Raw genomic sequence first — 64,504 nt, 5'->3', positions numbered from 1 at the left:
CAGCTAGGAGTTACTGAGCCTTTCTTTTTTTTTTTTAAATTATGTTATGTTAATCACCATACATTACATCATTAGTTTTTGATGTAGTGTTCCATGATTCATTGTTTGCGTATAACACCCAGCCTTTCTAATAAAGGGTTCATAAGCATCGTATTCTACATACAGTAGTCTTCCCCTTACCCATGGGGAATACATTCCAAGACCCCCAATGCATACCTGAAATAGTACCAAACCCTACAGATACTGAATTTTCCCACACATACCTATGATAAAAAGTTTAATTTATGAACTAGACACAGTAAGAGATTAACAACAATAACTAATAAAATAGAACTCTAACAATACACTGTAGTAAAAAGTAAAAGTTATTCTCTCTCTCTCTCTCTCTCAAAATCTCTTATTGTACTGTCCTCAGCCTTCTTGTGATGATGTGAGGTGATAAAATGCCTGTGTGATGAGATGAAGTGAGGTGAACGACCCAGCCTTGGAACATTGCGTTAGGCTGCTATTGACCTTCTGAGGATTCATCAGAAGGAGAATGTCCGATTCCCACCACAGTTGATGGCTGGTAACTGAAACAAAGAAAGTGAAATGGGAACGGGAATTGTGGCTGAAGGGGACTACTGTGCATCATCTCCTCCTCACACCAAGCCTATGAAGTAGGTACATCATCATCTCCATCCCACAGATGAGGAAAAGTAGGCCTAGAGCAATGAAGGGACTTACTCAAGATCACACAGCTGGCAAGAATCAGATTCCAAAAACCATGCTTTCCGCCCATGCTGTCCAATACAGTAAACACTCGCCACATGTGACCACTTAAATTTTTACTAAAATTCAGTTTCTCAGTTGCACTGGCCGTATTTCAAGTGTTCGATAGCCACCGATAGCTAGTGACTGCTAGTGTTTCTGGAGAGTGCCAACTAGAGAACACTTCCTTCACTGCAGAAAGTTCTATTTGACAGCAATTTTAACCTACACAAGTCCCACGAAAATTAAAGAAACTACTTTAAAGCTACACACACACACACACACACACACACACACACAAACTTCCCCCTCACCTTCTCTCCAGTGGTTCTCATGAGGGGAGCATCATCTCATCCATGGATGGTAGCAGAGAAATAGAACAAGGGTCAACAGTATCACCACTGGGGTTCAGGGAGAAACTTGGAGCAGTGGGAAATCCCACAAGACGCTGAAGAAACTTCTATGTGGATACTCCAGAGATCTGTAAGATTAAGCCTCCTACTTACTTTCCCATGTTAAAGGAGGGAACCTCTGATGACAAAAGGGATAGACCTTCATGTTACAAATATAAATGGGACCCACCGTGCTCACAAGCTGGGAAGAATGACATCCCATCCGCTCTACGAGTAGCACAGACATGTGTTTGACAAGTGCAGCTCAGGTAGAGTCGGTGCTTTGAAAACATTCTGAATGGTTCTAAAACATCTCTTAGAATAATGCTTGTCATCAGAAATCATAGTTATGTAAGACCTGAAATTTTTAAAGAAACTATTTTTTCTTAGTTGTGAAAAGTAATGTAATGTTTCAAAATAAAATTCTAGTACACTTGATTGACATGGTTTCTTTCAATAGTAAGAGTTCCATACTCTCTTGCTGACCTGATGTTTCTTTAGAATTTAATGTTTATGCCAAAAGACACATTATAAAATGCAGACCTTGCTTGAAAAGCTATCACAAATTACAAGTAAAACTTTAATACTTAAGTATATTTTAAAGATAAAATGAACCAGCTAGCTACAGTTCTGGATCACAAACCCAAGTAGCTGTGCTTTCAGATAATATAATGAAATAGTCCCTGATGTGTATTTAAAGAAACAGCAAAATCCTTTTTGTTCGGTGTAAGTTAGCTTCTCTCCTCTCCCAATATTTTTTCATCATAAATTTATTTCTTTTAGGAAAATTTTTTCTTGTGTCATTTGAAAAGATTATTTTATTTTTTAAGTCAACAGATTTCACCCCACCACTGCCCCTCACTAAATCATAAGATATGAACCAGGTACATTTATGCTGCATGAAAGCTTACATGGTGAAACATCTCCCTGACTTGGCTGTCCAGCTGCCTTCTTCCCCGATTTCCTTCCCCAGAGCTAATCACTTTTTCCAGTTTCTGATAAACCATCCTCAAGATATTCTACACAGTAACATCATAGGTGTCTGTATCACTTTTTAAGACACAAATGAAAACACCACAGTAATAACAGTTCAGGCAAAAATCATTAATGGATGCTCAAATTAGTAGACAAGAAAGCATGATGTCAGCAAGATATTTATATAGTCTCAAATTAACTCCCCACAAGATACTTATTAATTACCAAAGGAAAAGATAATAAGGACCATGGAGAACCCAGACACCACCTTAACCACGTGATTTACTTGACGTCTCCAGCAGTGAGACATATCGACATCATGTATCTCGTGATATGTACTGTGAAGTGCACAACAGCACTTCTGTGATATTCTTGCCAAAAAAAATATAATCTGAATCTAATCATGAAGAAACATTAGAAAGACCCAGCTGAGGGACATTCTACAAAATATCTAGTGAATACTCTTCAAAAGTGTCAAGGTCATAAAAGGCAAAGACTAATGAAGTGGAGGAGCTGCCCCAGATTAAAGTATGTTCAAGGACATTTGTGGGACAATTGAAAAAGAATTTGAAGACAGTATGTAGATTAATTAGTAGAATTGCATCGATGTTAATTTCCTAGTTTTGATCATTATACTCTAGTTATGTAAAGTGTTAACTTTTGAGTTTACTTTAACAGTAATATTTTTTAATTAAAAACACAAATGGTAGTATTCTCTATGTACCATTCTCCATCTTCCATTTCTCACTTAAAAATATGTCTTGAGGATCATTCTACGTCAGTATAGATACTGAATTTTTAACGGATGTGAAATGTTCCATTTTATGAATTTATAATATATTTGACCAGTTCCTATTAGTAGGCACTCGGGCTGTTTCCTAGCACTCGAAGTTAACATTCTTTTATGCAAGACTTCTTGTATATGTGGTAAGGCCACTCTAAATGTACAATAAACCAATGGCTCCCTTCCTGTAAGAGTTAGAATGCATGCTGGGAGGAGTTCACCAGCATTACCAGAATAATGGATGTGGTCAAGCCATTTATCAAACCCAGATTTGAGAAAAAGAACACATCTCATTTGCTGATCCTATGAATTCTCAATGTTGCTGTTAAAATGAACTGATTTTTTTAAAAGTTGTCTTGTGTATTGAATACATATTCTTTGACTTTCCCTTTTCTCCTAAATTGATTTAGGGGTACAAAAAAAGCCAAATTATTATAAATTTTACCAATTAAAGTGTTTTTTTAAAGATGAAATTATATCCTAAATTAGAAATGAAAATGTATCTATCTTCTCTGAGAATTAAGACTAACCAAATCTTCGGGATACAAATCAGTTGTTTAAAAGATCTGCATCCCAAAGTGTAGACAAGAATTTAAGACTAACTTGATAATTAGAAGGATCTAAGTAAACCCTAAATATAATAAAATGATAAAGTACATTTATCTGCAAGAAAGTTTGTATTGATAATCAGAAAACTCTGAATGTCATAGAACCAGAATTGATAGAATACATTATCTCTCTCTTCTCCTTCCTGTACTAAAAACATAAACTTGCTTACTTTCCATTTGTGACTTTGACTTACATTAAAAAGGAAGGCATCCTAATCTCAAGTTCATACTTAATGAAAGAGGAGAGATCTTTGTGGAAATTGTTATTCTCATAATTCTTTCTCCTTTAAAGTCTTCCATATTCTTTGCCATTCAAACAGCATCTATAGTGCATTAGGTGGGGTATTTCACAGAGTGAATTGAACAATTCCCTTCTACTTTTTAGCCTATAACAAACCAAAAGCAACTGTGATACAGAAAACCAATAAACATTTGGGTTTTGTCCCGAAGATCAAGTAAATAGAGCAGTGGATGATATGGGGAAATGCTATTAGGAACTCTCTTTATTTGCAGAGTACTTAATAGAGGTAAGATATTAGGAGTCATCTGAACGAACAGTTGGGAGGCTGTATTAGTTTCCAGTGGCTGCTGTAACAAAGTCCCACGGATTTGGCAGGTTAAAACAACAGGCATTTATTGTCTCACAGTTCTGGAAGCCAGAAGTCCAAAGTCAGTATCACTGAGCAAAAATCTGCCATAGAGAGCCCCCAGAGGTTCCAGAGGAGAATCAGTTCTCTCTTCCAGCTTCTGGTGGCTGCTGGCATTCATTCCTTGGCTTGTGACTGCATCATTCCAATCTGTCTCTGTGTTCACATGGCCTTCTCCTTTTCTGTTTGTGTCAGATCTCCCTTAGCCTCTCTTTTGGGGCATAACCAGAAAATCCAGCATAATCTCCCATTTCAAGATCTTTTACTTAATCACATCTGCAAAGACCCTTTTTCCATATATGATAACATTCACAGGTTCCAGAGACCGGATCTGATATCTTTGGTAGCCAATGTCCAGCTTACTCCTGAGGATCTTCCCTTTTCTGGACAGCGTTGTTCAAGAAAGCTTGTGATCAAAGGGGTAGAGTCTGTCATGGAACAAGAGTGAAGACTGTGTGGTTTTGTTGCCCTTGTTCATCAGAGTACCTGAGATCCTGGTGGAGAATGCACTCACTGAGGTAAAATACAAACAGCAGGGGATCTGGAAGAGAGAAACAATGTGGTCACCAAGGGAAGTCCAGGGATGGCAGGACCCAGGCTCAGCAGAACACTGGGCTAGGAGCTAACACTATTTTTGCCTACTTATGGCTTTTATTAGATCTTAGCCTCCCACCAGGACCCCCAGGACTCTCACATGTCAGAGGGTCCAGCAGAGACAGTCATGACAACACACCCCTCCACACCCTCCCCTGTCTCCATCCAGTTCTAGTTCCTGGAATGCCCTTTCTTTCACAACTCTGCATGTCTGTCTCATACTACTCTTTCCACCAGATGGTCTACTCTTTCCTCTTATAGCTCAGAAGGATTTAGATTAAAATAAACCCTCTATAGTCATCACCTAAGGGTTTTTTTCCAAGTTTTTATTTAAATTCCAGTTATTAACATAGAGTCTAACGTTAGTTTCAGGTGTAGAATTTAGTGATTCAACACTTAGATACAACACCCAGTGCTCATCATAGCAAGTGCACTCCTTCATCCCCATCACCTATTTCACCCATCCCCCCACCCACCTCCCCTCTGGTAACCTCAGTTTGTTCTCTATAGTTAAGAGTCTGTTTCCTGGTTTGCCTCTTTTTTCCCCCTATGTTCATTTGTTCTGTTTCTTAAATTCCACATATGAGTGAAATCATATGGTATTTGTCTTTCTCTGACTGACTTATTTTGCTTAGCATAATACTCTCTAGCTCCATCCACATTGTTGCAAATGGCAAGATTTCATTCTTTTTTTTTTTTTAAGATTTTATTTATGTATTTGACAGAGAGAGACACAGCGAGAGAGGGAACACAAGCCGGGGGAGTGGGAGAGGGAGAAGCAGGCTTCCTGACGGGCAAGGATCCCGATGTGGGGCTCGATCCCAGGACCCTGGGATCATGACCTGAGCCGAAGGCAGATGCTTAACGACTGAGCCACCCAGGCACCCCAAGATTTCATTCTTTTTTATGGCTGAGTAATATTCCATTGTACATACATACACCACCTCTTCTTTATCCATTCATCAGTTGATGAACATTTGGGCTCTTTCCATAATTTGACTATTGTTGATAATGCTGCTATGAACATAAGGATGCATGTATACCTTTTAATTAGTGTTTTTGTATTTCGGGGGTAAATACCTAATAGTGCAATTGCGGGATTATAGGGTAGTTCTATTTTTAACTTTTTGAGGAATCTCCATACTGTTTTCCAGAGTGACTGCACCACTTTGCTTTCCCACCAACAGTGTACTCTTACATTGTTACCCCTTTCTCTGCATTCTCACCAATACCTGCTGTTTCCTGTGTTGTTAATTTTAACCATTCTGACAGTGTGAGGTGATATCTCATTGTAGTTTTGATTTGAATTTCCCTGATGATGAGTGATGTTGAGCATCTTTTCATGGGTCTGTTGGCCATCTATATTTCTTCTTTGGAGAAATGTCTATTTATGTCTTCTGCCTATCTTTTAACTGGATTATTTTTTTGGGTGTTCTTTATATATTTTGGATATTAACTCCTTATCAGATATGTCATTTTCAAATATCTTCTCCCATTCTGTAGGTTGCCTTTTAGTTTTGTTGATTATTTCCTTCACTGTGAAGAAGCTTTTTATTTTGATGTAGTCCCAATGTTTATTTTTGCTTTCATTTCTGTTGCTTCAGGAGACATATTTAGCAAGAAGTCACTACAGCTGATGTCAAAGAGGTTACTGTCTGTGTTCTCCTCTATGATTTTAATGGTTTCCTGCCTCACATTTAGGTCATTAATCTATTTTGGATTTATTTCTGTGTATGGTGTAAGAAAGTAGTCCAGTTTCATTCTTCTGCATGTAGCCGTCCAGTTTATTTGTTGAAGAGGCTGCCTTTTTCCCATTGGATATTCCTTCCTGCTTTGTCAAAGATTAATTAACCATACAGTTTGGGTTCATTTCTGGGTTTTCTATTCTGTTCTATTGATTTGTCTATTTTTGTGCCAGTACCATACTCTCTTGATCACTATAGCTTTGTTTTTGTTTGTTTGTTTGTTTTGTGGGAATAGATTTATCTTTTCTTTTTCTTTTTTTTATTATGTTATATTAGTCACCATACAGTACATCATTAGTTTTTTATATAGTGTTCCATGATTCATTGTTTGTGTATAATACCCAGTGCTCCATGCAATATGTGCCCTCCTTAATACCCATCACCGGGCTAAACCATCCCCCCACCCCTCCCCTCTGAAACCCTCAGTTTGTTTCTCAGAGTCCATAGTCTCTCATGGTTCATCTTCCCCTCTGATTACCCCCCCTTCATTTTTCCCTTCCTTCTCCTAATGTCCTCCATGCTATTCCTTATGTTCCACAAATAAGTGAAACCATATGATAATTGACTTTCTCTGCTTGACTTATTTCACTTAGCATAATCTCCTCCAGTTCCATCCATGTTGATGCAAAATTTGGGTATTCATCCTTTCTGATGGCTGAGTAATATTCCATTGTATATATGGACCACATCTAAAAAAAGAAGGGCCACATGCACCCCAATGTTCATAGCAGCAATGTCCACAATAGCCAAACTGTGGAAAGAGCCAAAATGCCCTTCAACAGACAAATGGATAAAGAAAAAAAGATCACTATAGCTTTGTAATAGAACTTGAAGTCCGGAATTGTGATGCCTCCAGCTTTACTTTTCTTTTTCAAGATTGCTTTGGCTATTCGGGGTCTTTTGTGGTTCCATACAAATTTTAGGATTGTTTGTCCTAGCTCTGTGAAAAATACTATTGATATTTTGATAGGGATTGCATTAAATATGTAGATTGCTTTGGGTAATATAGACATTTTAACAATATTTGTTCTTCCAATCCATGAGCATGGAATGTCTTTCCATTTCTTTGTGTTATCTTCAATTTCTTTCATCAGTGTTGCATAGTTCTCAGAGTACAGATCTTTTGCCTGTTTGGTTAGGTTTATTTCTAGGTCTTATATGGTTTTTGGTGCAATTGTAAGTGGGATCGATTCCTTGATTTCTCTTTCTGCTGCTTTTATTGGTGTATAGAAATGCAACAGATTTCTGTACATTGATTTTGTATCCTGTGACTTTACTGAATTCATGTATTAGTTCTAGCAATTTTTTGGTGGAGTCTTTCAGGTTTTCTACATAGAGTATCATGTCATCTGCAAATAGTGAAAGTTTGACTTCTTCCTTGCTGATTTGGAAGCCTTTTATTTCTTGTTGTTGTCTAATTGCTGTGGCTAGGACTTCTAGTACTATGTTAAATAACAGTGGTGAGGAGCGCCTGGGTGGCTCAGCCGTTAAGCGTCTGCCTTCGGCTCAGGTCATGATCCCAGGATCCTGGGATCAAGCCCCGCATCAGGCTCCCTGCTCCGCGGGAAGCCTGCTTCTCCCTCTCCCACTCCCCCTGCTTGTGTTCCCTCTCTCGCTGTGTCTCTCTCTGTCAAATAAATAAATAAAATTTAAATAAATAAATAAATAAATAAATAAATAACAGTGGTGAGAGTGGACATCCTTGTCTTGTTCCTGATCATAGAGGAAAAGCTCTGAGTGTTTCCCCATTGAGAATGATATTAGCTGTGGGTTTTTTGTATATGGTCCGTATTATGTTGAGGGATGTTCCCTCTAACCCTACTTTGTTGAAGGTTTTTATCATGAATGGTTGTGGTACTTTGTCAAATGTGTTTTCTGCATCTACTGAAAGGATCATTGTTCTTATCCTTTCTTTTATTAATGTAGTCATCACTTAAGTTTTAACTTAAGCTTAACGCTTGTCTCAATACCAATTTTTCCATTTGTGGTCTTAAAAAAATGTGCTGAGGGGTGAGGAAAGGGGTGAACAGGACGACAAAAACAAACTGCTTTGTTTTCCTTATTCCTTTTGAATGAAACTAAGGAAACTAGCAATTTTCCAGGGACCTAATGACTTTAAGTTTTTGGGTTTTTTTATCACTATAACATGGGTGCCAGATAATATCTTCCATGTGACAGTCTCAGAGAAGTCATCAATCCTGGTTGTAAAGGACTGTTTTTTCTCTAGGAAATACAAGAGGCCTGTCCCAGGAGATGTTTCAGAGGAGAAATTATGCATGGCTTTCATTTCTCTCCTACAATGCTCTGCAGCATGGTGCATAATCCCTGGGTCCAGCCTCAGACCACCTCTGTTAAAACCTCTACTCCAAAATTTATCATTTGTGTGAATTGCTTCACAGGGATTGTTTTGAGGGTTAAATGAGATAATACATGTTTTTTTCTTTTTTCTTTTTTTTTTCTAAAGATTTATTTTTATTTATTTGAGAGAGAGAGAGAGAGAGTGGGGAAGGGGCTGAGAGAGAGGGAGAAAGAGTTCTAAGCAGACTCCACACTGAGCACAGAGCCCAATGCAGGGCTCGATCTCACGACCCTGAGATCACGGCCTGAGCCAAAACCAAGAGTTGGACACTCAACTGACTGCATGTCACCCAGATGCCCTGAGATAATACATGTTTTATATGTCAATTTGGCTAGGTTCTGGTTCCTAGCTATTTAAGCAAATATTAATCTAAGCGCTGCTTTGGAAGCATTTTATATATATAATTAAAGTCCATAATCAACTGATTTTCAGAGAAATTATTCTCAATAATCTGGATGGGCCTGATTCAGTCAGTTGAAAGGCCTTAAGAGTAGAGCTTCAGTTCATGGCCAAGAGCTCCAGCTTGTCCTTCTTAACCACCTAGCCTATGGAGCCCCACAACTGCATATGCCAATTCCTTGCAATCAACCTCTTGATATATATCTCCTACTGGTTCTGCGTCTCTAATTGAACACTAACTGATATGATATATAAAGCTGTGGATTAGAGATTGACACAGAGTAAGGGCTCAGAAAGTCTTTGTTACTATATTTTCCGTCAGTGGTGGTGGTGTTGGTATTGTTACATAACATAAACTTCTGGAATTTTCCAATACTCTTCCAATATTCTGTCTTATTGATCACAACAAACACATTCTTTCTTGTCAGATCATGTCATTCAATGCTTGATTCAAAAAATGCAACCACTAAAATACTCCACTTCAGACAAAGCAACATCACATTCCAAATCATGGCATGCAATTTCCATAGCCCAATAACGAATACACTTTCCAATAGAGATACATTTTTAGTCAACTATTAGCCTAGATAAATTCTTTACCCTTTGAGTAGTTAGGACAAATTCTGTTTGCATTTTTTAAAACCTAGAAATTATATTATTTCTTTCAGTTTGCTTTCCTTATCTAATATTCATTCAGATACATTCATTTTCACATCTTCCTTTCTTCCTCTGCTATTTTCCATTCAAGATGGCAGGATTTCTTTTTTTTTTTTTTTAAGATTTTATTTATTTATTTGACAGAGAGAGACACAGTGAGAGAAGGAACACAAGGGAGAGGGAGAAGCAGGCTTCCCTTCCCGCTCAGCAGGGAGCCCGATGTGGGACTCAATCCCAGGACCCTGGGATCATGACCTAAGCTGAAGGTAGACACTTAACGACTGAGCCACCCAGGCGCCCCATGATAGCAGGATTTCTTAAACGCCATAAAGTTATTTCCTTGGAGCAATCAAGCCTCTACTAATACCTTTATTATATCTGTAACTGCTTCAAGTTTGTACCAAGAGCCATACAATCAATGCTTAGGCCTGATAAAATCACATTTTCCACTTACCTAAATGTCCCATGCAAATTTAAAATATAATACAAGGTATTTTTCACCTTTTCTTTCTAATAGTATCTATTCTTTCATTACTACTCTGTCTTCCAGAAGTATGATTTACTGATTCATTCAAAAGTCACTTACTGAGCATCTACTTGAGCAAAAAGATGTATCATATTTCCTGTTCTCATGGATTTTTTAAGAAGGATGAGAGATAGGGGCGCCTGGGTGGCTCAGTTGGTTAAGCGACTGCCTTCGGCTCAGGTCATGATCCTGGAGTCCTGGGATCGAGTCCCGCATCTGCTTCTCCCTCTGACTCTCCTCCCTCTCATGCTCTCTGTCTCTCATTCTCTCTGTCTCAAATAAATAAATAAAATCTTAAAAAAAAAAAAAAAGAAGGATGAGAGATAAACACAAATAACTGTATCACTTGGAAGACTGATAATGGCCGCCAGGGTGATTCAGTGCTACAGTGATTCTGAGAACAGAAAGATCACCCTTGTCTGGGTTGGGTGATGAAATAAGAAAAGCCTAAGAGATGGCTTCTGAGAAGATTCTTAAAGAATGGCTAGGATTTCAACAGGTCAGCAAGGGATTTCAGAGAACCAAAACAGCACATGAGCACTGGGAGTGAATTACTTTATACATGAGGAAAGAGAGAGTCAGACAAGAATTTGCCCAAGGACATGCAGCTAGTCAGTGACAAGAAGAACCTGAATAGAGTCCAGAAACCTCAAGGAAGCCCATCTAGCACCTTCTGTCTGCAGTTCCCCATTCCTTCTAGTTGTTTTATAAGATGGAGATCTGAACTGCTGGACCTTTCACATACAGGCCATCGAGGCTATCATGACTTATATCCCCTTCTACTCCACCGCTCTCATTCATCCATCCATTAACCCCCTATCATTTGTCCATCTGTCTCCCTCCAGTCTGAATCCCGTAATCCTACATCCATCCTTTTCATCCTTCTCCACCCTCCTCCTCACTGAGCCATACAGAACTTCCAGTCTGACCCTTCTCTGAATGATTCCTTAACCCCCTTTCTCTAACTGAAACCTTGTTCTTCCTAAGGACACAAGAAAAGTTTGCTTTTTTCTTTATAGTTCATGAACTTGAGAGCCTGATTATTGTCCCCCTATCTTCCAGTGTGACTTTCAAGGCTTTTATTTGCCTTCCCTTCTTTAAAATACGCAGCTCATTTGAAGCCCATATCATCAGACTTCTCACTTCACTCACTTCCACCTGCTTATAGATCACATAAGTCAACCTCCTGATGACTTTTTTCTCAGCCTATCACCCTTCATGTCCTCACTGCCTTCTATGCCCAGAAAATCACTCATGTGCAAACTCCTTTAATTACTTTCCTTCTCTCTCCCTCCTTCCTACTTACCTGAAAAATCTCCAAACCACATTAAACTCAATTCTAGCCATATTCCAGTAACTAAAGTTTGATAAAACCATTTAATACTCCTAACTAGATCCACAATAAATTTATAACTCAGAGTCACAAATGGGTATCTGACATTTCCTGACAACTACTTACATGTCCCCAGAACATTTGCTGTCTCACTCTCTTAGATGACCATCCCACCCTTTCTGCTCTCCCCTCAAACATCCCTGTCTCACCTTAGCCCTTGACCTCACCTTATATTTTCCTGAGAAATTAGAAGCAGCTTAAAAGGAGTGCCCTTATCTTTCTATAAATTTACTTTCTTCTGTACCTATTCATTCTATCTTCTTTCCTACAGATACTAAGGAGTTGTGTTCCTTCTTCTAAAAAGGCCCACCTGCTCCACTGGGATGTCCTGATCCATGTCCTCTTATTACCTTGCAGTTGTGCTCCCTCTCTCCTACATCATCTATTTCTCCCACTCTTCTGAATTGGTCTCATCTGATCTAGTTTATTTGACCGTAAAAATCACCTCCCCCTCTTTATCCACGGTAGCCTGTGGTTTTCAACCCATTTCTTTCCTCTTTGTATAGCAAAAACCTCAAAAGAGTAACTATATCCCAACTTTCTTACCTCGTAAGAGGCCATCAAGACTAACCTCTCATACGTGTTTCCCTTTCTAGTCCACCACTCTCTGAACTCTCAGACTATCACTCATCCATCTGTCTCCCTCCAGTCTGGATCCCACAGTTCCTTGTCCATCCTTTCAACCTCATCTGTGACCTCATCTCAACCACTCCAATCAAGCTTCTGATTCTTCCATTTTCTTGTCATGATCCCCAGTAACCTAATATTGCCTAATCCAATGGAAACATATGTGCCCTCATCCTACTGAACCAGTTAGCAACATCCTACTTTCTGAAACACTTTCCTCCCGTGACCTTAGTGTCATCCACTCTCCTAGTTTTCTTCTTACCTTTTATCTTTTTTTCCCCCCTCACTTTTAAGCTCCTCTTTTTCTACCCAGTCTGAACTTTGAAGTGGTCTAGAATTCTCTCTTTTTCTTTTTTTTTTTTTTTTTAAAGATTTTATTTATTTATTTGAGACAGAGAGAATGAGAGACAGCATGAGAGGGAGGAGGATCAGAGGGAGAAGCAGACTCCCTGCCGAGCAGGGAGCCCGATGCGGGACTCGATCCCGGGACTCCAGGATCATGACCTGAGCCGAAGGCAGTCGCTTAACCAACTGAGCCACCCAGGCGCCCGAATTCTCTCTTTTTCTTACCTACATTTATTTCCCAGGTGATCTCACCTGAGGCTTGGGTTCCAGTTGCTACCAGCAGCAGAGTATAGGCCCCTGACTAGGCTTCACAGGCTTTAAAGAGAAAAGCAAGGATGATTCCAGACAGAAATTAGGTTGCACTTAACCAAGTGTACTCCCCACCAAAACCAGACAGGGTTCCAAGGTCACAGCCTGAGGTTCAGTCATATACTCACTTCTCTCCAGGTGGTAGTCTTTCCCCAGGAGAGAGCATCACACAGGCTTATCTAGAACAATCCTTTCTGTTTTACCTCCACTGTCTTGCTTTGAAGCTCCTGAAGTTCCTCTTGTTCCTCTCCTGAGTCCACTTCCTGTCACAGAATATTCCAGAATGAATCCAACACAACCATCTCTCATTTACCCTGATCCTCTGACTTTGTGTCCAGGACTTTTTTTTTTCCACCATGTCAGGCTGCCCCTCAGTTCCTTACTTATAGACAAGTAAAATGAAGTTTCATTTTATGCTACCCTGTATACATGTTTTGCATGAGATTGTTATCCTTCACCCATGCCACCACCTCCCCAAAATAATTGAGCATCCATATATATGGCTCCATAAAATACTAGCAGGCAATTCACTGTGGCACAGAGTTTATTTTTCCAAACAAGTAAGACAAAAAGCTTAGCTTAAAAATAAAAAAACACTTTATACTCATGCATATAAAAAACATCAAAAATAACATATGTATTTTCTATTGTTTTCCTTTGCAACAATTTACTATGTCATATTTCAAAACAAAAGCTAGTTTCCATAGGAAAGAAAAACAGATTAAGTCAAACAATGAAGAAAGGAGTAATGTTCACAAGGTTTAGATTTGAAATCTTACATAGCTTTTCCAAAGACACTGATGTTTGCTGGCACTTTACTACTTTTAATCTTGAGCATGAAATTCAAACTTTTATGGAGATAAAACCATATATCTACTTAAAAAAACAATACATTGGTCCCTTCCTGGTGTGATCCTTGGATAAATTTCTTCTGCAACTCTTTACAGTGTGAGTAATGTATCTCCTTCTCTAGATTTTTAAAATTGGTTGGATTGCAAACTGTCAGGAAAGAGTCAAGTGACAACTAAAGCAAAGTAAGATATGAAGGAAGATATGTTTCTCAAAGCATATTCCACTGACAATGCATTGGTTAATAATGATGTTTATGACAAAGTCTATACTTTTGCTTGGGTTATGAATCACTTATTTATGACCTTTGATAAGAACCAGACATTGCCTCATTACTGTCTCATCTAAGAACTATGTCTTGCAATGAATTCTGGTAAGGTCTATTTTTCCCCATTAGTGTGGCATGTGTGTTAAAAATTAACAGTAGAATTATTAGGTGACCTGTTCAGACCAGTGTTTCTAGGACTATAAATCTATGGCTAGCAAGTATTAATTTATTTTTATCAGAAATTTTGACACTCCATAAGAAGAATTACTGAAGCAGTCAGATTCCTGAGCCTTACTGACCATCATTAATCCTGGTACATAGAAAGGAAACACAAAGCAACTGTATTCCAACATTGGTTACCTTAATGCTCAGAGATTATCTTATAGCTCAGAGATTATCTAATAGCACATTCATTTGTTACTTGATCTTGGCATTTAAGGTATATTCTTGAACCAAGAGTTCAATTGATTAGTGAACTATTAATAGGGCAGGAATGATTCTGAGTGGCCTAAATATTTTGAGGCCAGGCAGACCTGTATTTCAATCTCAGCTCTACCCTGTACTAGCTATGTGACTTTAGGCAAATTGATTTATCCCTTAGCTTCAATATCTTGTAAATATCAGAGTGCTAAAATGTAACCTTAACAAAACTGTAGTTTGGATTTAATGATATAAATGTAGGTACAGTATCTGGTTCTCAATAAATGTTAGTTTCTTTCCCTTGAACAATTTTACATTGAAAATCAATGGCCGACTCCATCATATCAGAATTGCTAACTGATTTGCTTAGGTATTCCTAGAGTATTTGCCTATATGCTGCCTCTAGAGACAAAAAGATTTTTAGGGCTTTGGAGTTCAATATAAAACCATCTGATGACTTCCATCCAATGACCCATTTCATGAATAGAATTCGTCACTTACAAATGCTATTGAGTTAAAATAATAAAGATATGAAGGCCTTTATGAAAGAAAATAATACCTGTGGGCCCAGCTAGATTTTTTTAAAACTAAATTTAGTCAGTTTGTAATAACCACTGAGTTCACTAAAGTATATGGTTCAGAGCGAAGAGAAGGAAGTGGTTATCTCAACTGAAAAACAAAACAAAACAATGATGTTGAAAATGCAGAAGAAAATAAGATGAGATCAGAGCAAACACAAATTCTATCAAAATGTTCCTCTGGCTTCACTGATAAGTACATGGTAAACACCACACTAGTCAAAACAATGGTATTTCTGACTCGGGCCCCAAAATAGAGAATTGCAAATTAAATTAGGTTACATTCATACAACAAAGTTGTATGCAACCATTAAAAATGATGTTGAAGAATAATATTCAATTTATTTTTTAGAAGGTTATTTAATAACATGGAAACATCTTAAGAATTGATGATGTAAAAAAGAAAGCTATGAAACAGTATGGGTAGCATTCTATTAAGGAAGGAAAGCATGGAGGGATGGAAGGAAGGAGGGAAGAAAGAAGGAAGGAAAGGAGGGAGGGAGGGAGGAAAAAAGGAAGGAAGAAAAGAAAGAAGGGAAGACAGGAGGAAGGAAGGAAGAAAGGAAGAAAGGAGAAAACACCAGTATATTAATAGTAGTTTACTCTAGGTAATGGAAATTTGAGCAACTTTTTATTTTTTTCTAGCTTTATTGAAATATATTTGACATATAACAATGTGTAAGTTTAAGGTATATAACATGATTTTATGTACATATACACTATGAAATGATTAGCCCAAAAAGGTTAGTTAACATATCCATCACTTCACATATTTGTGTGTGTGTGTGTGTTGGTGAGAACATTTAAGATCTACTCTCTTACCAATTCTCAAATATACAATACAGTATTACCTATAGTCACCATACTGTACATTAGATCCTCAGAATTTATTCATCTTATAACTGAAAGTTTGTACCCCAAATCAAACTGGGAAATCAAATTCAATCTATTTTGTAGATTTGTAAGTCAAACTAGGAAATCAAACTCAATCTATTTTATTTCAAAGCCCAACCTCCTAACACTCTACTCTATGTATAACCTTCAGATATTAGAATAATCACCTCACCAAGCTCTGCAATAAACTGGCCATATATGAAGCACTGTATTTAATTCTACACAATTTAAAATGAATCCAGAGGAAAGTGAAAAGAATTCTAAAAAGTCTATGAACTAAGAAAAACAAGAAAAAGAAAGGTTGGTTTAGGTTGGAGAAGATAAAATTCATGAAGGACACAAAGAGAGGGGTAAATTATTTTCTCATTCCTGTCTCATCTACTCTGGTTCCTCTAGGGAACAAGCTTCCCACCACCACTCATGGAAAGATACATCTAGCCTCTCATGCCTATTATTGGATTTATGTTGAACTCTCAGTCCTCATAGTCTTTATCACACAAGAGTCTTCTTGGTCTTTGTAGGCTCACCTAGAACTTCTAGATGACCCCTCCCAAGACCATCTCTGCCTCTGACCACACTATCTTCAGCATGATATTTTCTTAAGTTCCTTTGAGGTAACATGCCAACCAGATTGAGCTGGCCTCAAACACTTCCCTCTTCTCTCTACAATGCCATAATAAGGAAGCCCCTCCATACCACAAACACGTATTTTCTTACCTGGCCTTGCTCCAGAGATCAATGGCTAAAACTGACCGGATTTTTTTCATATTTTGCCTTGTTAAAGAGGAGATATTTCTAATAATTAGACATGTGAATAAAAGCACTGGTGCTTCATGGTATAATGAAGATACATCCCAGGAAGCATGGTGTGTATGCTGCATAGTGGAATCCTCATTATGTAATAACTCAGGTAGCACAAGCTGCTGAAATAAATACCAAATTTTTGGTAGCTTTAAACAATATAATAGTATGTCACACTCTTGTATTGATCAATGAGGATATTTCTATTTGACTGGTAGCTTTCCTGCATGTGGTGATTCAAGGATCCAGTTTCCTTCTACCTTGTGCCTCCACCATCCTCAGGAACATGGAGGTTGGTTTGTTTGTTTAATCCAGCCAGAAATGAGATAATAACGAGAAGATGCTTCTTAACCACCTCAGGCAACAAGTTATGTGCACCAGATTCCAAAGGTGAGAGCTAGTCATATATCCCCACTGAAGGATAAGGGGAATCGGGAAATGCAGTCGTTGGCCACTGCCAAGAAGCCACTGCCCAGTAACTACTCCTCACTACGGAATAGGAGTGCAAATCTTTGGTGAAGAGCCCATCAGTGCTACTGCCATTGGATAATAAAATGAATGGGATTTAAGTACTGTTTTAACTCCAATTTTCATGGCCCTCAACTTTCATAAAGGTTCAGCACAAGAAATATCCACCTGTATTTAACTGCAAACTCTTCAAATTTCTAGAGTTTGAACATATTGATAATAAGCTCTTGCATTGGGCTCTAAGGACTTGGAAGGCAAGAACTGACTCTTCTGAACTTTGTATGCCCAGAACCTTGCACTCTCTCCTGCACGTAAAAGCTGTCCCAGAAGTGTTTGTTGATTGGGCGCCTGGGTGGCTCAGTCGGTTAAGCGACTGCCTTCGGCTCGGGTCATGATCCTGGAGTCCCGGGATCGAGGCCCACATCGGGCTCCCTGCTCAGCGGGGGGTCTGCTTCTCCCTCTGACCCTCCTCCCTCTCGTGCTCTCTGTCTCTCGTTCTCTCTCGCAAATAAATAAATAAAAAATCTTAAAAAAGAAGTGTTTGTTGATTAAATGAATGGGGGATTATGTTATCCAGGGTTCCTTATACAAAATGAACCTGAATTCAATCTCAGGTATGTTTGTTTCTCAAGATAAATTTCTATGTCTGTCTGCCCCCTCCATATTAAGCAAGTCATGGTTCTGTGAGCATATAATATTGTGGTCCTTCACACATTTGCAGATACAGCTTTCTCTGCCTGGATTACCCTATCCCCACATGACTTCCCCTCCCTCAAAAGTTGGCTCAAGAATGACCACCTCTTCTCCACACAATCTTACCCAATTCTCCCCACAGACTTAAGTACTTATTCCCCTGTGTGTCCATTATACTCATGATAATTCTTATCCTAATTTCTGGTACTTATCTGCTTATTTTCTGTCTCTCCATTAGATTATAAACCATTTAAAGGTAAGAACCATGGCATTTTATCCTTATGTTATCAACATATTGGGCACTATCTGATATATCAGAGAAGCTCAACTAATATTTGTTAATTTGTAAATTGTCATTGCTTTAATATAGTCAATGCTTAAATAAAAACCATACTGGTACTTGAAGAATGATATGCCTTCCTCTCTCACTTCCTTTCCCCCAAACACACAGTGACCTGATTTATTGAAACAAATCAGAGTAGATAATGAAAGCAGACAATCCTCAATACCATATTTAATTTGGAAAGTCTCTAATTCCATTCATATTACAATACCTGTATCTCTAAACACAATAATGCATTCTTTGTTGCATTACATTACAGTTTCATACTGACTGATCCCTAACTGGATCTTAACCAGTATTTTGTCTGTGTGATAATCACTTCAGCAGAAATGTTTTTCATATTTTGTATTTGCAATACAATATTTATAAATTTCAAAGGCTCACTTGCCTTCAAACTGAAATCTTTAACTTCTCAGATATTATAAGAGAAGGCAGGGGGGAAAAACTAACATTAACTGAACTCCTGTGGGGTCCTTGATGCTTTACATACTTTATTCATCAAAATCTTACATCAACCTCGTGAGAGATAAGCATTATTATCAACGTTTAGACATGAGCAATCTAAGGCTTAGAAAGTATAAAACAATGTTAGAGCCAGGATTCAAATTCAGATGCCTCAGGCTCTGTGGTATGCTGACTAATGATCCCCCAAGATGTCCATAACCGCATCCCCAGAACCTGTGGATATTACCTTATATGGCAAAATCGACTTACCAGATGTGATTAAGGATCTTGAGATAGGGAGATTATTCTGGATTATCTGGGAGGCCCTACATCTAATCACAGAGTCCTTGTAGGAGGGAAAAAGAGAAATTTTGACTCCAGTAGAGGAGAAGGCAGTGTGACCATGAAAGCAGAGATCAGAGTGATGCATCCAAGGACTGCTGGGGTACTCTGGAAGTGGAAGAGGTAAGGAACAGATTCTCCCCTCTAATCTCCAGAAAGAACCAGCCCTGTTGACCACCTAGATGTTAGTCTCTTAAGACTTCCTTTGGACTTCTGATTTCCAGAATACAGGAAAATAAATTTGCTTTGTTTTACATTTGTGGGATTTGTTGCGGCAGCAACAGAAAACGAATACAGGCTCCAAACTTAAAACCTATATAAATCAATTCAGTGCAACAAATACTCAGTACATTCTTAAAACCAAGTCCTGCAACACTGCCCCATCAGGAAAAGCCAACAACTGGAGCCATGTCAGACCAGATAGGGAAGTTCCAAATATGAACACCCTCCAAGAACACTTGAGCCATCATTATGACTATTCCAAAGTAAAATCTGGAATTCTTTAGCCAAGTGCTCCAGGAGATATTCCCAGCTGAGAGGAAGGAATGGTGTGAGTGCCAGTCTCTCAGGTAGCCAAGCCATAAAACCTGTAGAACTAAATAAAAAATTTGAACTGAACCCACAAGCCTGAGGTGGCCAACACAAACCTCAGTAGAACTAGTTGTACTTCCAGTAGCAAAACACTTTCAAACAAGGGCCATATTACATTTCCAACTCTTGGGGCAAAGCCTTGCATATGTTCTACAGTAGCCTAGGACTGGAATTTACCAGAGAATGAGTAACTCAGAAAAAAAGCTTGCAAACTCTGTGCCTAGCCCAGATGGAAAAACAAGCCACGGGCTTTGATGCAGTACAAACTCCAGACCTCATGCCAGCAATAGCCTCCTCCAGGATTACATTTGGCATAAAAATGGAATTATAGTAGTTTGAATTACACATACTTTCCAATGCAAAATGTTTATATCTTCTGTTGTTCATTGAGACAATTCTCACTGGCTCTTGAGGCTGCTGTCCAGTGTTACCCTCTCAGGGGAAGTGACTCGAGCAGAAAACCACCACTATGGCCAGGAGAAAGGAGAATCTTCTGAATGAAATTAGCTTTTGTTTTCCTGCCCCCTTTTGATGTTGATGGATATTTCTGCACGAAAAATTTTCAGTTTTAGTCTGAAATATTTAAACAGGTAAAGCTCAGAGGTATAAACAGTAAGTTTGTGTGGTAAGGCAAGTTTTTCTGACTGAGGACAAAACATAAACATAATGAGAAATATGATGGAAATCTAAAGGAATTTTAATAGAAAAGATTTAAAGTAGTAAAAATATTTTATAGAAATCCTTAGTGAATAATCTGTTCTCAAATTTTAAAATTCTATTTATTCCTTCATCAGTCTCTCTCAATTTCTGACATGGTGGGTATAAGAATTGTCAAGTCCCATGAACTGTACTTAATGTTTTAAAATGATCCTGACTATTTCAGATGAACTCTATCAGAAAATGTCTCCCTAACACTCATTTATATCAAATCAATAGGTAGTAATTGAACATCAGTGATCCATGAATTTCTGTGACAGATACGGCAGTCAAAGTCAGTACCGTCTCATGGCTTATAATCTAATAAGGAGAAAGAACATAAGTATGTAAAATATTAAATGACAAAGTTTTAAATATTGGGTGAAAATAGAAACCCATCACAATGTAGTACATGGGTACACAACACATGATTCTATCGACAAAGGCCACCATTGAGATTTAAGGAGAAGGAAATTGGATTAAAACAGCAAGGCTAGGAGACTAGGGAATTCAGTTGTTTCTATCATGTTATGGTGTGGCTAAAGCATAGTGAGTAACTGGTATGATGGAGAGGGATGCAGACATTGGAGTCATACAGACCAAGTATCACACCCCAGTTCCGCTACTTGCCAGGCATCAGATCTGGGCAATTACTTCAACACTCTGAGCCTGCTTATCTTCCTCTGCAAAATGTGGACCAAACCTACCTCCCAAGATTGTACTGAGGTTAAAGTGAGAATGTATATAAAGTTCTCAGCAGATAGTAGATGCTCAAAAATATTAAAACCTTCCCTGGGGCAGGAGTTGTTTGATCCTCAACAAAAATTTTTTCTGAAATTGTCATGACACCCTGTTATTCTCCTAAATATATACAATTTATTTCAGAAGTCTCCTGCACAGATAGTGTCATGAGATTTTGTGACTGTCCAATGAGGTATGGGTTTATAGGTTCGTCATCATGGACACCACACAGAAAGTAACTCTCCCTTCAGAAACTCAATTCCATGGGGGCCTGGCTGGCTCAGTTGGTAGAGCATGTGACTCTTGACCTCAGGGTTGTGAGTTTGAGCCCCATATTGGGCATGGAGCCTCCTTTAAAAAATAAATAAAATAAAATCTTTTTTTTAAAAAAAGGAACATTTTAATTCCTGCCATTGCCACAGGACACAGAGAAGCTACATATTTCCTCAATTCTATGACGCACATTTTCTACATATTAATACTTCTGAAGTAGGAATGTGGTTTATAAATGACATCCAAGGAAGTCTGTCAGGAATAGCCTTCTAAATAAAATGTTGCTATTAATATAGTAGTTTGTTTTATAATTAATGGCATCTTGGCCTGAAGGAAATACAGTCATGGCATTAGAAAAAAATGGAGCATCAGTGGACAATAAAGGTGGGCTCAAGTTTAGAGGCAAAAACCACAGACTTAATACCATAAAACTATACACTTAAAAAATTGTTAAAAGATCATTTTTTGTTTTATATATATTACTACAAAAAATAATTTTTTTAAAAGATTTTATTTATTTATTTGAGAGAGAGAGAATGAGAGAGAGAAAGCACATGAGAAGGGGGAGGGTCAGAGGGAGAAGCAGACTCCCCGCCGAGCAGGGAGCCCGATGCGGGACTCGATCCCGGGACTCCAGGATCATGACCTGAGCCGAAGGCAGTTGCTTAACCAACTGAGCCACCCAGGCGCCCTCTACAAAAAATAATTTTAAGCCACAGAATATGCAACCATCTCCTGGATTAAGAAGTCATTACTGTGCAATGGAACCAGCACTGTATATGGCATATTAGAAAAGAACAAAGCCTTCCATAGAAACCAACTTGTTATCTGCTCTCCAAGCCTATTCTTTGAAGAAAAGCATATGCGTAGCCGAAGACATCTCTACAATCAGTCACTCATGCTCTATAGCAGCACATGGTTGCTCCCAAACAGGTGGACCTGGACAAGAGTAAATAAAAACCCAGAGGAGATGCTGGTGAACACTCATCTCTTAGTCTTACTACTCAAGGTTCACTTAGTGCAGAAGACCTAGAGAATGATATTGGAACCCACCATGGATTATTCAAAGTGCTCTAGGTGCTTTGTGAATGGTTCTTTGGAGCAGAATCAATCAGGGCAACAGGTAACTTCTCCTAGAAAGACAATTCACTGCATTCACTGAGCCCTGCTGTTGTTTCCAAAAAGTGATACAGATCCTGGTAGTTCAGTATTCCACAATTGGTGCTGCTGGGTCAGAAGAGGTCCAAACAAGTGGCTCATCCCTCCACACCTCACTTGGCATATGTTACCATATGAAATGTCCAGGATCGGGCATTGCTTAGAAAACTAAGCAATGAGAAACATTAATTCAGAAACACTAATGGCCAAGCCAGTCTTTGTAAGGGAAACTTTTGTTACTGAATGCACCCACAGCCTCCAGCCCTGACTCTTACTTTGTTCACAAAACATTGAACAAGCACCAGCATTGCTGGGGAGGAGGCTGAGTGACAGCCAAAGAACAGCTCACCATGCACACCCTTTTGTGGAGTCACCTCTGCAGTAGATGCTCTTTGACCAGTACTCTTACAAGACCTATCCTAGAGCCCAGTGCAAGAGAATCACCTCCTGGACTCTTCCCAAACTTCCTTGCCATCAGTCTTCAAGTCTTCTCTCCTTCCAGGCAAAATGGAACACAAGGTGGATTGTTCAAAATGCTGCCCATTGCGAGGATTTCCCTCCTCCTCCAACCTCCAGAGCAGATGGCTGTGCTGGGACCGCAGCAGCCCATGCCCAAAGGGTGACAGCAGAGCCATCTGTAAACCACACTCAAGCTTCTCCCCTGTGCCTGAATGAAGCCAACACCCCATGAAACCACTGGTGTGGGTCCTACAAGCATAATGGCAAAACCAATGAAAGCAACTGAAATGCCCAGAAATGGGGATTGGTTAAATAAAGCAAGGTATATAGAATGAAATAATATGCATCCATTTTAAATGATGCTATGAATATTCAATAAGATTTTTTTTTTTAGATGAAAAGATTGGTTGCTATAAGACTGTGAACATACACGTTAGGAAACAGTGATTATCTCTGACGTGTAAAATTCTGAGGCATTACTTTTCTTTTTTCTGCTTATTTGCTTATTTTAAATTGCATACTATAAACATGTATTAGTTTTGTAATATACCTTTAAAATAAAAACCTTTGGTAGACAAAACATCGCTAACCTTCCTGACAACAAGCATGTTTTCAGGATCATTGAAGAGCAATGCTAATGTTGGTGGAATGATTTTGCTTGCTATGGAGAGTATAATAAGCAAGTGGGGGAAGTCATCTTCTGCAGAAAATTGCTTAAAGTTATTTTTCAAAAGATTCAAGGAATCCAAAAGGGACTTTGTAAATTTCTAGATAACCAATTCAGCCCTTAATAAAATGTTTAATTCTAGTTGCCAAATAAATTTTTGATACAGTAAAAGTATATCTATATATCATATCCTCTTCTGTAATCAATATATATGCTACACTTACATCTATTTTATTAGGATTTTAAAAATACATTTACTTATTTGAATACTATGTGTTTGCTTTTATAACATACTATTGACCATATCAGTGACTTATTTGTTTCAAAGTTTAATTCTAATCTTGTTTCTATAGAGAAAATACAATCTACTCCATGTTGATCTACTTTATTATAGTGTCTAAAATGTGCTACAGAAGAAACTATCCAAATAAAAATATGCAATGGACTTTTCTTAACCAGAGCTCCCTATAGACTCTCCTTTATACTCCTGTATGAGGGTATTATTTGCAATTCTTTTACTGTGCCTAGTTTAGGTGGCCTCTCCAACAAGTTGACGGCCAACACATAGGCCCACATACATGCATTTACAAAGTTCATCTTTGTCATTTGGGCCAGAGACTAAAAAGAATATGGTGCAGATTCTAAAAAGATTTTCTTTCAAAGTGTTATTTTTGTGTTTGATCCACAGTCTTAATTACCCTTCACAGATATACATTCAGTTTCTTTGGGGACGTGTTGAGGTTATGTATTTAAAGAGAATTGCAACATCAGAAGAAATGACATGCAATTTAGTTAAGGTATTTGTTTTCTTCCACATCATTAATGGCTATTTCTCTCCCACCCATGAGTACAGACCCTGAGGCTGAGATGGGCATTTTTCACAACCAGGGGCCATACATTGACATACATTCCACTCCCATGCCTAGAAATAAGAAGAAAAAAAAAAATGATTATCATTCCAATCAAATGAAACTTTAAGTGAAATGGAATAAAAATAATTACCTAGATAATTTCTTTCCTATAATATGTAACATTCTATTTGACCCAGAATAAAGTGGGAGGCAGGTTTCTTATCTAGTTCCACTCATCCATATGCTATTACCATGATTCTCCCTCCCAGCATTCTCTATTTCATTCATATACAGAACCCTCACTGATTATAGAGACTAACCTACTAAAAACTTTGGGAGGGTCTTCTGCCTCACAAAATCTCCCCCCACTGCTCAGAAATTATGTCCTTAGAAAATTCATTTTGGGGAGTCTTAAAGGCTTCTTTTCAGGCTTCAACAATCTCACCAAAAAAAAAGAGTAAATCCTGTTCCCTAAAACTACTCACATCTTGAGGGTGTGGGGACGGGCTGCAGTTTTGGGGGAAGGAGCCCAGGGAAGGAAGGACAGAGAGAGAGTAGGCAGGAGCAGAAATCTTACTGGAGGACAGATTGCATCTGACTTCAAATACAAAAGCATTTACACAAGCTACACAGTTTTTCTACTGCTGTTGAAGACTCCTTTGTGTTCATGTTTAAAATAAAGTGATTACAAATAAAAATACAAAAGTTGTAAACTACACCACACTAGAGTCAGAAGTAAGAAAAACAGGAAAAGTTAAACACTTCGGTGGAGGGCAGGAGGCAGGAATGGGTTCTGTTTTACTGAACTCTGGCCAGGGTGTTTTGTTTTGATTGTTCTTCAAACTTCCTTCCCCAATTGCACCACATCCCTTACGCTTAAAGCAGAAATTTCTGATCAGAATGTTGCAGCACCTAAAAGGCCAAAAGAAGGGCCTCAAAGAACAGCCATCTCAACCATTGAACCATGAAGCAATCACCACAGCCTGTGCCCCCAAAGCCCAGAGAGGCTCCCATTCTGGGAAGGAGGCACCACCAAGGAAGAAACAACACTCCACCCTTCTTCCCGCAAACCAGTCAGAGGCTCTTTCCAGGCTGGTGTTGAGCAGACCCAGGAGGGAAAGGATCTGATGATCTGTGCCTTTCCATCCTCTCCTTCACTGCCCCTTTCCTGGAATCTCTCAAAACCCACATCCCACACTCACAGTCTACCAACAGCATCTCCACGATCTAGTACAGTCTCACTTTACCATGAGATATTGAACACTGGGGAAATGTGCTAAGGAAACCTCACTCAGAATTGGAGTTGGAAAGCCACGAAGGGAGGGCTCTCACACGCACTGCTCAACACAGCTTGCACCGTCTAGCATGAAGAAGGGAGATTTTCTCCACCCAGCAACAGCAAGCTTCCCTCGCCTGCAGCTCAAGAGAAGCCACAACCACTTCAAACTCTCATTTTCTTCCAATTAACTTTTGTTCAAAACAACCCCTCTCAACTCCCCCCTTTCCTCCATGGTTCTCTGGACTCACCCGTGGTTCACCATCGTGTGCTTATCCCAAATTGACATTTCTCTGCTCCCTAAATAAACTCGATTTTCCCGGTTGAATCGCTTACCTTTTTCTTTTAAAGGTTGACAACACTAAAAAAAGGCTTCAATACTTCCCTATAAATTGCTAATGATAGGATTTCTGATCTGCGGAGAAAGATATTTAAGATGGAAGACCTGTTCAAGAGGGTGCCTTCAAAGTACCCAGAGCTTTTGTCCTTCCACTGACCCTCACAAACCTGACACCCTGAGGGGCCTGGCAGTGAGGGCTCTTCCTCTGACCCAGGCTTACCTAGAGAGTGCTTTGAGCACAGTATCTTCTACTTCAAGACCACCTGAAGACCATTTTACCTGCAATAGCTGGCTAGGGCTGCCATTACCAAACACTACAGACTGGGTGGCTTAAACAACAGAAATGTCCTACTGTTCTAGAGGCTAGATCAAGGTCTTGGCAGGTTTGTTTTCTTCTGAGGCCTCTCTCCTTTTGGATGACTGCCTTCTCACTGTGTCCTCACATGGTCATATGTCCTAATCTCCTCTTCTTATAAGGACACCAGTCATATTGCATTAGGGCTCACTCATATGACCTCATTTTAACTTAATTATCTACTTAAAGGCTTATATCTAAGCACAGTGACATCCTGAGGTGCCAGGGGTCAGGGCTTCAACATATGCATTTTGGAAGGACACAATTCAACCCATCACACTATCCTCCCACCGTCAGAAAGGAATTTCAAAAGCCACAGAAGGGTAAAACTGTTGTTTTGTGATTTAGCTAGAAAAGTTAAATCAGGTTTTCTTTGAAGAGAAAAAGTCCTATCATCTGAAGTGTGGAAGAGATGTTTCAAAATGGAGAAACCTGTCAGAGATTTCCCTGTTGAGGTTAGCTCAAGGAGGACATACACAAAGGAAAGAAACCAACTTGACCATGAACCTGCCATGACAGTACTCAAAAGAAGCTGAGGGGTCTCCTATGTTGTCAATAGGTGGTACAGGATGGGGAGCACCACTAAGCTGGATGCATTAGATGCTCTGGACAGCAGACCATGAATGAGACCAACTGGGATCACCCAGGTTTGATGACTTGAAAGAGTAATCTGACCCAGCAAGAACATATGGCACTACTTAGGGCTGTTTGTCATCTAACACATTCTTTTTTCTTTTCTTTACTTTCAGTAACAGCTACAATACTAGCAATAATGGTACCACGTATTGAACTTTTGCTGCAGAGCCGGCGTTGGGTTAATTGCTTTTTATACATTTTCCCATTTAATTCTCACATTATTATCTCTACTAATAAGAAGAAACTATTAAGGGAAGAACCATTAAGAGGACTATTAATGAGAAGATACTGAAGCACAGAGGAGTTAGATTAATTATCCAAGGTGCCACAGCTTATAAGAGGAACAGTTGGTGTTTGAACCTGAACTCTGACTCCAGAGCTCTTAGCTACTTCTCTTCATTGATCCATCTTCATGAGGCAATACAGTTTGACTAGAACAGTATAGTGGAGTAACACAGGTGTTAGCCTCACAAAAGGCAGTGTTCAAATCCTAGTTCTGTAACCATGGGCAAGTTATTTAATTTCTCTATACTCAGTTACCTCCTATACGACCTGGGAATAACTTATGAAAAAGTCCAATCAAAGTAACTCATAAAGAGTATCCGTCATTTTTATTATTACTATTATTATTTTCTCCCCCAGCTCTATTCTGTGATTAAATTGGTAATACTATAAACTGATAAAATGGCATTAAAATACGAAATAAAGTAGTACACTGGGGCTTCCAGGGGCTCGAGGTAGGGGAATAGGAAAGATATTGTCTAAAGGTACAACTTGCAATTAGCAGATAAATAAGTCCTAGAGATCTAATGCACAGTATAGTGATTATAAACAATAATACTGTATTATTACCATCAAACTTGCTAAGAAACTAGATCTTAATTTTTCCCACCACAAAGAAGGAAATAACTGTGTGACATAATAGAGGCATTAGCTAATGTCAACTGTGTCAATCATACTGCAATATGTAAATGTATCAAATCAACATGTTGTAGACCTTCACCTTATACAATGTTATGTGGCAAATATATTTTAATTAAAAGTAAAATAATAGTTTGGGTGCCTGGTGGCTCAATCGTTAAGTGTCTCCCTTCGGCTCAGGTCATGATCCCAGGGTCCTGGGATCGAGCCCCGCAAAGGGCTCCCTGCTCAGCAGGAAGCCTGCTTCTCCCTCTCCCACTCCCCTGCTTGTGCTCCTTCTCTTGCTTTGTCTCTCTCTGTCAAATAAATAAAATCTTAAAAAAATAAAAAATAATAGAATAAGATTAAAAATAATGTCTTGCATTGCAAGTTCACATTAATTAGTACTACTAATTTAAACTTATCCTTTTAGCTCATTCTTCAGTAAAGGTGAAATTTTAATGGACCCTTCTTTTTTACTCCCTTTTAAAATCACTATGGATTGCTTATTAAATTGCATTTTAATTATCCCTACAGCATCTCAATCTCTTAGGAAGACTCAATGAATAATTTAAAATTCATATTTAATTTATTATACAGGCTTACAGCAACTCTTTTCATGGACTGATCCTTGTTAAAGTTCTCAAGGCCTGAAGGCACAGGTGGCTCCATTAAAAATGTATTTCTCAGTTTTCTTGAGGGATTCTCTTTAAAAGTGCTGGGATGGGCACATTCATAGTTAATTGACAGTAGGTTACATGCTACTTTATTCACCACATTTGAAGAAACATTGCTTTTTTTTTTTTTGTCTGATAATTAGTTGTGTGCCAATACTTTCCATTACCTGCTTTTTGGATTGTAATTAAAGCATATGATATAAGACAATGTGACTGATTCAACTATTTCCTGGGAAATGGCTGAAGGGAAAATTACAGGTGTGAATCAGGAGTGGGAAAAAGAGATGCAGAGTGGAAAATTTATTCTTCCAAATAGGGTCTTAGAAAGTTACGCAAGAGTGGGACACAGTGGGAAGGCCAGGATCCTTCTTGTGCCTCAAGTGGATGCTCTGAATGGTATAATTTAAAAGATGTGGGGCACTTTTCTCCGGTTGTGACCTCCTGTGTGGGGCCAAGACGCATTCTCCACTCACATATCTCCTACTTCCTGGAATAGAAATGAAGCCAGAACATGGCATGTTTTTCTGCTGAACCTACTTCCATAATCTATCAAATGGTTTCTGTTTTATTTACATTTAGCCTGAATCTGAAGTCTCTTAAGACCTAAAGTGGGCCTCCTTACATATGACTATGATGCATTCTATTTACTGAGTCAAAAGAGTTATTCATTTGTAGAGATATGAAAAATGTGAATACAATGAAGTATAAATCCAAAATAACATAGTCTGACAGGCACTAATTCTCCCCACATTAGAACATACTAATATTTTTTTTGAATGTACTGTGTTTAAAGCTTTCCCTTACTTGATGTTGTTCAATAAAGGGGTCCAACCAGCCTTGGGAAAACCTCTTTCTCTGGATGAGGGGTTCAGGGAAGCCCTACACTATTAGTCAATGTGGTTTTCACTCTACTTGCCAGACAGATGGACCATCTGACTTAGGGTTGGCTCTAGAATTATCTATCAAAATAACTTTTTTTTCCAAACAGATGAAATTATTTCTATTAAGTTAATATGAATAATGGCCTGGGATTAAGGACAAAAAATTAGGCAACCTATTTGTCAACATTCCCTGGGAAAAAAATTATGGATATTTTTACTTAGGCCTTATTTAGTGCAGACTATTAAAAGAAGCTGTTGAGAGCCACGATGTTGGTTTCACTCATCATTATGTCTCCAATACCTAGCATAGAATCTATTAACACAGTAGATTTACAGTATGTGTTAAATAGGCAAAAAATATGTGTTTAAAAGTGAACAGTTTCCAGCATCCTGATTTATCTTATATAATACATTCAAATAGAGAATAAATGCATTTATTCTTCAAAGCATCAACTGCTTGTAAGATATGCTTGCCAAGGGGTCAGTTTCTTTTCAGAAGAGAAGCCATTAGCTTTGAAGAAGACCTTCTTGGATACAAATCACAAGACAGAATTCTATCCTTGGGAATGGGAGTAGGCCTTTCATTTGCAAATTTCCTGATGCTCCATTTTAAAAATAAGCTATTTTAAAAATGAGACCCTGGAATTTCAGCAGCAGTACCTCATTTTACAGATGAAGAATTAAAATCCAAAGGCTATAATTATAACTGATATTAATTGACATTATGTACTTAATGCTCAAGACCCTAAGGTAAATCCGTAAGTGTGTAACCAGTCCTCACCCTGATTTTGTGAGGAAGGTGCGAATTTAGCCCCATAGATACTGGAGGAAACTGAGGCCCAGAGAGGCTAAGTGACTGATCAGATGTCACATGACTTCAAATGATGAAGACAGGATTTAAACTAAGGTCTGTCCAGCTCCAGAGCTTAGGTGCTTAACCACTGTCCTTCACTGTCTCTGTGCTCTCTTGTCTTCTGAGAGTCACAAAGGTCTTTGGTAATGTCCATTTCTGGAATTGGCAGTTTCATGATACAGGGTCTTCTAAGATCTCAAAGCAAAAATTCTTTAACGAGTAGAAACGAGGGATGCCTGGGTGGCTCAGTCGGTTAAGCCCCTGACTCTTGATTGCAGCTCAGGTCCCGGTCTCGAGATCATGAGATGGAGCCCTGTGACTGGCTCCATGCGCAGCAGGAAGTCTGCTTGAGATTTTCTCTCTGCCCCTCCTCCTGCTTGCGCTTTCTCTCTCTCAAAAACAAAACAAAACCACCTTTAAAAAAAAAAGTAGAAACTAGAATGAAAATGAATGAAAATGAATGAAAATGAACCCTTTGAGGCAGTGGCCAGGGTACGTGCACTGAGGTTTACTAACCCTCACATCAAAGTTCTGATTCTAGGCTTTCAACCCTTGGGCCTCTCCGGCAGCCCCCCTGGTTGATTTCCAGATGCTCACCAACAGGCCTTCTCTATTTTAATCAGGTTGAACTCCTTAAAATTCCTACTATGGAGTTTACATTTTCTTTTCTCTCTTCCCTTCCAGAAGCTGTCCTCCCCATCTGAAATACCATGCAGGAAGTTAAAGATGGCCACAGATTTTTTTACAGCAATTCCCATAAAAAGGTGGAAGCTATTTCCCCACTGCCTTGAATCTGGGCTGACTTTGTCACTTGCTTTGACCAACAGGACGTGGCAGAAGTGACATCCTACGATTTCCAAGCCTTGGCTTCCAGAAGCCCTGAACCCTCTGCTTTCACTCTCTTTGAAGACTGCGGTCATGAGAACAAGCCCATCTGTGAGGATGAGAGAGACCACTTGGAGAAGCCCAGCAGTCCAGCCATTACAGAACCTTTTACTGAGGCTCCAGACTGTGAGCAAAGCCATCCATGGCCAGTTGACCCACCAACAACTGCAAACACATGCAGAGTGAGATGAACCATCCTAGCTGAGCTCTGCCTAAATTGCCAAGCCAAAGAACAGTGACAAATGAGTGACATCTTAAGCCCTTAAGTTTTGAGTGGTTTGTAATGCAGCAGTAGATATGCTAACACATGCTTTTTTATTCCTTTCTTCCTAATATGTCTACCACCTTCTTGTAGACTGAACTTCAAAGTCACTCCTCCAAGAAATTTTCCCTGATGAAAACTTGCCCTGCAAAGCCAGCCTCACTCAGGTTTAAGATGATGCCCTCTAGGGCGCCTGGGTGGCTCAGTTGGTTAAGCCACTGCCTTCAGCTCAGGTCATGATCCTGGAGGCCCGGGATCGAGTCCCGCATCGGGCTCCCTGCTCAGCGGGGAGCCTGCTTTGCCCTCTGACCCTCCCCCCTCTCATGCTCTCTCTCTCTCATTCTCTCTCTCAAATAAATAAATAAAATCTTTAAAAAAAAAAAAAAGATGATGCCCTCTAAGGGTACAAAGACCTAGCTGCCTCCCTAAGTACTTCCCCATCCACTGGCTGATGCCATTAAAGTTTAATTACTTACATAAAAGCATAAATGTCTATTAAATTTTAAGAGTCCCTGGAAGGGATAACAACTTCTGTGCTTTTGATTTTGCTCTTATTATAAAAGTATACAGGAATAGAAAGTGACCCTAACATCAGGTCACTTTCCCAAAGAGAAAAAAAATGTCTTTAATGGTTTTGACCAGTTTGAATATAAGCCTTTGAGGAGGGACACCAATGAAACAGTTATGTATCTAATTTCAAATGTTTAATTGATTAATTTAATTAAGCATACATATTTAAAATAACATTATATAAAACAACTTTTGATTTAGAAGTCTTTCTTTCTTCTACTCTTGCGTTCCATGAATGTATTTGATTCACATTAGCCATATGTGTCTAGTGGCAAGTACTCTCCATATCACTAGAGTCACTTTTTGAGCCATCTGAGTTTTCTAGTCGGAAAACATCATCCTCCCTCACATCTAATTTGTATTTTTTTTTAAACTATAATGCTGCCATTGAAGTTTTTATCTCAAGCCACAAGTACCCATTCAAAAAACACTAAGACAATGATTTGTCTTATTCACCCTACAGGTGTATATTCATGATCTTCACAGGGAATCACTTACAGTACCACTATGTAAGGGACTTTCAGAAAGCTGGTTTATGATGACATCTAAGGCTTGCAATTTAGGGATATTATTCCAAAGAACAAATTCATTAAATTCATGTTATATTTCTTTGCTCTTTTTTTTTTAACCAAAAGGCCACCATATTCATCTAAAAGTTCATGATTTCTTTTCTTTTTTTTCTTTTTTTTTAGAGAGGGAAAGACAGAGAGGGGTGGGGAAGGGCAGAGGGAGGAAAGAGAGAATCTTAAGCAGGCTCCACACCCAGCCCGACACAGGGCTTGATCTCACAACCCTGAGATCATGACCTGAGCCGAAATCAAGAGTTAGACACTTAACTGCCTGAGCCACCCAGGCACCCAATTTCATGATTTCTTGATGTCATTTCAAGCTAATGTGTTTTCTCCAAATAGTACTTTGTAGTTCAAAAAAAGTCAGAGAGCATCCCATAACGCAGAACACTCCGGAAGGATCAGAATGTAAGGCAATTCCCCCTTTCTGAGGGAAATATTTTGGGAGAAAACCAAATTTCCTTATCTGATATATGTTAATAAAGGCTCATTCTAGAAATTTCAGACAATACAGAAAATTAGGTAAAAATTAAAATAATTGATAACGCTATAATTAGAGATCATCATTTAAACATTTTAGTTCATTTCCTTCCAGATCTTTCTCCTATGTATGATTATATATTACATTATATTTGATCAGCTCTATTTCTACTTAACATTATAACATAAGCATTTCCCTTATTAGAAACTCTTTGTAAGAAAGATATGTCATCATGCACTCAACCACCCTCCTATTACTCTGTATTTATATTATCTGGGGAAGGGCCAGTATCTCAAGCAAACACCAGCCCCTTATACCCCAGTGTACATGGTTTTAGATTCTTTTTAAAAAAACTTTATTGAGCGGGGCGCCTGGGTGGCTCAGTTGGTTAAGCGACTGCCTTCGGCTCAGGTCATGATCCTGGAGTCCCGGGATCAAGTCCCGCATCGGGCTACCTGCTCAGCAGGGAGTCTGCTTCTCCCTCTCCCGCTCCCCCCTCTTGTGCTCGCTCTCTCTCAAATAAATAAATAAAATCTTAAAAAAAAAAAAAAACTTTATTGAGCATCTACCCCTATACATTAAAAATGAATAAAAAACAGTTCCTGCCCTCAAAAGAGAGAGACCTGTAAACAACTGCACAATATATGACAATAGAGAGAGAAGGTTTCATGGAGGAGTCAATATTTGAGGATTTGGGGGCTTTTATTGTTTGTTTGTCAATTGCTTATTTTTAGGATATTAAGACTTAATTTTGCAAATGTTTGCCAAGTCAAGAGAAACCTACAGGAATCTTACCCCAACTAGATTTCCCAAACACAGCACCTCTGTTCTGTGGAAACCAGCTGGACCACGCCTTTATTATGCACCAGCTGAGGGTTTCCAGTACTGGGGACATTCCCTGAGAGCAGATCTGGATGGGGGCGGTGGCGGGGGGGCGGGTATTGCATGAGGGCACCTGGGCCTGAAGGGATGGGACAACAAGGAAGCCAGGAACAAGTGCAAACCTGAAAGGCCAGACCGAGCTCTGCTACTCCCACACTCACCAACGCCTTGCTTTGCGTTTCCATGTCCCACGTGCACCACAGGGACACCTACTACCTGTGCTCTCTGGTTCTTTAAAATAGGCGTGTTTCATCTCCCTCCAGCAAGTTCTGGCATTCAGTGGAGAACAATGATATAACTACTGAACCCCTGGCCTGGGTTTGAGGCCCAACTCCATTACTGACTGTGGGTTCTGTATGACCCTGGGTAATTCCCAGCCTCTTTTGTGGACACACTTCTACCCAAACAACCTGACTCTCTCTGTGTCTATAGATATGGTCACAGGCAAGTGACAGATGCACCACCTCTGGCCACACTGACCTACAGATTCTTCACCTCAGATCTGTTTCTCACTTGGACGTGGCACCTGGGATGTAACAGTTTCTGGCGCCTGAAGGTGACAATACCGAGCACTTACCACAAACCACATAATTCAGTACTGTGGGTTTATTTACTCCATGGCGTGGATCCCTTGCTGAAATGATCTTTTTTGTTGGTTTACTTGCTTACTGTGTGTCTTCCTACTAAAATCCACCATGAGAGCAGGAATCTTGCCCAATGCTAACACAGTGTGTGACAGACACTAAAGATGGAACAGTGTGAAAGAATAAATGAATGTAGACTAAATGTGGCTACAGAAGATGGATAAGTATGACACAGCACGAGGTACTGGAGAAAGAAAAAACATCCCTGACCTCCAAAGCTCGCAGTCTAATAAGAAGAGAGAAAAAAACAAAAAACAAAAGAATTGCAATACAGTGTGAAAAGCATAATCACAGATGTATACGTAGGAAAAGAGATGGCACAGAGGAAGGGACCTAGACATTTTCTGAAGGAAGTGATTTCTGAACTTAGTTTCAAAGAATTAGTGGAAATCTGCCAGGTAGGTGATGAGGGAAATCCTTTCAAGAGGGCCTCTTGGATCTCTATTCTGACCTAAACATTGACCTCATTTCCCTTCCCCATGGAAACTCAGGGTTAAAAATACCCTTGAAGATCATCCAGTTCAATGGTTCTTAAGGAGGACTTTACATTTTTAAAAGATGTCCACAAATTCTCTGATACTCATCCCTTCAGTGGAGCCTAATTCCCCTCTCCCTGAGTGTGGGCTGTACTTAGTGATTCATTTCTAACCAAGAGAATGTGGCAAAATGGTGAGGTGTGACCTCTGAGGCTAGGTCATGAAAGGTCATAAAAGTGTGGCTTCCATTTCTCTCTCTCTCTCTCGGATCACTCATTCTAGAGGAAGCCAGTTTGTGAGGACACACAAGGAAAAGTATGGAGGCCTCTTGCCCACAGCCAGTGAGCCTTTCTAGAGATAGATTCTCCAGCCCAGTTGGGCCCTCCGGAGTCAACATCTTGGCTGCAACCTCATGAGACCCAGAATTCCACACAAATAGAAACTGTAAGATAATAAATGTTTGTTGTTCTAAGCCACTAAATTTGGGGGTGATTTGTTACACAGCAATAGATAATAAATAGGAGGCCTCAAACAATTTGCATTGATGGGAATGATAACTGTTTGTATTTACCCTATTAGAAATTAAAACTGAGGAATGTTAAAAATATTTGTGTATTAGTTCATTGAAAACAGCAGGGATACATATATATAGTACGTGTTAAGGTAGATAACATTTTTATCAAAAATAACAACTTCGCAAAACAAAAATTAGTTACAAGAATGGCATCATTTTATATTTTTACAAATCTTTTTAATGCCTAATTTAATGGTAGATAAATGGATTCTCATATATATGTCTGCATTTAATCACTTGTGAAATCACAAATCAGGTAGCTTCTGAGAAACTCCACGATACACTTGTAAGACAGAGTGAAAAAGGTCACTGATCTCATCAAGGCTCTTTCCAACACCCATGACTAGTAGATGCTCAGATCACACAGGAGCATGCCCAGTGACTAGAAACTCCTAGTTCCCCAGAAATCCTACCACTCCCCCAAAACATCACTGGGATTGGAAGGATCCTCCCTCTGCCACCCTCCCTTTGCTCTCCCATTAGTCTGGTGATTCAGAATAAGTTTAATCATTCCTTTAAGGCTAAGACCCTTCTATCATTTACTTTAAGGGTTATTCATAACTCTACAGTTTACAGGGTACTTTTGTCCATGCTCCCTTAAAAAAAAAAATCTTTAAAGTAATCAATGGAATTCTGAATGAATATTTCAAAAGGATTTATCATGAGTAAGGCCCTCCTGATACTTTCAAGGACCTTATGATCTCTTACCAGACACAAATAGCCCTAGAGCAACTGTTTTCAGATATCAGACTGGCAGAACTTAACAGATGACATAAGGAATGGGATGGTAAAATTAAAAGAACACTGAAAACAATCAGTGCAACTGATCTATTTATTATTTTTTAAAGATTTTATTTTTAAGCAATCTCTGGCACCCAACGTGGGGTTCAAACCCACAACCCCGAGATCAAGAGTCGCACGCTCCACAGACGGAGCCAGCCAGGCACCCCTCAGTCAGTTCACTTTAAAACAGAGATTTCTCTTTTCTGCTTAAGGCACAGCCTTCTGATTGCATTAGACATCCAGTCTTGTGTTTTAAGTTCCTCCTATAGCTTCCTGAAAGTTTCATGCATGTTTCCACACGCCTCTCATACATATTTGGGTTTAGCTGTTCACCAAAATTGTCCCCTAGGTCTCTGTTTAGAGATGACGTTGGAGATGACGTCTGCTGGTTTGTGAGAATGGAAAGACAAACTTTGTGGCTGGTTCTGAAACACAGAAACAAGCCTGGAAACATTTCCCAAAAAACTACCCAGAATAGAGGATAAAGTTTCTCTTCATGTTAACCCTAAACTCTGAGGAGAAAGAGCAGTGCTTGGTAAGATTTAAAACTTAAGTTCGAAATCCTCTCATATCCACATCAAAATACTTGGCACTCACACACACAAAAAAGCACACTGTTGGTGGGTATGTAAATTGGTGCACCCACTATGGAAAACAGTATAGAGGCTCCTCAAAAATTTAAGAATAAAATTACCAGATGATCCAGCAATGCCACTTCTGGGTATCTATCCACATGAAATCAGGATTTCAAAGCGCTATGTGCACCCCATGTTCATTGCAAATTACTCACGATAGCCAAGTAATGAAAAAAACATGAATGTCCACTGACAGATGGAAGGCGAGAGAAAATGTGGTATATACATACAATGGAATATTATTCATCCATAAGAAGGTAGGAAATCCTGCCCTTTACATGGATGAACCTAGAGGGCATTATGCCAAGTGAAATAAGCCAGACAAAGACAGACACTGTATGATCTCATTGATATGAGGAAGCTAAAAAAAAAGAAAAAAAAGTTGAACTCATAGTTACAGAGACTAGAATGGTGGTTACCAGGGGCTAGAGGGGAAGGGGAAATGGGGAGATGTTGGTAAAAGGATACAAGCCTTCAGTTATAAGTATTGGGGATCTAATGCACAGCATGGTGACTATAGTTGATAATACTGTATTGTATACTTAAAAGTTGCTAAAAGAATAGATCTTATGGGGGCACCTAGGTGGCTCAGTTGGTTAAGCAACTGCCTTCAGCTCAGGTCATGATCCTGGAGTCCCGGGATCGAGTCCCGCATCGGGCTCCCTGCTCAGCGGGGAGTCTGCTTCTCCCTCTCCCGTTCCCCCCTCTTGTGCTCTCTCTCTCTCTCTCTCATTCTCTCTCTCAAATAAATAAATAAAATCTTAAGAAAAAAAAAAGAATAGATCTTATGTAAGCATTCTCACCACACACACACAAAACAGGTAACCACGTGAAGTGACAGATGTGTTAATTAGCCTTATTGTAGTAATCATTTCAAAATACGTACATGTATCAAATCATCACAACGTGCACTTTATCTTACAATTTTATTTGCCAATGGTAGTGAATATATGGTTATGATGAAATCATCATACTGTGTACTTAAATAATGTAATTTTATTTGTCAATTATATGTCAATAGCTGGGGAAAAATAAATAATAGGAGAAAATAGAAATAAAAGTGAAAACAAAATGAATTGAATCTATCTGAAAGCCATTTGCTGATATTTTCAATGTCCTAATTCAGAAGGATCCATTCAGAATAGATACCTCTATTACATTATGGGATTTATGGAACATAACATTGTCCCTGAAAAAAATTTAAATTAATATCACACAATTCAGGGAATTCATTCAGCTATTTCTTATCTTCTTTCATTGTATAATAGAGGAAAGTTCAAGATTAGTATTTTACTCTTGATAGTAACAGCTAACATTTATTGAGCACTTACTATATCAAGGATTGTACTAAGTGCTTTTCAGCTTTAGCTCATTTAATCCTAATAACTCTACTAAGTACCTTAGTTATACCCATTTTACAGATGGAAAAACAAAGTTTAGAACACAGACAGCTAAGTTCCCAGAACTAGAAAATGGCAGCGAAGGAATTGCAAGCAACCTATGAAATGCCAAAGTTCAACCTCTGAATCAATGCACTGTAAAAATCTAGTAGCATGATAAACCTTCAATACGTTTGTATTGGGATGGTGATTTTTTTACAGTTTGATCTTGGAACGGATGAACTGAGAACTGCCTGGCAACATGGGGGGGGGGGGAAAAGCCTTTGACTTGTCACAACATGCCTATTATGTGGAAGACCTTGAAATGACCTTCCAGGCATCAGGGAAAATATTCACTTTAACAGTGATTGAAGATATTTGAAAACTAACAAAATGAGAAAAGAAACAGTAAAAAATTGATTTGACTGCATAAGAGTAATATTAATTAAAACCATCTGTGTGCTTGCATCTACATTTATTGTACATGATATCAGATTGCACAGATTTTGTGCATTTATTATATATGCTTTATTTTATAGCAACAAGTTCTTCCCATTGGACCTCTCAGACCACATTTGAGTGCAAAGAAGTGGCACGGTATGGGCTTGGGTGCCTCCTCATCTGGGTCTGAAACCTGCTGCACCTTTTATTGGCTGTGTGGCTTTGGACAAGCTATATAAATTCTCTAACCTCAATTTTCTCACCTGTAAAATGGAGATTTAAAAAGTGAAAGATACGTCTTAAATCTAGGATTTAATACGTGTAAAGCACATGGTGCTTTGCTAACTAATAGTTGTATCATTATAATGAGCAATAAGCATGGCTATCTGATCAGTTTTGAAAACTTGAAACAGTTTTGCCTTTTTAAATAAAGGAAATCATTGTCCTCACCTCCCTCTGTTCTGTTGCTGTGTTTCTAATTTATAGTCTCACCTCCTCACTGCCCCTATGCTGGGACTTCTCTATCCTTTAGCAAATACAATAACTTGCTAAGAGAGGAAAAGAGAATAAACAGAGTGGAGGGCTGGAGTAAGAGAAGAATGAGAATAAAAGGTGGAGGCTATTTTTAAGTTTATAAAACAACCTCCACTGACGCACACGGCAGAAATAGATCCTGCATTGTGAACAGAGAGGGGACCGTTCTTCGTGAAACTTCTGGAGTGGAAGGGCGAAACGTTTACAGCAACGAACTAGCCAGGGATGGGGAGAATAGACCTGTCCATTCCGCAGGCAACACTCCTGTCTGGTCACACAGAAATACCCAGCGTCCAGACACAACCACGCTGACTGCACCATCAGAACAGCCAAGACATCTAAACTAGGAACAGGTGAACCCAGAGGTATATTCTATGGGATTTTAAAAGACGGAACAGGGAGAACCAAGAGATACCGTTCCAGGGCTTGATACTGGCCTTAAACATAGGATATTAAACATGTATAAATCGGAGATAATAGAGACCATCAGCAAAGTGTGCATAAACAAATTAAGTGCTCAGTAATCTTTGGGAAACTCTAATGTCTGACACTCCTTTTATTAAAGGGGAGGAGAAAGTAGGTCATAGGATCTCAGCTTAGAAAGGAGAGGAGGCTAAGCATCTGAGCCTGTTGAGATAAAAGAGGATGCTTCTGGGGGCCTGGAGGGCAGAGAAACAGGGAATCCTCCTGAGAACCTGCATTGGGGTCTTCAAGAAGCTGTCATTTGCATTTAGAAGAGTATTTATTATGTTTGAGAATTATACAAGAAGAATATTGTCAGTGGACCAACTTCTAATGGGTAGGTAGTTGGGAGAAACACTTATCATTGACTTACTGTTTGCTCCTGGGAATGCTATTTAATCTTTATCACTTTAATTTATCTGTCAATAAAATATGGGAAAAACTATGGCCTCACCCTGCATTTCAGAGATAGGAGAACCGCACAAGAGGGCCATGGTCCATTAGGAGAGCCGCCACTCAGGCACGGATAAATTCTTCCAGTCCGTGATGAAAATCTCTGCTCGGCCACAACCGCCTGTGGAGGAGGGAGGAGTGGGTCATGAACTCTCGTGTGGAAATTCAAAACGTAAAAAGGAAGAAGAATGGGTGAGAGGACTCAGTGGCCTGAGGTATCAAAGGAATTTGAGACAAATGATGAAAAATAAGAAAATGCAAGACACCCCCACCCCATGTTCCTTCTGGTAGGGACCCAGGCAATTTCTGCCCCCACAGTGGCCCTTCCTCTTAGATTCTTGCTCCTTCAGAGCAGGCCTCAACACCTCTTGGGAAATTGGGCAATGCCACCATAACTGCCTGGCCCCACGGCCCCTTCACTGTGCCTTTTTTCTTCCCCTTTATACCCCTAGCCACCCTATTCCCTAGCTAGGTCCTGCCCTGCCCTGCCCCACCCCATGTGCTCTATCACAGACTCCTGTGTCTTTCCTTTATAGCACTTAGCACAAGTTCCAATTATATATTAGTTTACTAAGTAATGGAGGCCGGATCCATGTCTCTGGGGTTCATTACCACATTGTAGCTCCTAATACTGTTCTTGGCACATAGATGGCACTCAATAACATCTTTTAAATGGATGGATGAGCAAATGGCTGCCTGACCCTGCTGACTGTCTCAGGCAACCCACTCATGGTCAGGTGCAGCCTGTACCCAGGGCGGGTTTGTTTATTGTCCCTAGGGCGTGGTGCAGAGGAGAAATCTACTTAGGAGTTGAGTGCCCCCGGAAGGACTGACTACTCCCTTAGGAAACAAAGCAGCCACTTCTCTCGGAGGGTTCCTATGCTGCCACTATGCAACTGTCCCTCCCTGGACCGCAAGAATAGGAATAAACCACTACTCTTCAAAAGGAACCTCCCCCACCCTTCAACTACCACCTCCCTACTAGAAACACCTCCAAGCATTTTCAACCATCCACTCCTTCCAGCCTGCCCCCCATGCAGACAAACCCTGCGTGAGAGGCCAGCAGGCCGGCTCTCCTACTCCCCTGTGGTAGCAGGTCCTCTTCAGATAAAAGGAAATGGCAATACATTCAAATTAATTTTAAAAGGATTCTGTGACTTTATAGTGATTCCTAACAGCAAAAACAGTAAATGTTTTTCTAACCAAAATAATCCACCCCATATTAGTTTTGAGGTTCCTGGATGAGATGCACTAAAATAAATAGTCTCTTTCATGCTAATGCAGCAGCAAAGGTGAAATGCTCCCAACACGGATCTATTAAAACATAGGTATTTTATCCGGGTCCTGCTCTAGATCTTTATTTTCTAGATCTCCTTTATGTTCATCCTCAAGAAACATATTCACATTACCTAGTAAAAGATATAGAAGGTTGGCATGAATTTTTCTGATTGACTTTGTCACTTATCACATGGTTGCTTCTTCACCTGTTACATTTTCTGTTCAAATGTATGGAGTTCATTTTTGAGTTTCCCGAATTGGGCCTCAGATTTTGACATAATTTCTTGGCATGGAGAAAAAAAAAAAAAACAATTAAAATATATGCTTGCTCACAGGTTATTCTGATCCTGAGAATTGTATTTGCTTCTCTTTAATCCTCCCTTATTAAGTATACTTCTAAGAAGTGACTTCATGCATCTTGCAACACACCGCACCCTTTAAAGTGGAGGCTTCGTTGGAGTGCTGACTAAAGCCCTGTGCTTCTTTGCATAATGCTCCCCGAGCCCTTATATTAGAAAAAGAAGATAGGCATCTGCCAGTGCCTCTTATCCTATCAGTTCCCAAAGGTACAAAGCATGACCTACATGCTGTGCGCTCTATAAAAATGCAGGAAGACCACTGCCATGGAATCAGCTACATTTAATGCCATTGTAAACTGTTGTCAACTTTGCTTCTCTACTTACAAAACCGCCCACCCCCACTACAGAGATCTCCTGGGGCCCTAGGACTCAGACCCAGATCACTCTACCCTCCGTTATTACTTCTGCACCTGTGAGAGAGCATCTTAGCAAAGAGGCTTCTGGGTGAAGTCACCTCTTCTTCTCATAACCACTCTTTTTTTTAGTCTGAGAGAAATCTGTCTAGCAAAACTTCAGTTTTTTACTAGCTCCAAGAAAAGCTCTCAAAACAAGGATGTCAACCTGGATTAAGAACATATTCAAGCAAGGGGCGCCTGGGTGGCTCAGTCGGTTAAGCGTCTGCCTTCGGCTCAGGTCATGATCCCAGGGTCCTGGGATCGAGCCCCGCATCGGGCTCCCTGCTCCATGGGAAGCCTGCTTCTCCCTCTCCTGCTCCCCCTGCTTGTGTTCCCTCTCTCGCTATCAAATAAATAAATAAAATCTTTAAAAAAAAAAAAACAGAACATATTCAAGCAAATGCAAGTTACATGATTTTTCATTTCTTTTACCCAACTTTAGCTAGGAAAAATACCAGGAAGGACTAACAAAAAGAATGAAGATTATACTGAGTCATTTGCTGGAATTCCATGATTCTTTGTTATTTTTCCCTTAATCCTGGCCATTTCTCAAATATCCTTTACTAGTTCCTCTCTTTGACTCCTTTTTCTAATGTGTTTTTAAATAGCTAATGCTGTTAAATTGAGACATAATTTACATACCATAAACTTGACATGTTTTAAGTGTCCAATTCAGTGATTTTTCCACGCTACCACAATCCAGTTTTGGAACATTTCCATCACTCCAAAAAGGTCCCTTGTGTGCATGTCTTTCTTAGCCAGGAGCTTAGTCTTGGACCACTGCTCTTTATACTCACATCCTAGATGATCTCATCTGGTCTCCACATTTTAAATACCAGATGTATACTGATGACTCCCAAATCTATATCCCCACGCTGAACCTCTCCCCTAAACTCTAGACTCATCTCCTCTTAGATGTCTAATAGGCATCTCAAACTCAGCATGCCCAAAACTGAGTTTTGATCTTTCACTAAAACTGCTCCTCCCACAATCCTACCCAGTTAATAGTAATTCTTTATTCCAGTTGCCAATGCCAAAACCCTGGGAGCCATCCTGACGCCTCTCTTTCTTCACACCCCAACACCCAATCCACCAAGAAATCCTATTGGCCCTACCTGTAAACTACAACCAGAATCCAGCTACTTCTCATGCCGACACTGCTAGCAGCTGGGTTCAAGCCACCACATCTGCCCCCTGGACAACTGCCATAGCCCCATTACTTCTCTCCTGCTCCTATACTTCCTCCCTACTTTCAGTCCTCAACACAGGAGCCCGAGTGATTCTTTTACGTTTTAAACCAGACTATGTCATGACTCCACTCAAAACCCTGCAATGGCTTCCCATCTCACTCAAAACAAAAGCCAATATCCTGACAGTGGCTCACTGGTCCCCATATGTGCTCCCCAGGAGCATTTGTGGTTCCCATAAGACCTCATTTCCAAGTGTTATTCCCCTTGTTCACTCTGCTTCAGTTTCACTGGCCTCCTTGCTCTTCCTCAAATACACCTGGCTCAGACCCTCAGTACTGATTGTTCCTTCTGCCTGCAAAACTCTTCCCCAGGAAACTGCCTAATTTCTTTATCTCCTGGAAGCCTTTCCTCAAGTCTTACTTCTCAGTGAAGCCTACCTACATCACCCTGTTTAGATTAGATTAGACTAGATTAGATTAGATTAGATTAGGATTAGATTTTCCCCCCTGCACTCTCAATCCCCCTTACCTCATTCTACTTTTCTCATTGCATAGCATTTTCCACTCTTTAACTTGATAAGCTGCTCTTAAATTTAATAGGAAAAAGCAAAGGGCACCGAAGAGCCACAATAATTTTGAAGGAGAATGAGGAAGGATTTTATCCCTGCCAGATATAAAACTTACTATAAAGCTGAAGTCATTAAAAGGGTACAGCAATGGTGCAGAGATGGAAAAAACAGGACCAATCAAATAGGATAAGGGCCGAGAAATAAACCCATGCCTACATAGGAACTTGGGATATTACATTTTATCATCACAAATCATTGAGAAAGAAAAGATTCTTTAATAACTTGTGCCAGGACAATTGGTTTTCTATCTGAAAAAAGATAAAATTAGATGTCTATTTTACATCATACACAAAGTAGATTCCAGAGGGATTAAGAGGCTAAACACAAAAAGAAAAACTTTCAAACCTTAGAATAAAATATAGGAAAATATATTTATGACATCCTGGTAGGGAAAGTTTTCTCAAAAAGATAAAAAATGCAAACTAAAAGGCAACCTATGGAATGGGAGAAGATATTTGCAAATGACATATCCAACAAAGGGTTAGTATCCAAAATATATAAAGAACTTATCAAACTCAACACCTAAAAGAACAAAAAATTCCAATTAAAAGGTGGACAGAAGACATGAGCAGACATTACTCCAAAGAAGACATACAGATGGCCAATAGACACATGAAAAGATGGTCAACATCATTCAGTTCAGGGAAATGCAAATCAAAACTACAATGAGATATCACCTCACACTTGTCAGAATGGCTAAAATCAACAGCACAAGAAACAACAGGTTTGGGCGAGGATGTGGAGAAAAGAAACACTCAGGCACTGTTGGTAGGAATGCAAACTGTGTAGCCACTGTGGAAAACAGTATAGAGGTTCCTCAAAAAGTTAAAAATAGGGGTGCCTGGATGGCTCAGTCGTTAAGTGTCTGCCTTCAGCTCAGGTCGTGATCCTGGAGTCCTGGGATCGAGCCCCACATTGGGCTCCCTGCTCAGCGGGAAGCCTGCTTCTCCCTCTCTCACTCCCCCTGCTTGTGTTCCCTCTCTCGCTGTGTGTGTCTCTGTCAAATAAATAAATAAAATCTTAAAAAAAAAAGAAGTTAAAAGTAGAACTATCTTATAATCACTATGCACTTTGTGGGTAAATACACAAAGATTTACCCAAAGAATTTACCCAAAGAATACAAGAATACTAATTCAAAGGGATACATGCACCCCTATGTTTATAGCAGCATTATCTACAATAGCCAAGATATAGAAACAGCTCAAGTGTCCATCGATTGATGAATGGCTAAAGAAGAAGTGGTATAGATAGATGATAGATAGATAGATAGATAGATAGATAGATAGATAGAGATGAGAGAAATATATATAATGGAATATTACTCAGCCACAAAAAAGAATGAAATCTTGCCATTTGTAAGGACATGGATAGAGCTAGAGAGTATAATGCTGAGCAAAATAAGTCAGTCAGAGAAAGACAAATACCATATGATGCTATTCATATGTGAAATTTAAGAAACAAAACAAAGGATCATAGGGGAAGGGAGGGAAAAATAAAATAAGATGAAATCAGAGAGGGAAACAAACCATAAGAGACCCTTAACTATAGGAAACAAACTGAGGGTTGCTGGAGGGGAGGTGGGTGGGGGGATGGGGTAACTGGGTGATGGACATTAAGGAGGGCATTTAATGTAATGAGCACTGGATGTTATATGCAACTGATGAATCACTAAACTCTACCTCTTACACTAATAACACACTATATGTTAATTAATTGAATTTAAATAAAATAAAATAAAATTTAGGGGCACCTGGGTGGCCCAGTCAGTTAAGTGTCTGACTCTTGATTTTGGCTCAGATCATGATCTCAGGGTCATGAGATTAACCCCGCGACCGGCTCCATGCTGGACATGGAGGCTGCTTGAGATTCTCTCTGTCCCTGTCCCTCTGCCCCTCTCCCCCCACGCTCATGCATTCTCTCGAAATAAATAAATAAATAAGTAAAATTTAAATGTTGATATATATGAATAGGCAATTAATTTACAGAAGAGGAAATTTATCTGGCCAGTGTACATATGAAATATGTTCAATCTTACTAAATGATATGTAATTAAAATGATAATGATATTTAACTGGCTCCACACAAAATAAAAGTAAATCTAATAATGCAAAGTATAACTCATAAAGATGTAGGGGTAAGTGAAACTTACACACCATGATGGGGTACGTAAATTGGTCTAACAGCTTTGGAGAATAATTTGGCAATATTTAATAAAGCTGAAAATGTATGTAAGGTACAACCTATAGGTTGTACCTGGAGAAACTCAATGTATACACACAAAGTTTCATACAAGCATGTTCATTGCAGCTTTGCTTGTGATTGCAAAAAATAATGGGAAATAATTTAAATGGCCATCAACAAGAGAATGTATAGATAAATTGTGATGTGAGATATGCATTAAACTCATCATAACAGTAAATTTCAAAAACATCACTGTGAATTTAAAAAAAAAACAATGTGCAAAACAATATATTGAATAGAATATACATTTGCTAATTTTTATAATACAAAATATTACTTATAAATATAAACATCTAAAAATGTAAGCCACATACATGGAAAAAATACATATGCTTTGTAGAAGATTACAGAAACAGACACAATCTTCCTCCCCTCCTAGAAATCCACCCCCCCCCCCATAATATTTACCACTGCTTCCACCAAGAAGCAAAGTCTATTTTCCCATCTCTTCATTCTGGTGTCTTTGTTGACACTCACTTTCACCAACAGATTGCAATAGAAGCAATGTTTTGCCAGAGGCCCTACACATTTACATTCCACTTTCCCTCTTAGAACCTTAGAGTAAGCCTGAGCTAGGCTGATGATTAATGAGCAACCCAAGGCCAGCCAATTCTATTGCTTCAGCCTACAATCAGCTAACCACTAGACACATGATTAAGACCATATCACAAGAAGCCAGCTCCCTGCTGACCTGCCAGTTGACCATAGACACATGAGCACGCCTCACTAAGATCAGCCCACCCTATCTCATATCAGTACAACCAACCACCCAGCTGACCTGTAGACTCATGAGCAATAAATAATAACTGGTTGTTGTGTTAAGCCATTAAGTGCTTGCAGTAATTTTTACACACAGCAATAGCTTAAGTGCTGCATACACCATCTTCAGAACAATGACCTCTTAGGAGAAAGGGAAGGAAAGAGTATTAAGGAGAGGCAGACACCTTTACCTTTTACACTGAATTTTTTAAGGATCTAAAATCCTCAATCCTGTGTAAAATCTGGATGGCAGTAACTTGAGAGTCTGTTATATTATTTTCAGAATTACTCTGAATGCTTGAAATGTTGCCTAATTTGTTTAAAGAAGCATGTTACTATTCTTTCAATTTTTGACATATTCATATGAATAGAGTAGAACAAGACATGACTACAAGATTTGTTTCATCACTGGGATCTCATGTAGACTTAGCTACACAGAAACTTGGAGATGTTAAACCTTGACTTATGTTCCTGACCTCATGAGCCACCATGACTCAGACTATTATGGTCACATCCCATTCTGTGGTGGCATATAAACAAGCTATGAGAAAAATATCAAACCCTCAGTTAATCAAAACTCAAGAAACATATGTTCTTTCATGAAAAAAGAAATCTATTTTGAGAGGAAACAAAGACAAAATGTTATCAAAGATATTCTTTGATTTTCAGATTAAGTACCAGCGTCAGTACTGAGTCAACCTAATCTTCTCATGCTCAGTATTGAGGTAGGAGAGTAGCAGTACACTACTGAGAAATATTTTCATCAAAGGCTGAGATAAAAATGGGTTTCTCTTTGATCATCATTTTACCAAAAATTAATTTCACTGGGCATCCCACGTGGTCATGCTCTTTTTATTGAAAGAGTTGTTTCTTTCTGTTCTTTCTTTTTTTCCCCTGGTTCTTGCTAGAATGTAAGCTTCACACAGACAGGCATATTTGCTGAATCACAAGGAAGAGGGTTTTGGTGAAGATGAAAGAATGCATGTGAGGCCCTCACAGTTGACCATGGGCATTGCTTAGCTAAATTAAGACTGAGCTCACCTATAGTCAATATAAGTATCTGGAAGATTTGAACTTCTGCATTGACTTCTGTCAGGTGTAAATTTTTGAAAACTTTTGAATGAAGTTAATTATAAGAAAAAAATAGAGTTGTTTATTTCAATTTTGCTGCAATATAATTCCAAGATTAAAAAATTTCACACTGTAAGAGGATTGGGAGAAGAACTTATAAAGAATCTATGCAAAACTAGATCTATCCATTGTGTGTCAACTATACACAAATTAAAAAATTAAAATTAAAATCTTTACTATTACTTAAAAAAAAAAAAACCCATCCATAAATCCCAAGTCCCTAGTGCAACCTGCTGAAAAAGTTCCACTAATTTTTACATGCCAAGAGATTTCTAAGGAGCTAGTGTTCCTGGTTTTGATAGGATCCCTTCACCCTAAACCCCACAATCTAATTAAATGAAAAACCCAGTCTGTCCTAACATGTTGGGTGAAAACATAGCAAGCAATGACCAATCTCTCTGCCATTTAGAGCCAAGAATACAAACACTTCCTTTACACGGAAAGTAATGGATAGAGTGAAAACAATATCATTCCAGGTGGCAAGAGATGAGAAAAGGCATTTGTGGCCAAAAGACAAAGGTCAGGGAGGGGATTTGAAAGAGCCTGAGGTGAGACAAACAGACATAACAAAGTAGGAAGTGTATGCTCTGTGGCAAGTCAAGTCACACACAAGCCAGGCCAGCAGAATAAATCAAGGCTAACCCAGAGCTGAAAAGGAAGCAATCTCATTTATAAACAGAGTTGTAGGACTAACCCTTTCCAATTTACTTATCTATTAAATATGTTAAATGCCCTCTTTTCTTTCTGCTTCTTCTACTGTCCATAAGTGCTTATAATACAGTTTGTTATCAGCTTTTTAGGTTTAATTTCTGATAAAGAATGACTATAGAGCTTCAAGAATAGTAAATTTGAAGGCCAATATGGCAGAGGGAACCAAATAGCACAATCACTCATCTCAGTATTTGAGAAAAAAAAAATCAAAAATATGTATCAATAATACTTAAAATGTAAATAGTGTTTACTATGCATTACCTGGCATTATTCTAAGGACTTTATACATATTAACTCATTTGATAATATATCTTTGTGAAAACCAATACTACCATCATCCCCATTTTACAGATGTAGAAACTGAAGCACAGATCCTAGGTGTAGTAATTGGTAGACCTGAGATTTGATCCCAAGCAGTCTAAATCCAGAGCTTATATCTTTAACTTATATATTACTTATATATATATATATAAATCCAGAGCTTAGATCTTTAACTTATATACTATTCTGCTCTCAAATAGACAAAATAGGCATGTAAGCAATGTGAGAGCAAGAAGGAAAAAAAAAAAAAAAAGCCCTCAGGTACCAGACAAGGAAAGAGTCTAAGCCTATGTCATAAACTGTGAAAAGATAAATCTAAAAAGAAATAGAAATAAAAGGAATTGAGAGTGTCTACTAGTCCTGTTTCTAGTTACCAGAAACAATATTAAATATTTTGAGTCAAACAAATCCAGAAAATTCTTGCCAACACCTTTCTCCTCTCTCCCCACCCCACCCACCCCCAAATTCAGACACATGTAAACCGAAGGAGTGCATAGGCTTGGTTAACACTCCAGGCTTTACCATTTTCGAGGACTCCATAAAGAACTGGAAAATGAACTAATGCCTAAGAGAATCTGTCCAAGAATAAAATGCACTCCCAAACAGTTTAACTAATCTTTGGTACAGAATATGTAACAAAATCTCAGATGAGAGAACGGGGCTCAGGTCTTCCAATAAAGACTGCATGTAGTTCTAATCTCATTATGTAGCTCATAAACCGTATTCTGAATGAAGAGAAACAAATCTCAGATGAGGTGGAAAGTGTCCAGAAGAATGCACCTACATCAGAGCAAACTAAAGTTCACCACATTGAAAGATAAAAATTCACAGGTTAGCAATGACAAACACATACACACACACAGAGGATCAAAAAATAAAATAAGATTCAGAAATAACTTGTTGAGTTAAGAAAACTAATTGAGCACCAAAACCTCACCACTGGAATAGGAGTCCACAAACTATGACCCCTGGAACAAACCTAGGACACCACTTATTTTTATAAAACTTTATTGGAACATGTATTGTCTCAACAGCAGTGTTGAGTAATTACAGCAGAAATCATATGGCCTACCAGTGTCAAATATTTACCAAGGGGCCCTTTACAGAAAAAGTTTGCCCACACTTGCATTAGAAAATTAATACATCACAAACAAGCTGGCCCTCCAGTCCTGGGCTCTTCTACCCCACCTCTGTGCTTCCACTTTCTGGTTATACCCTGAAACTGAAGGCACACTAGTGTAAATGCAATATGAGTTGGTAGCTCACACTTCCGGCCTTCAAACCCAGCCCCTGAGAACTACCACATTATTACATGCTTTGAAAAACATACACTTCCCACCCCCAACTTGAGCCAAACATCTTTGATAATATGCAATTGTAATATCCAACATTTATTTAGCACTATATGCTAGGTACTATTGTGCTTGTATAAAACAGAAAAAAAATGATAAAGGTGGAATACAAAAAAAAAAATTTAGGTGATATTACCTCAGTGGATAATACTCCGTATTGTATAATAATTCTCTCTTATTGATCAATCTAAAAATAAGAAAATGAGGAAGCAGAAAAATTAGGCTCCATGTTTATAATACTTTACGTCTTTAAATATGTTGTATTGGAAGCATCTTTGTAGTAAACATTTTAGTGATTCATTTACATTATTAATGTTCAGAAAAAGATATCAGGCTGCAACCCTGATTAATTGAAGATCTAGAATTCTTTCAAAAGGTTATAAAGTACAGTGCAAAATTATATGTTACTACTTTAACCTTGATTAGAAATAAATAGCACATTTTATTCTCACTGGCCATTGGATTGAAATTTACAAATTTGAGGATAATATCCCACTGAACTAGCCTACTACTATCTCTTTAACCCCCCAATTTAAGCTTTCACAGCTCCCCTGCATTTCTTTTTTTTTTTTAAAGATTTTATTTATTTATTTGAGAGAGAGAGAATGAGAGACAGAGAGCACAAGAGGGAAGAGGGCAGAGGGAGAAGCAGACCCCCTGCTGAGCAGGGAGCCCGATGTGGGACTCGATCCTGGGACTCTAGGATCATGACCTGAGCCGAAAGCAGTCGCCCAACCAACTGAACCACCCAGGCGCCCTCCCCTGCATTTCTTATTACTGAACAGATCTTAAGTTTACTTATTTGAAAATAATTATAAAGTCTCATATAGAAAGTAATTTTTGTTCAGAAATAAAATGTCTCAACATGCACATACATCACTGTAATATTGTCACTATTTTGTATATTCTCTATGATCACTACATTTCGATTTTAATTGCATGCAAGCACCAAAAATATGTCAGAATATACTTAGACATTGTTAACTAATCAAACATTGCATCATTTATTCTTCAAATATTTATCCAGCCCAAACCATGCTCTCCAGGCACTGGGCAAGGTGCTGGAGACCCTAATGAATAAGCCCAGGGATTTCTGGAATTAAAGTCATGACTACAGATGAGCTCTTCCGAGATGGGTATGTAAAACAGGCATGGGAAAAAATTTTCTTCTCATATGTGAACTCTGATCATTTGGTGGTTTCCTGAAGGGTTTTTGAGAATTCTAGGACAGCATCAGGGATGAGAGGAAATTGCCAAAATCAATTTGTAGTGTCTGCTATTGGGTGCGTGTTATTTGGTTCATACTGTATGTTCATGATTTCTTTTTGCAGGAAAAAAAGGACCAAGTATGGAATACTGGATATCAATATTGATGATGGGAGTGAAAGAAAGAAAAAAAGCAGCAGAAAACTATTCCACAGCAACAGCAATATCAGAGACACTAAAAGGAAGAGAGTATACAGGAGGAAGTAGACGATAGTGTTAAATGTCAAATTCCTTGAAGAAGGACGTTTGGCAAATTGCAGTTCATTAGTGACTTTCCTGAAAGCAGTTTCAGGAGAGTGAAGGAGTAGAAACTTAAGTACAGAGGCTAAAAAAATAAGGAATTGGATACAATCAACATTTTTCTAGAAATCTCAGATCCTCACACTTCACGCTGCTCCTAATATATAAAAATGTGTATTTGGTTCTGGGATGATTTCCTTATTCACACCTATCTACCCTGAAATTGCAACGTCTAGGCTGTGTTCATCTGGTGTATCCAAATCTCCATGATACCATTTTTCTCTAACCCATAATTCTAGGAGCCTGTCTTATGCCATTCTGATGCTACACTCATATACCTACTTTGTCTTTTTTGCTAAATTTTTTACTTCTATTTTTGCTAAATATCATCTTCTGTTTCAATAATATGAAATATGCCATTACTATAAAATATTTACAACTCCCAGGATATCAGATTAGCTCTCTTCAACTGAAGTTCAATAAAGAGTTTGGGTCTCCAATATCTAACTTATTAATCAATATTTTAGGTTTTTAAAAATCCTTTTAGAATATATATAAATCCTGAATTTGGGTCGGGAACTACAGTGTAAATTAATTCACTAAGGATTACTTTATCTAAGTCATACTGCAATGCAAAAGGAGAAATAAACATGATTTCTCAATGTGAATATTCACTAAAATTGGAGACAATTTTGCACACAGTTTATAAGAGTTGCAATGCCAGACATCTAATAGGATGAGTACAGCCAAATCCAACAGCATGTCCATGGCCAAATTGCCACACCTCAGTGGTGAGAATCTTGAAATACCAGTGTTCCCACTCACACATCAAGACTTGTTCTAGAGAAAGGATTGAACATAATGTTTCAGATTAATCTAATTTTCCCACACTTTTATACATCTGAAGCAAAAAAAAAAAATTAATCAGGAGTCAGAGAAATTGAAAGAAGTTGAGTTGGGTAGAAATATAAACCATGAACAGAGAGCTCAGAGTTATGACCTAGTCTATTCTCTACTCTGAAGCTGATGAAAATGATTGACTTGCCTGGATCATAGTTTTCACATGTAAAAAAATGAGGGAGTAGAGTTAGAAGATCTCTAAGTTTCTTTCCTGTTATATGCTAGGCCACTATGAGTCTACCATGATAGAAAAAGCAGAGTAAGATACCAAGAGAAATTACAACACAGAAGATCAGCCTCAAACTCAGGCAACAGGAGAAGAGCCCCTGTTTTAAAGATGAAGTCTGTACTTAGGACATTTAGGAAAACTGCATTTAAGTTCACTCAGAAACAAATACTGGTCAGTCTTTGGGGCCTTTCTTAAGCTGCAGGGCTATTACGAAGGTAAGCTATGGTCAACTGAAATGTGCCTGTACAATCAAATCATCCTTGTACGAGTAAGGAAGAAGGAAATGCCAGTCCATTGCATCATGAGTCATTAAGTGAGTCACTTAAGCTATGTCAATAGCTTGTGTAACAAGAAAAAAAAAATCCGTTGTTGTTAAATATTAGGGTAAGACTTGTGCCACATAGTTTAAAAGTCAAGATCGCAACTTTGTTGTGACACATGCAAACCACCAGCTCATTACTTCATGATTATATGTTATTACCTTAAAAATATTTTTTCCTTTTATTTTTATGTCTGGTAAATATTAAGTCTTCATTTGGGGACAGTTGTAAATCTACAGCCGTCTAAAACAGTCTCGTAGAAAGTTCCATTCTGTCAAGCCAGTCATTATTCATTCCCTACCTGAATGTTAAATCTTTTAACTCATTCTCAAAGACCACTATAAAAAGGTTAATTATATGAAAGATAAAAGGTCAAACCACTTGGTTTTTTGGAATCACCAAGTGCAATCCAGTTCTGAACAGATATATCAAGTTGCCGTTTTCATTGACCAAAATGTTGATGTTGAAAGAGTACCTTGCCCTATTTGCCATTTAAGTAATAATCATCATTCAGTTTTCACTATGTTTCAATTGCACTAAGCATTTCACATAACTATCTCATATAATCCTCCCAGTAACTTGGGAGGTAAATATCATTATCCTTATTTCACAGATGAGGGAACAAAGGCTTAAGGAAATGGAATGTCAAAGTGGCAAAGCCAGGCTCTGAAGTCACTTCTCTTAACCTCTGTGGGAGTAGAAGTGTCACAGATAGAAGGTGCGAAGTTGTTGAATTCAGGGGAATAAAAACTTGCTTGTTCTTGCAAAATCAAGACCAGTGAAATTCTACTTACCTGATGGCACTTTGGAATATCCATCAGGCCCTCAATACATGTGTAGTGATTGACAGCTGATTGATCAAGCCTGGAATTCTATGAGATCATCATCAAATTTGAGGAGGGTTTGGTTGTGATAGCAATTGGGTCAGATAGGCAGAGAAGGTGTGATGATCCTTGTCTTACAAAGGAGCATTTACAGGGGCACCTGGGTGGCTCAGTCGTTAAGCGACTGCCTTCGGCTCAGGTCGTGATCCCAGGGTCCTGGGATCAAGCCCCGAATCAGGCTTCCTGCTTCGCAGAAGCCTGCTTCTCCCTCTCCCACTCTCCCTGCTTGTGTTCCCTCTCTCCCTGTTTCTTTCTCTCTCTCTCTCTGTCAAATAAATAAAATCTTAAAAAAAAAAAAAAGGTGTCTGCCTTCGGATCAGGTCCCGATCCTGGGGTCCTGGGATTGAGCCCCACATCAGGCTCCCTGCTTAGTGGGAAGCCTGCTTCTCCCTCTCCCTCTGCCTCTCCCCCCCCCCCCCCCCCCGCTTGTGCTCTCTCCCCCCCCCTCTCTCTCTCCCTCAAGTAAAAAAGAAAAATCTTAAAAAAAAAAAAAAAAGGAGTATTTACAGAAGCTCAGTGAGGGTAAATAATTTATAGAAGGGCACACAGCCAGTAAGGAAAGAAGCACAGACACCAACGTAGGTCTTCCAAAACCAAGTCCAGTGTTCTTCACACAGCGCCACACAACCTTGCCAAACAGGGTACTCTATCTAATTCAGGAGGGCCATTTACCTGTTTTAGTTTGTTGCTTAGATTCTTAATGATGTACCAAGACTATCTGGGACTTTCTCCCAATCCCAAATATTCTGTTAAGTTACATTTTTGTGACTTTGAATATAGCCTTGAACTAGATGCAGCACCACTCTCCTGCCTGGAGGAGATGAACTAAACCCTCCTACCCACAGAACCCAGAAGTGACAAAGTGTTTGCACACAATGAGGTAGTGATGTTATTAGCGCTTCAATATGACAGGAGGAGATGATCATTCACAGTGAGGCCTTGGCGTCTTTGCAAGGAACTCTGTAAATGTTTGCTTAATAGGTAATTGAATAAACACAACCATAGCGATCATTTATGGTTTGGCCAGTGGTCTCCAGATTAGGGAGTATGAATCCCAAAGGGTATATCATATGATCCAGTAGGTTATGAGAAGCAAATACTAAAATTTTTATGATCTTTTTTAAATTTCTATTTTGTATTATAATATATATGACATTTAACATGGAGGTACATGTAAATAATTTATGAATAAATGTATAAATATAAACACATAATATTAGTATTACATTATATAAAAGGTTTTAGTAATGGGGGTACATAATAAAAAAAATTTTGGAAACTTCTGATTAAGATCAGTTCAGTTGCCTTGCCCTCTGTGAGCCCCACAAGGGCTCCAAAATACCTCCTATCTATAGTGGTTCTCAAATTTTAGTGGGCATAAGAATCATTTGGATTGCTTGTTAAGAATGCAGGTTACAGGGTTTCATCCCTAGATAGGCTGACTCAGTAGATCTGAAGCAGGATTTGCATTTTTTTTTTTTCAGGATCTGCATTTTTAACAAACTACCAGGTAACTCTGCTGCAAGTGGTCTCAGGGGAAACACTACCTCACGAGGCTGCAGGGCACTGGGGAGTCGCCCCCTCCTCCAACCATCAACTTTCAGATACTTCAATGTAGTTTTTTTTTTTTTTTTAAGATGTTTTATTTATTTATTTAAGAGAGAGAGAGCACAAGCAGGGTGAGGGGCAGAGGGAGAGGGAGAAGCAGGCTCTCTGCTGAGCAGGGAGCCTGATGCAGGACTCGATCCAGGGATTCCAGGATCATGACCTGAGCCAAAGGCAGACGCTTAACCAACTGAGCCACCCAGGCGCCCACTTCAATGTAGTTTTGAGAACCAAGGGGATAAAAGTTCTCCCAGGTAGGAATAAGTGCACATTGATTGCGAGCTTAATGCCTTGAAGAAAAATTATAATGACAACAACAATAATAGTAACAACAATAGAATCAGCTACCACTTACTGAGTTTAACGTAGGGTTATTTCTAATCATCACAATAATCTCACAAGGTTGCTATCAACAGCCTCACTTGACAGAGAGGAAATGGGTCTCACAAGTTTAAACAAGTTACCCAAAATTCTCCTTTACTTTTTCTGAAAGTTTGGAGGCCTAGCAGAAGAAACTTTGCAATTTCCCAACAACCCACTGTCCCACCTGTGTGCGGGACAATTAGGCTTATGATCTTGATCCTTTCTCTGCATTCAAATTCACATGACTCAAAGGTTGCTGAGAACCACATTTCCATGTCTTCATTGCCAGTCTCTATCTTGTCTTTGTTCACTGTGAATGATCATCTCCTTCCATCATATAAAAGCACTAATAACATTACTACCTAATCGTGTGTAAACATTTTGTTATGAGCTTGGAAAGTCCACAGATGGTTTATCTATACTCTCCTGTATATTCTGCCCAGAGACAAAGGTTAATTAAAGAAGATGACTCTTTTAAATAAAAACACTCAAATATTTATGTAGAATTTCACTTCTCATGCCCTCATCTTCAAAATGAAAGGTTTGAGCTAAACACTTGCTCAAATCCTTCTATCCCAAATGTTTAAAAGTTTAAAAAGGATAATTTACCACTGCTTTCAGCAATGCATAATGGTCATTTATTTAAAAGACTTTTCCTGATTTCAGTGCCATAGCCACCTCCCGCCTTCCACATCTTCCAATGTGGACTCATTTTCTTCCCAAGTTAAAGCAAGGTAGACAGTCACCCTGGAAAATCCACCCTGGGAAAGCCACTATATAGTGGCTGTTAGAGGTGTGAAGATATTAAGCAACTTAGTGGTACCAAGACTCTGTAAATCTCAAAAGTCCAATTCCAAAAGCCACATGGATTACAGTCCTACCTTCTCTCTCAGATTGTTCACTTTGAAGGAAGCTGGCTGCCTTATTATGAAGACACTCAAGGAGGCCCACAGACAGGTTAAAGGCAAAACAGAAGGAACTAAGACCTCCAGCCAACAGCCTGTGTATGAGCCACCTTGAGCCAATGATGCACAATCTTGGAAGAAGACCCTGGAGTCCCCAGTCAAGCCTTCAGATTATTGCAGCTCTGGCTGACCCTTAGGCTACAACCTCATGAGAGACACTAGGCCAGAAATATCCAGTTAAGCCACTCACAAATTCCTGTCCCTCAGAAATCATGTGAGATAGTAATGTTTGTTGTGTTGAGCTTAAACACACACACACACACACACACACACCAGCAATAACACTACTAGGACTTGCCCCTGAAATTAGAATGAATGCCCAAACCACCCCCTCAGAGATGTGCCCTGGAAAGAAATCTGATCTGGACACTAAAACAATGTTTCATAGTTGTGTCTTGTTGACTCCTGTCCCTATTTCATCAACCCCTAAATGGTTATCAAGAACTAACATACCTCTGGGCGCCTGGGTGGCTCAGTTGGTTAAGCGACTGCCTTTGGCTCAGGTCATGATCCTGGAGTCCCGGGATCGAGTCCCACGTCGGGCTCCTTGCTCAGCGGGGAGTCTGCCTCTCTCTCTGACCCTCCCCCCTCTCATGCTCTCTATCTCATTCTCTCTCTCATATAAATAAATTAAATTAAATTTAAAAAAAAGAACTAACATACCTCTTCCTTCTCACTGCCCTCCTGGATCTAATCAGGAGGGGAATGATAAGTGCTAAGTGCTGGGACAGCTATGGGTCTGCTTTTTAACCATAAACTCATTGTTGAGTGTTGGCCTCTCAAATCAAATCTTCTGACCCTGTTCTATTCACCAAGCTTATATTAAAGTGGCCTATAGCTACATGGAATCTACCCACAATAAAGACAGTGTGACCACTGACTTCTAGTCTCTAGAAGATTCTTAGAGTCTGCAAGGAATTTAGGTTGGCCTATATGGTCTGTTGGTGTGACATTCATGCTATTGGGCCATTGTTTCTATCCTACTCTGTTAAGTTTTCTAGGAATTTACACAAACAGGTGCCAAAGACAAACCACGTATTTCATTTTGGCCCAGAATGAAGCAAGGAGTATTCTAATTATTCAAACAAGAAATCTGTGAATCTTTGGACCTTAATGATAACTCTTTGTGACTCTAAATATGAGCAGTCAGTTCTTTGGCTGGTCCAGGATGCCAGTGTAATAAGATAAAAATCAGTCTTGTTTTCACTTGCTCCATATGGGCCTGGGGGCATATCCTCACCACAGAGTTCATTCTCAGACTTCAAAGCAAATTCTGTTGTGAAGAAGTGATGCCTTTGGAACTGAAGAATGAAGCTAAATATATACTAGTATATAATGATGGTTGGAAAGACCTTTTCTTTAAACTTCCTTGACTGTGTTTTTCAAATCATAGGTTTTTACTTTGAAATGTGTGCTGCCCACATGAAATGACCCAGATACAACCTAGTAGCTCTTTTGATGGGGGAGCCTCCTATTTACTGCCCTTCATCTTAAACAATTTGCACTGAGTTTCAAAAATATGAGCATTTAGTGATTCATTATCATTTAATTTCCTAAACAAAAGGCAGAGTATGAGATAACTTTTGTTGTTTTTAGATTTTAATGGTTATGTTTCTTTGCGCCATAGAACTTCCTTCACAGCTGGCAATGCAACGTAGAGAAGCTGTGTTGCCTCCCCTTACCATGCTACTGGCACTCATCTACAGCATTCCAAACAGATCCAGGTTGAACCATTCTGCCACTAACTAGCTATGGGACACTGTCCCTCAACTTCTCCAATACTGGAAGTTTTGGATTACATGGTGTTTAGGTTTCCTTTCCATGGTAATATTCTCCAATCCGCACCCCCCCCAAAAAAAATGTTTGTTTGTTTTTCTAAAGAAGAGCTTGTGAAAAATTAACCCTTGAAGTTACAGTTACAAAACTTAGGTAGAATAAAAATAGTCTAGCCCAAGACACTTCTATAGGTAACCTTCCAACATGCCCTTTGATTGTCTGCGTCCTTTTGGAGAACACAACCTCTTCCTCCCACCCTCTGGATCTCCCACTCTCCAAGGAAGGGCTTTCTCCTCAGTGGGTTTCTTGGTTGAACAAAGTTCAAGATGAACAGCTGAAAAAAAAAAAATAGAACACTATAGCACTGCAATCATTTATTACAGTAGTTTCTCATCTGGTCATGGCCATCCTATATGAACCGTCAGGAGAACAGAAGTGAACGGTGGGACGTGCTCTGGTTCCTGTATATGTGGTCCTTCTCTGTTCATCAAATATCTTCCCTCTTTTGAAAATGTGACTGTATGAACCCTATTCTAGCTCCCTGTCCTATTCATCAGAGATTATAAACTGACCACCCACAGACTTGGTTCAGCCTACAAGATGTTTCCATTAACCTCCACGTTCTAGAAGGACCAACCATCCCAGTTTGTCTAGAATGCTCCCTGTTCTAGCACTGAAAAACCCACATCCCAGGAGACCCCCTCAGTCCCCGACAAACCAGGATGGTTGATCACCTAATTAAAAATGTTGGCCCAAGGGGCGCCTGGGTGGCTCAGTCATTTGGGTGTCTGACTCTTGATTTCAACTTGGATCACGATTTCAGGGTTGTGGGATCAAGCTGCCCATTGGGCTCAATGCTCAGCATGGAGTCTGCCTGAGATTCTCTCTCCCTCTCCCTTTGCCCCTCCTCCCCCTCTCCCTAAACAAATAAATAAAATCTTTATAAAAAATAAAAGTGTTTGCCTGAGAAGTTGGTTTTTTTTTTTAATTAGTTGCCAAGATGTAATTATCAGGTGGTTTCATAGAAAAATCCAGATTTCTGGCTTCTCTTTAAGAAAATAAAATGTCTGGCACCATTGGGCCCTCTTCCCGGGCAACAATCAGCAGAAGCTGAGTAACTAACTGCTGCCCCATCAGATAAGTCATGTTATTTCCAGGGTGCCACAGGCCTTGGCACTCCACGCTATTTCCCCAGAGGCTGAACACCAGCCAGTCATCACTGCCCTGGGGCCATTGCTTTTCTTATGGTAAAGTAGAAAGTGAAATGTTCCCTATATCTATGTCTCTCTCAGAAGCGGCAAAATGAAAGACCTCCCAATAGGAGAAAACACATTCTTGTGTGTGGAAGTGAAGAATACTCCCACCTGTTAATAGACCTGGCCCTCCACACCCAGTACAGGACCAACTGGACCCTCTAGGCGCTGACGTCCTGACATGCATAATAGGTTCTGTCATTTCTAGTTGATGGCTGGTGAGTTTAGTACTTTTACTCAGGAATTCAGCAGTGTTTTCCTACATGCTCAGGCCACTAGCACCCCAGAAACATTATTAAAACCACGTCTTGTATTCTTGATCCATTGTGACAGGAACTCATTTTCTGTCATTGCTTCTGTCTCATATAAAAATCAGATAAACCTTATTTTCCTCACCAGGGATTTCTTGAGTTTCAGCCTCTCTAATTAATTTCTGTGCTTCATTAATCTTGAAGTCATCAAAGACTCTAGGCAAACACATGTAACCTGGGGCTTGCAATCAATTTTAATATTCTTTCACTTGGGAATATTTTATAAAATGGTCATCTCCTCCATAAAACCAAAAGGGCAATCTTTACATTCTTGACTGTTTTTGCAGAAAGTTAATCCTCATCTATAAATCCTGAATGAGCAACTAACCTGGAGGGAGTAGAGGTTCTCAGCTTCACACAGGCAGGGATGGTGCCCCTTTTTGGGTTCATCATTTTAATCCCAGCAAACAGTACATGTCTGGCCCATAGTAAGCACTAGGGCAGCGTTAACTACATAAATGAATAAATGCACGAATAAATAAAGAAATGTTGCAGAAGAAGGAGTGAGCTTTGAAGTTGGGAGGATATGCTGTCAAATTCCAGTTTGTGATCCCAGCTCTGGCTCTTTGTAGCCAGGTGTCTTTGAACAAGCAATTTCTCTGAGCCTCGGGGTCCACGTTCGCATAACAGAAATAATATCTACACCTCAAAGGGAAGCCATGGGGATTAAATGAGAGAATGTCCAAGGCCTAGTTCACAGCACGTACTCAAAAAGAGTAGCTGTTTAAAAAGTCCTTCACAGGAAAATTGAAGAGAAAGAATGGAAGAAATTCTTAAGCTATCTTTAAGTGTGAAGTACTTAAAAGGAAGAATTTAAAAGTTGTAGAGAGTTTTAAGTTTCCTAAATGTGATAAATAAAATAAAATATAATGTGATAAAGCATATTCTAGAATCTTGCTCAGGTTTTTCTGTATCTCTGTATTTTTAATTGAGCAAGGGCTCCCCAGTTATCCGACCTCATACTAATTCTATTTAAAGTTAGATTTTTAAGTGTGTAAAACAGGTGAAAACCAATGACATCTATCATTGCAATGAGGTCTTAAATACTGAAAAGCATGCAGATGTAGAGTTAAGATGAGAAAGAATTTGTGGGTTTTATTCTTCCAATAAAATGAATTAAATAATACATATATATCCACCACGTGGTGAGAGATGACTGATGTACACAATATATTTTATAAAAATAGATTCATTCAGGCACCTGGGTGGCTCAGTCGTTAAGCGTCTGCCTTCGGCTCAGGTCATGATCCCAGGGTCCTGGGATTGAGCCCTGCACTGGGGTCCCTGCTCGGCAGGAAGCCTGCTTCTCCCTCTCCCACTCCCCCTGCTTGTGTTCCTGCTCTCACTATCTCTCTCTCTCTGTCAAATAAATAAATAAAATCTTTAAAAAAAATTTAAAATAAAAATAGATTCATTCAAATAAATAAACCTTTATAGATTTCAAATAATAAAAAGAAATCAAGTAATGGATTTCTTGCTTAGCCAACACCAAAACTGCCAATCTGAGATTCTGTGCGATATAAGCCTTTTCTAAGACTTCCCTTTAACCACTGCTCTAAACTGGAAATAAATGTACATGGCCAGCTATGGAAAACAGTGCTCAGGCTGAGGAATCTCACACTTTTCGAGCTGTAAGATATAAACAGTTCTGCCCTCCAGGAGATCTCAGATCATGGTTTTATTGAGCTTGGTTTGTCTGAGACTGATGTTTTAGGGCCATGATGCTACTCACGGTCACAGACATGCCACCGCATCTTTGGGGAAAAGTAATTATTTCTGAAGTTGTGTGAATACTACTGTGTACAAGATTAGTACTGTGTACAAGAGACTCTCGATGATTTGACTGGTTTTTAGTATTAATACTTATTGCCTGGCAGATATCAACTTGAAGATTCATTTACTTTTTTATCATTCGTCTCTCCATCCTGCCTTACCACCACACCTGTGTTGTAGGTGGACTGGCCCTCAGCGTTCACTCTAACCTCCTTGCAAAGTGCTTTCTTGTGCTGCAGAGACTGGAGAGCAAAAAGCCACATCTCCCAGACCTGTTAGCAGCCAGGGTTTTAGTTTTAATTTGTTCCACTAATCAGAAGCACGAGAGCTGAAAGATCAAGTAAGCTGAAGGACAAGCTTTGGTTGTTTTGCTCTTTCTTTTGGCCAACGCTGAGGTGATGGTACCTGGTTTTTCTGGGGCAGTTTCCTGCTGACCTTTTCATGCTAGCTTTGTGGTCCTGACAGTGGTGGTTTGGTCTCAGAGCCAGTAGCTGGTACCTCAGCTTCCTGGTTTAGCAGGAGAGAGGTCTCCTTAACAAAATCTAGTCTCTCCCTTGGTGGTCCAGTCAGTGTGTGGCTTTCCAGGTTGTTCTTGAAAGCTCAACCTGGAGGCTGTTTCTTCAGACCTCTCAGGGATTCCGTAAGCCACATGCTATAGTAAATCCTTTTCTGCTTAAGCCGGCTAAAATGGATTCTATTCTTTGCAACTGAACCCTGACAGACACAATCCTTAACTCCTAACTACTGAGAATCTCTTCCACATTGAAATTGCTTAGGAGATAGGCTTATTCATTCAATCAGCCCACAAACTATGGGCCTGGAACTGTTCTAATTATGGGGCTGCCATGATAAATAAAGCAGATAAGGTTGAGGGCTCAGAGAGCATTCTTTTAAGAAAGACAGAAATTCACCATGCAAACAAAGAATAATTCGACATATATGAAACAAATAATTGCAGAGATAAATGTAGTGAAGTAACATGATACAGAGTATCTCTGGCAGGCAGGGAGAGTTATCAGGGAAGGCCTCTCTGAGCAAGTTACATTTGAGTAGGGAACTGAGTAACAAGCTGGGGTCCACCATGTGATGACGTGTGGATAGAGCTTTCCAGAAGCAGGAACTGAAAGAAAAAGACAGGAAGGTGAGAATGAGTTCAGGATGAACAAGAGGCAGAAGAAAGGCTAGGATGACTACAGCTTAATGAGGACAGAGGCACGAGGTAGGAGCCCATTTCATTTATTCATTCATTCATTAGATATTTGCTAAGCACTTACTATGCACTGGGCTCTATTCTGGGGACTCACAGTAGAGCAGTGAACAACACACAAAAATTCCTGTTCTCATGGAAGTTATATTCTAGCAGTGGGGAAGGGAGGTAAATAAATAGGTAAAACACATATTGTATTAGAGCAGTGGTCCTCAACCAGGGATGATTTTTCTCCCCAGGAGACATTTAACAATGTCTGGAGATATTTGTGGTTGTCACAATAGGGAAGAAGAAAAGAGTTGCTAGTATTTAGTGGGTAAGAAGTCAGGGATGCTTCTAAACATCCTACAAAGCACAGAGTAATCCCCAACAACAAAGAACTATTCCAAAAGAATAGTGCCAAAGTGGTGGGGTGCCTGGGTTGTTCAGTCGATTAAGTGTCTGCCTTTGGCT

The 64,504-nt window shown here is 39.2% G+C and overlaps 1 long non-coding RNA gene across 2 annotated transcripts; it reads right to left on the bottom strand.

Annotated features, from left to right (window-relative positions):
- Positions 1-4,657: 4,657 nt before the first annotated feature.
- On the bottom strand, positions 4,658-47,139 carry LOC110573967. 2 transcript variants are annotated; one of them, XR_002479937.1, is made up of 3 exons: positions 47,094-47,139; positions 40,596-40,715; positions 4,658-4,697 (listed from the first exon to the last, which is right to left on the bottom strand). It is a non-coding gene; the product is annotated as an uncharacterized LOC110573967 (long non-coding RNA). The 2 variants fall into 2 exon arrangements; XR_002479938.1 differs by lacking the exon at positions 4,658-4,697 and adding an exon at positions 13,345-13,373.
- Between the last annotated feature and the right edge of the window lie 17,365 nt (positions 47,140-64,504).

This window comes from Neomonachus schauinslandi, chromosome 6, assembly GCF_002201575.2.
Source record: "Neomonachus schauinslandi chromosome 6, ASM220157v2, whole genome shotgun sequence".
Classification (NCBI taxonomy): Eukaryota; Metazoa; Chordata; class Mammalia; order Carnivora; family Phocidae; genus Neomonachus; species Neomonachus schauinslandi.
Note: the sequence above shows the minus strand (reverse complement) of the source record. Positions and strands in the feature narration are given on the sequence as shown.